The sequence below is a fragment of the Tauraco erythrolophus genome, chromosome Z, assembly GCF_009769465.1.
Source record: "Tauraco erythrolophus isolate bTauEry1 chromosome Z, bTauEry1.pri, whole genome shotgun sequence".
Classification (NCBI taxonomy): Eukaryota; Metazoa; Chordata; class Aves; order Musophagiformes; family Musophagidae; genus Tauraco; species Tauraco erythrolophus.
The window spans coordinates 83,218,932-83,291,020 of record NC_141496.1 but is presented as its reverse complement, the minus strand read 5'-3'; the positions used below and the strand labels follow the sequence as shown (position 1 = coordinate 83,291,020).

Below are 72,089 nucleotides of genomic sequence, written 5' to 3'. Positions count from 1 at the left end.
ATGTGCCTGTTTTCGAGGATACATCAAAAAGGTTGGCAGTCTACTTCTATCATTTAAAATCTCATGCTAATTTTAGTTTTCACACTCCGTTGTTTTCCAGCAGAATGTAAGCTATGTGGAGAGATGCACCATCCCAGTAAGATGACTGGCTGTGCCATATTTAAGAAAGTCATCAGTTGCACTGAGAAAAATTGAAAAAATCAGACATGTATGAGAAGAAAAGATTGCATTAACTTTAGATAGGTTCCCAACGGAAGTGTCCTGCTAGGAACTTAGGAACTGGCCTGCAACAGAGTTGTCTGCTTTTCCTTGCATAGCTGAAAATGTCTTGTAGCACAATATTCTAAGACCGGTTTACAAAAAAAAGTTACGTTTTCAAACACAACACAGCAACTCTATCAAGCAACACATGTCTGAGTAAGTTGCTGAAGTATTAGAGCAGTTCATTATATTCACATACTGCTTATGTTCTGTGTGTTCTGAGTTCAAAAGAACATGAATTATTTTCTTCTAGTTCTACATGTAACAGCTGCACCATTCTGCATGGAAAACCATACCCAACATGGCTGCTGTAGACTTCAGTGGTAGCTGGAACCACTCTTGGAGGGCTGCTTTATCGTTTTTAATTGTACTTGGGTGTAGGACTGTAGTGTTCTTGGGTGTATTGCATGGGCTGCATTATCTACAGCATTGTACAATAACAACTCTAGAAAAGGCAGTATTCTTCACTGATGCTTGTCTGGTAATATCACTTCTGTGTTATAATGGAAGGGTTTTTTGTGATGTATGAAAATTGTGTTTTTTATATAAACAAGTACAGTTTAGACTAGTGTTGTGGTAATGCCTGTTCTCATCTGTAAATAGTTACATACATACACAAGACGCTGCTCCTGAACTTCTGACTTTCATTGCAGTGTTCAGTCCTAGTTTTCACTTCACTATTAAAAGTATCAGATTTTTGCTTCTAACTTTGGTCTTCTGAGTTATTAGATATGCAGACATGTACAGATAGTTCATATTTATGTATTGCATACACTCATGCTACTCAGCATCTATGCTATATTGTATTATGTAAATAATAAAAACCATGTACAGAAGGAAATACTTGCTTTCGTGATAGTTCGTTTGTGTTTTAGTTATTGCTGTAATGAGAAGGTGACCTTGTACAGTCTGAGGTGCAAAGTTCATACTAAATTATTAAAAGTGTCGTCTTTATGCTTAAACCTGCCTGCATCCTGACATTGGGATGAAAAGCCTTCTATTAGTTTTAGTAGCTAACACAATGATTCTCTTAATAGTTTCTTGTCTGTTACACTTGCTCATGAAAATGATTGAATGGGTTGTAAAACACGTCTGGATTGTTCAAAAACAGGAAGGGGGATGTGTGGAAGGATACCTGAGAATCAACAGACATGTAAACAATCCAGCCTTTCCTGAGAGCATGTGCCTGGATGCAGAAAGGCAATTTGACACCATGATGAGGTTGCTTCTGGGATGCAACCAATCATACTAAGGGGTAGGCTATTGTTTGTATTGTAACCAATCATAGATTGCCAAGTCTTGTTTAATACTTGCAAAGGAATATACTTTTCCCAGTTCTCTAATTGAAGTCATTGCTTGATAAGCTAGTTGTTGTGACAACTGCAATACTTCTCCCAGAAACCCTTGCTGTAATGCCGTATTTGAAAAAGGACCTTGACCCATCAGCATCTGTGCTTGAACACCACATAGAGGATTTCCCTGCTGCCGAGGTCGTGCAGCTTCATGGTCACATAGTTGTTGCCAGGCTCTGGAAAACAAAAGCTGCTGAGAAGGGGACAAAAGAATATTGGCAACTTGTTGAGAATCATGTGGTATCAGCACGTCTGCTGTGAAAATAAATTGCAACAGTTGTTGAGTATAACTGGATTGAAGCCCATATTGCGATACCGCAGAACGCGCCTTTTCTAAAATTTTCCAGTCAAAAGGTTCCCATTTGCTATTTCCCCCATGGTCTGTGATAATGGGAAAGGCAGATGGCAGAAAACTTCCTTCGATTAAGGCTTCACGAATAACTCCCATCTTTTGCTTCTCTCTTGTTCATCTGGTGGGGCAGTCGGCACTGACGGTGATATTGGCGTAGCAAAAGGATTAGGTGTATTGTGGAGATTTTTCTTCTCGTCGGCATCTGTCGTTTTTAATTCCGATAATTTGTCCCTAACTTGCTGCAAGACTTCTTCAGATAGTTCCTTTTTCTGTTGTTCTCCCAAAGAAATCGGCGGGGACAAAGGTTCCTCCACTGGGTGGAGCTCTCGGCGGGGCGGTGTGAGGTCAGGGCAGAGGCGGGACTTAGGCCGGCATGACCGTCCGCCTGTTCCCCCGCCCCTTTGTAGTTCTTCCGCCTTCTCTTCCGAGTCCCCTTTTTCTGCCCACGTGCTGCCGCCATCTTGGCGCGTGCTGCCGCCATTTCGGCGCAGTTCTAAGCACGTGGTCCCTGAATTCGCAGTTTCTACTTTGATAGCAGGGGGTAATGGTGGTGGTACCGGCACAGAAATTCGCGTAGAAAAGATAGAGGAAGTGTTCCTAGTTGTTGGTAAAGAATCAATAGGAGAGGGGGTAAAGGCAGCAAAAGCAGCAGCAGCGACAGTTCGTTCGACTTCCATGGTATGCAACGTTTCCTTAATTAACTTCCACAGAGTAGCATATTTATTCGCCTCCTTCGGGCTCGCTCCCCCCGAACTGATATCTTCCCATAGCTCTGTGCCTATGGCTTCCCACGTAGCGAGTTCAAAAACGACTCCTACTGAGGGGATTAATTCTTTGTTCCATGCCCACATTAACAGCCCTTTAAGAGCCGAGGATACATATTTAAGTCCTCTCACAGAGAGCATGTGTTGGAGCAGATTTAGGACAGCCTCTTGTTGCTTATCCAACCCCATCTGTCTCCCCGGCCGCTCACCTCTTCTAGGCGAGATTCCAGCGTCGATCCAGCGACTGAACAGGTGCACCTTTTCCCACTTAGTGACTGGGCGGGTCACTGCTCATTCCGCCGGGGCAGCGGATCATTCGGCCGGCCTTCCACCCTCTTCCTCGCCAAGTCTCGCAACTTTGCCGTGAGGATTCCGAGGGTCCCTGTTCGGGCGCCATTTGCAGGAGATAAGTGAGGACACCTGGCACAATCAATGTGATCAAACAAGTGAACCTTTATTCCCATACACTCAGCGTGCTTTAGTGCTTTCTAAAGGAGACTTGGCAATCTATGACTGGTTACAATACAAACAATAGCCCACCCCTCAGTATGATTGGTTACATCCCGGAAGCAACATCATCATGGTGTCAAATTGCCTTTCTGCATCCAGGCACATGCTCTCAGGAAAGGCTGGGTTGTTCACGTGTCTGTTGATTCTCAGGTATCCTTCCACATCTTTCTTTCTTACTTGGATGTACCAACTTCTTGTAAGATAACAGGCGTGAGCAGCTGGAATACAGATAACTACTTGATGGCCCAACAAAAGTGCCAGCAAACAACAATGTGGTTGAAGGAAGCAAAGGAAAGCATTAGCAATGAACTTCAGAGTTTTTTTCTTTCACGCACAAAACACCTTTCCAGTGGATCTGTTATAATAGAGCTGTGTAGAGCCAGCATACTACGCCACTGTGGCCATTATGTCCACGTCTTCACCTGCAAACCTGGGCAGAGTTATTGTCAGGGTCAGCATCCAAACACAGATGTTAAAAATCCCGAATTTATCCATCCCAGTGAGAAGAAGGACAGAGCACATGTTGCCTTGGAGGAAGACATCGTCACTGCTGGATAATGCATAAAAATTGCTTGTATCAGAAATGGATAATGTGCATCGCACCACTCAGCTGATGCTTGTGTGGCAAGTTACTACTACAGCCACTGTATGTAACTCCAATAAGGGAACAAAGGCATGCTCTGGGACTTCAGTTTCCAGGATGAATTTTATGATGCAATTTTGATGCTTTAAAGCAGTTCCATGATTACAATTTTTCTACCTTATATATTAAAGCAAAATCAGCTACTTCACTGCAGCATAAAATGCTTTTTTTGTTTGCTTTGAACTTGAGAATGCCCTAGAATGATATTTGAGGAGAGTGTCTGGTTTTGATACTTGTGGCTAGAGTGTTTTAGGACAGGTAGTAGTACTGATACTGGTTGTTAATGATTACAGCGGTCTCAATCTCACTGCTTTTTCATCTGGACACAGGCTGTACTTGGTGAAACTTCTTGAAGTAATTGATCTCAGCAGATTGTGGAGAAAAGCATGGAATGAAAAATCCCTCATAGTCCTGTGAAATCATGAACTGTATCATATGTAAATTGCTATAGTGTCTATAATCATTCAGGAGCCCCAATTCTGTTGAGGCTCACTAAACACTCAAAAGGAGAAGAAAGTTGTTTAAAAAGAATAGGTATTGACCAAATGTCAGGGGCCAGTATTTAGACTTAGGTGCAAACACTGTGGTACATCTTCCTTGGCAAAGAGTGAGAATGTAGGTGCAGAGTCTTTTAGATCCTGCTCTCCGCTGCCCAAATGGGAGACTGGTATATATTCCTAAAATAAATGTCTTAACTTCCATGGCACTGCCAGTCACAGTCAGTTTTAACACAGTGGTATTACAAGTTTTTGAGAAAGAGTCAAGTTTTCTGTACTGTATAAACAGAAGCCATTCATAAAGCTGCTGTTGTTTGCTCTTGCAGTGTAAAGTGACAAACAGCTATGAACAGTATACCCATTTTCCAAGAAGGAAACATGATCGCTTCGCATGGCTGGTCCTCATTTAACATTTGGCTGTTGGACTGAGATCTTCTTAACTTACACACAAACACACTCTTCTAGGAAGAGTATTCCTCTGTCCCAAACAAGTTTACCAGATGATGGGGACTTTTTCTAGTTAGGGAACAGAAAGGAACATGCAAACAAATGAGTAAATTAAAGCAGCTAGGTAACTAAAAGCTGTTTGGTAATCTTCAATCTGTGAAATACTTGCCTAGCAATACTATGTTTCACAGGATTCTGTGCAAAGTTGCTGACAGTTGTTGCTTTTAAACCTGAAATTTGGAGTGTGGTGTCAAGCTTCCCATGGTGTTTCCAACCTGTTGCTGTAAGGCTGGTGAGCTGCCAGGTGACTTGGTTGGTTGTGGTGCGTTAAGGATGCCATGTGGTCGAGAAGCCCTGACTCTCTGACTATCTTCCTGGTACTTAGCACTTTGAAAACGTGCTTCTGATAACCAGTTACCCACATGTTGGGGAAGGTCATGTCATTATACACAAGTGTAAGTGCATGTCTTGGATGCTTGCTTGTATTTTTCAAGGCTTTTAGTCTCGGTCGCTCAAATGATACTTAATAAGGATTTGACTCATGTTTGGTGTCTATAAACGAGCCAAAATGCATGCCAGTTTCTTGGCATTCCTAAGCAGTTCTACAATATCACCTTGGTGCGTAAGCTTGAAGGAGGAAACCTGCAGCAGATAAGGAAATTGGTTTGTTTCAGGTATCCAGGTGTGTTAAGTAGCAATGACTCGGTAAGAAAAGGAACTTTGCTTTCTGTATAGATGTGTGATTCTTATGTTTGTTTTATTATCTTCCCAGCCAGCCAAACAATGAAAATGCATTTTCTCACAAATGACCTATTACTGACTCCCTTGATCTTTTTCATAATCGACACCCAGGAAATCTGATGGACTGTGCTCTGATTCAGGAGACACAAAAGGGTCTGGCAGTGCACCTGGAAGTACCTTGATGCCATTGGAATTAGTAAATGACAAACCCAAAGAGTTAACTGAGGGGAACAGTTAGAAAACTTGAGCTGGAAAAATAATGAGAGTGACTACCTGTGGAAATGTTAAAACAGTCCAGGAGCAAAGTTCTCTCTCTGAGTAAAGTGAGGATTAGTTATCACCACAGTGAGGTCAATATCTAACAGAAGAGAGTTTTAAATGCCGTTTCACTGTCATCTACTGTAAAACACTTGAGTAGAATGTGCTTCAGCCTTTAAATTGCCCATTGTAGTAGTAATTTAGTGATGGCCAAAGAAGAAATAGGGTTGGAGTGTTGAGTTTTTTGCTAGACTGAAGAAAATAGAGACCATTTCTGCTTGAAAGGGCATATCAAAACAACAAAATGGAACCAAGGACTGGATTTCTGACTCGTATAAAGAATTGAATTCAGCAGAAGAAGCCAGTCTTGGCACCTGGCATGCAAAATAGCAGAGTATCAGCAGCCTGTGATTTAAATTAAATTAAAATAGAGGTGCAAAACTGTTAAATACCACAGTACTGAAATAAATGCAAAAATCAACACCCACAATGGCAATCCAAAACACTGTGTCTTGACCGCTTATTTGTGTAGGTACAAAAGTAAAGTGTTGATTATATTGAAATGACTAGAGTCACAGCTTCCTGAAGAAGCTCTGTCTCGCTCTTGCTTTTTGTACTAGATGGTAAGATGTGGATGACAGATTTTTTTTAATGCCAGTTTCATTTCAGAGTGTTTATTTCCTGTAAGCTCATGAGCAGTATTTGTAGCACTGTTGGAAGTTGGGTTTGTCATGTGAATGCTACTTTGGCTCAAGCCCCTTAGGAAAGATATTTATATCTCTACTAAAACTCCTTATAGTCCTAGCTTTATTCTCCCTGTATCTACAATCAGCTCACATCATTTATTCCCACATAGCAATAAGCCTGATTATCACAAACTGAGGTTTATTTATTATGGAGAGAAAAATAAAAATAAATGGGTTAATTGTATCTACTCTTGCACCTATGTACAAGCATGCAGGGTAGACTATATTGTGTAATTAGTCCTGACCCAAGGCAGGTTAAGTCTTGCACTTCACTAACCGTATGGGCACCTGAGAGGGTTGTAGGATGAAGTGCCTCCCTCTCTGCAAGCATTTCATGGTGAGGTTACCCACAGCCCCTGCCAAGCAAAGGTGTTTCCAGAGCCCCTCTCCTCCTTCCAAGTTCCTGTCGGGATGCCTCTAATGCTAAATGACTACTGTTGCAGTATGATGCTGTTTTTAATCCATACACAGGTGACATTTTCTAAATCACATTACTGTGACTGTGGAGCAAATTCTTACTTTGTTTTGTTTGCTTTTTTAATTGTTGTGCCTGTATTATTTTTTAAAAAAAAAAAAAAAAAAAAAGATGTATAGGGCATTGTGTGTGTGTATCAAGGAATTTTATATATAAAATATAAAATGCCTTCATCTTTTTCATTTTTTTTCCAGTTAACATTCCGTATCTCAAAGGATTCAACTAAACACAGGCCTGATGTTTGCAATGTCATGTACTCCAGGTCTAAAGTGACCATCTCTTTATAAGACCAGCTTAAGATGACCTTCCCTAATCACAGACCAGGGCCGCGCTTGCGAAATGAACCACCAAGGCTGTGTTGCTCATGAAAAATGTTTAAGTTCAAGGAAAAAGTTAGAGTCACTGATTGCATAATAACCAAAGATACTTATCTAACTGGACTGAAGACACCTTAGCTGCCCACCACTTCACTTGCTAAGCTACTTTAAGATGCAGCTGCATCTGAGTTGGTGTTACTCTCCTCCATGCTCACAGCCAGCCGGCCTCACCCTGATTTGGTTTGCTACTGGGGAAAGATCCAGTTTTAAAACGCTTTGTTTGGGGGTTTTGTTAGGTTTTTGAGGTTGTTTTGATAGGACTGTAAGCACTGTTCATGGCAAGTTACTTTTATCCTGCTCTTCCTGTTTCATGTGTTTCCAGGTTCTTCCTGTAGTTTCTTCTGATGGTACAATAATGAAATCAATATAAATGGAGGCAACAGGACCTAAGGGAGAAACTGAAATCACCATTCAGTATGAGGCCCTGCTCACAGCATAACTTTTCTTTCAGCTTCATTTTCTCACTGCACCCATAGGTATCTCAGTCCCTTTATCCAGTATCTGACAGGTGTCATTAAATGTTAGCTGGACATATTTAGAGATGTGTACCCAGACTTGTCTTTATTGATTGGTTTTGTTTTCAGATTTCATTGACAATGGTCTTTACATGTAGCTAATGTATGTTGTTTTCTGAAAGCACTTTGGTGGTAATGTTTATCAGCTTATTGGTGTGCTCTTTTGGGAGAGAGGCGTTAGAAGCACAAGGTGTTTGCTGAGCTACTGCATGTCAAACGTGTGGGTGAAGAAATGCTCCCTACAGCTCAGACCTTTCATCTTCAGAGACTGACAGGGCTCCTCTGTGATGCTTTTGCCTGGTTGGTGATTTTGCAATGTAGCAAGACAGGATAAGGTCCCACTGTGAATCTTCACTTTTAATATCACCGAGATTGTAGCACAGATCTGAGGAAAAGAAAAGCAATTTAACTCACTGTTCCTCGTTCCTGTTTATCTACTCTTTACCATAGTGTACATTTATATTTATATTGTTTAAAACCCACCCAGCCTGCCTCATTTGCTGATGAGGATTTTCCAGAATTTTTACTGTAGATTTGATTGAAGTTTATTTTAGTAAGTCAGCGAGAAGTTGGGCGCATGATGAATAGACCTGAGTTCCCAAGGGAGCCTGTGAAACGGTTTGTGCACAGGACCATTTGACTTTGATAATGCTTCTGGGAGACCAGGTCAGACTAGGTTTAAACAGGATTAAGCTAAAGTAGATTTTCCTTAGTTGTATTTTAAGTAGCCTGGGATTTATGAGGGGAAAGTAGGTTTATGACCCCGGAAAAATCTTGATCCCTTTCAGTCTGGTTACAGCCTTCAGAGTGAGGCTGATCTGGTTCCTTTGATTGCTATACCGGACTCATCTGATGGATAACATCCATACGGATTTGTGTGTTTCTGCTAGAAGCTCACCTTCTGACTGATCTCATAGGCCCAAAGACTTGGATGTTTTGCTGCCAGTTCAGTCACCACAACAGCTCGTAGAAAGTTCACCGAGTACCGGATTCAGTGGAAGGAGGAGGCAGGGACAGGCAGGAGAGGTGAGACCACCGCACAGGGATTTGCATGGGCTGCTGAGGAGTTGCAGCTTCAGTGTTGTTGCCGAGACAAATTGGCTGACCAGCTTCGAGCACGTAGCAGTGATGCAGAGGTTGGCATTTGCCGTCATGCCTTCAAAGTTTGCTATCTGAGTCTAAGCCCTGGTTGCACAGATGGGTTTACATTAGATTTATGGTCATATTTTTGCTGATACTAGTACTTTAGTCTCTTATATGTAAGCATCTGGCAATAAATAAATGACCAACAGTGGAAATAGTTCACTGGCTCCTCAACAAGATTTTCTAAGCCAGAGTTTGGAAATCATATTATGCTAGGAAATGGCCTCAAGGTACCAGTTAATTTACTCAGCGTTTCACGTAAGCAGAGGTTGTTGTGTTTAACGGTTTGTCATCTGGCGAGGGTGAATCACGGGTCAGCACAGAGTCATTCCTCAGTGTCGACCAGCCTTCGGTAAATAGCAGCATTTGACACTCATCTGCAAATAGCCGCTGGAGACCAAAGGTCCTATCAGTGAATAATAACATTGGCACTTTTACAGCCCTCTTTCCCTTTGTTCTCCAGAGCCCTTCATGATGGTGGGTAAGGGTTGCCATCCCCAGCGTGCAGAGGCAAGGACAGAGCGCGGAAGGGGTCGGCGAGGACACAGCCCTGCGGTCCTGGCTCCAGCTGAGCCGTGTCACCAGGCTGCTGCCACCAGCTGCTTGACTCTCCTACAGCCCTAGTTTCTCACCCCTTCCGCCCTAACATGTGCCGTTTCTCCCTGATCTGGTTTTGTCCGAGTGATCCGAGCTAAAAAAACACATTTCAAAGAGCAATACCACAGATGACAGAGAGGATGGGTGGATGAGTTGCGCTGCGCGGGCACTGGGGATGCCCGAAGTGCAGACCAAACCTACCTTTCAGTAAGAGGAGCACGTCATCCGTGTTCTAAATGGCCCCTGGCTGCATAATGCAGCAGTGACAGACCCAGCAGACAGGTTCCAGGCCCAGCTCTCCTTGCTTCTCCAAGGATCTGCCATATCCCTGCTTCCCCCAAGCTCTGAGGTGGCAACAGCTTCTCCCCCTCCCCAAGGGCAGGGAGGGCCGGGGGGTGCAGCAGCCCTTTGATGGGGTCTGAGCAGGCACTACAGAAGCCACATCTCTGTGCCAGCAGGCAAAATCAGAGGAAGCCTAGAGGTAAGCATTCCTATTTTTACCTTGCCGCAAACAGTGCCCCACAATGTCTATGTACTCCAGTGTGCTTCCATGGAGGGTAAAATCCACCGCCTACCATACTTTGTCCTCAACCAGGCTACTAAAAATCTTCAATTGCTGGCACTTCAGCCCGGGAAACAGCTGTGTCACACCCACGCCAAACAATAAAAGCAGCAATAGGCAAGAATATCCTTACTCTGTTACGCTTCTGCTCCCAGACCTCAGAAACACCCTCACACCCTTACGTAACTAACTCCTGCAGCAGCTTTTGCTGACCTTTGCTTTCCTCTTTCATTTCATACCCCTCTCCTCCTGGTAGCTCTTTAACAGTCTGAAGAAAACCTGTCTGTGATTTTCTTAAAGCAGTTCACATAATTCGAAAAGCTGCTGGGGGTGGGGGGGGCGGGGGGTGTTATTTTTTAACTAACCAGGGTAAAAGGCTATGCCAAGAACATGTCTTTGCAGAGGTTATTAGTACTGGAGAAAGTAAGTTAATATATGCACAGCTTGTTTCTGTGTATAAGTAGTATGCTGGTTTGGGCTACAAATAGAGAGCTATTTTTAAAAAAGCTGACACAAGAATGTCACTGTTGTCTGCAAGTCCTAAGCTGTCAGGGTAACTTCCACTTTTTTTCTGCTAACTGTGCCTTTTTTTGGAGCATAGTTTTACTAGCATTGGTTAAGTTGCCGGCTTCCGTTTATTTTTTAACCAAATACAATTTAGTTAGGTGGAGTACAGGCAAAGGGATTGTATGAAATCTCTGTGTTTTCCCAGACCTGGTCATTGTGTTTATTTAAAAGTCTGTTGTTCAAACACCCCTCATTGATAAGCAGCTCTGTTCTAGATGAGAGCTGGATCTGAAAACCCCTGCCTCTCACTCTCCTGCCTGAGTTGTCTGAGTGCTGTGCGTAGAGAAGAAAAGTCTTGTGTTTTTCAGAGATCCGACGCACGCTTTTGCTTTTTTAAAACCTTTGATGTACGCAGGGTTGCAGCTGCAAGCACAGTGTATGGCTTTTTTGTTTCCTATTTCAAGGAAAGAGCCATTCTTAGCCCACAAAGGTAAGTAACACAACGGACCCAGGAGTCTGATTCAGCTTAAAATAACCTGTGGGTAACCACAGCCTTCCCTGTGCCTCAGTTCCCCACTGACATCTCCGAAAGCGATTGCCGGGTGGGTCCTGGCACTTCACAAAATCTGCTGGGGAGAAAGGGTGGCCTGCAGAGCCGGGCAGGGCATCCCCACTGCCGGCAGAGCCCTGGCACTGCCACCTCGGTGTGAGCTGCAGTCTCAGCTGCCACCTTTCTCCACAGCCCGTCTCGGGCTGCCCGTGCTCTTCCCTCAGTCCTGGGCCCGCTAGCATGGCTGCGGGACTCCCAGCCCAACTCGCTGCTTGTGCCATCCCTGGTCCATCCGGTCCCGTCCCGGCAGTGGCTCCTCCAGTCATTGCAAGCCTCAGCATCTGTGTAACAGCCTTTCTTTTTGCCTCCTCCCCTGTGTATTTACAAGGAATTTAAATATAAGGAAATTGCATTTAGAAGGAAATTAAAATAGAAGAAACTAACTAGCATCTTAAGGTTCCCTTTTCCCAAGGGCACACCAAGGACAAAGCTACTACATTTGTTTAGTTAAAGAGATCATGAGGCACATCAGCTAGTCCCAGAACGAGGTTTCAGGGCCAAGTAAATATTGTGGGCAGGTGTGTTTATTTTATCTGTACGGATAGTGCCAAGCTCCAGCACCACGAAATCAGACCGCTTCAACCATATCCTGCTAAGCAGCAGAGCTCAGAGGAACTCCAAGTAGCCCAAAAGGCTATCCAAAGGGCAGGGTTACTCCTGGCACCCCAGGGGCTCTCAGTGCCACATCACCACCCTGACACTGGATGCACAGTTTCGGCAGTGTATGGATGCGGTCAGGTGCCAGCTCCTGCCAGGTGCACAGTGAAGGGGGCAAGAATTTGCGCCCATGGTGTTGCCTCTGCTGGTTCCCCGGATGCTGGGGCAAGTGGCTAGAAGATGGATAAAAATGCTTGAAGTCAGCCAGGCGGAGCTGAGCCTGCTTGGGGGCAGGACAGCATCCCCTCTGCCAGCATTGCTCCAGCACAGGTGGTCTCATACCCCTACACTCACTGCAAGTGCCAGGGAAGATTGAATCTCCCCAAGGGATGCTGACCTCACCCTTACCTGTGCTCAGAGGCAAGGCACAATGTGCCACCAAAGCCCGCACAATGACTTGCAAACTGCCATGTGGACTGCTCCAGCAAGGGAGTGTTGTGTCTCAGGTCCCTGTTTTTATTCTCAAAGTCATGTTTTTCCTTTAAAAACAGTGAAGAAGATGGAATATCTTCAGTTTGTGATTGTCCTCTATACGGCCTCCGCATGAATTTTTCCCATATCTGACCTGACTTGTGAGATTTTACTGTGAAGGTTTTCCTGGCTGCCCATGCAAACTGCAAGGGGAATACCACAAAAAAATAAGGGAAAATGCAAAGGAAATTATTTCTTGGCAGGGAAATGGGGGAGTACTTTTTTCTCCTGTCCATTTTATGATTTTATAGAGATTTGCAACCAAGAATTTTATGTCATGTTTAGGTGATCTGACATACAAGCAGAATAAATAAGGGTGTTTTTTCTGTTTTTAGGATGACAGAATAAAATGTTAAAATAGGAGTCTCAAAGTCCATTGTATAAATATTTTAACCTCTCGTGTCAGGTTTGACTGTTATTTCCATATTGAAAAGGCCACAGTTCCCTAAAGGTGATCACCCTCTGCACTGTAAATGGACTGAGGGAAATGCGAAGGAGAGTGTGGGAGCTACTTATGCCCGTGAGAGACACCACACAAATCGTGCTCATACTGAGTTTTGTCTGATTATTAGTATGCGTTTTTGTGTGGGCAGTGCAGGAATCTGCTTATTAAATACGTCTTTGAAATCCGTTAGCTCAGCCCCCGTACTTTGGAGTTAAACTCGTAGAGATTTAGTGAACCCGGTGAGTCACCGTCTCAGCAAATGCAGAAAGCTGTTCAGTGCATTTTAGCCCTAATATCACATACACAATTAATGCCTCAGAAGCCTGGCTAAATAACAAAACCACCCAAAGCAATTATTTAGGCGATATTAGCAGCTAGGGTGCACCGTTCTACACCGAACAGGCAGGAGTCCCTTTTATAAGCATCTTCCCATGTTGTTGAGGCTGGAAGTAGTTGGTAAAATTATCCCTGCAGAAAGGTTTAACCTCCCAAAGCAGCCAAACATCACAGGGGAGAGCACGACGATGCAATCTTTCACTGCCTATCAGAGCAGATTGCTTAGACCTTTGCGGTCAGCGATGGCTTTCTTTTCCGCAGAGAGAGGCAGAGCTGGCAGGCAAATCCTCGAGGCCGAGGGAGATGCACATCATTATATCCCTTCTTCTGGCAGAGAAACAGCAATGTCCAGCTGGTCTTTCTTGGGCTCTGCCAAGGACAGAAAAAGCAATGGGACCATGCTGATTTTTCTGCCCTCTAGTCTAAAAGAATGAGTAAGTGTTATTAAAGGACTGACATGGTTATTGCAAAGTAAATATTGGTAATGTCTAGGACCTTGGTTTTGCAACCTTCTTCCACAAGAGAAGGCCAGCAGAAATTTTCACGGTCTTTGTGGGGTTGCATGGGTTTAGAAAACAAGTTACAAATACTTATCCTTGCTACATACTGGTATCATGGAGTTCATCCATCCATTCCACATTTGTCAGCACAGCGTCTGAGTGTTTACCTAGTTGTACTTGCAGGACAATTTAGAAAACAAAATGTAATTGTTCTGAGTGCTCATGTGAAAAACAGAAGTGCGTATGAATAATGATCCAAAGGGATATTTTGCACTTTGTGCATCTATTTGCAGCCAAGCTATTTTAACTTTGAATTCACTGGGGTCAGAGTTCAAGTATGTATGTAGTTTAATGTAGATTTTTAAACTTGTCCCAGAACACGAAGTTTTGCTAGTGATCACAGACTGCACCTCAGCAGGAACTCACAAAGTATCTCTGGAAGGAGTTGTGAAGGGTGACGCCGCTGCCAGCTACGGTACTTGTTCTTATCGTGTCTTAACTAAGAGGGTAAAATAACCACGTTCTTACTGTACTCCTTTTCTGTTGGAAAGCATCTCTTTTAAGAATTACATTTTACGTAAGTAAGGGCTTGTGGAGAGGAAGGAAATGTCCTCTGCTTGCCTCTCTCCCCCCTTGCTGTACCCTGGCATACAGTTACTGCTCTCCTCTTCATAGCGGCTCTCATCCCACACACCATGTTTGTACAGGGAGGAAGAAATGGTGGATACTTGATACTGTTAATCAGTCTTGGACCAAGATAAGGATGTTAGCCATACAGTATGTTTTCTAAAGTCTAGCCAACCCTGAATCTGTCATCGTTAGCAATGCCCAAATCAACATGTCTATCTACCAGCCTTGGCACAGAGACACCAGACATTTCTGTAGTGACAGGCAAATCCCAAGCTGTTTGGCCCTTGCTCAACACGTACAAAATGTTCTGCTGCTTCCAGGGCTATGAAATTATCTGTTTTGTTTGGGGAATAGGAAGGACTGGCTGTTACTCTGTGCTTTCTGTGAAATCAGCCCAGTCTACTTCACGTGTATTTTGCTGTCCAGTCCTAAGCTTTCTCTGTCGAACCAAATTGCAAAATAAATACATGAAAACATCCCTTTTGACAAACCCAAAATGATAAGAAGCAGGAAACATACCTACTTTTCCCTGAAACCCATTTTAAGGGCAGCGATGCTAATGGAAAAGGTGGCACTACATTACCCGTTACAACTTGCAGTCTGGGAAGCAGGGATGTGTTTAGGCAGCCAGTTTAAAACAAACAGAAGAAATGATTGTGCCACCCAACACATAGTGAACAGGCGCGACTCACAGCCACTGGGTGTCATAGAGAGCAAAAATGTAAACGTTCCAGAAAGGGACTAGACAAACTAAGGAGCTAAACCGAACTTCCCTGCTGCAATATATGCTTTAAGTTTCTTTGACTTGTTGGCTGAAAGTGGCGGAGGCTATGAGGGAAGGCTTGTGCTGTGTCCTGCTGTCCTCCTATGTGTCTGTGTTTATCTACCTTACTAAAAAAAAGGACAATTGTTCTAGATAAACCTTTGGTCTGTCCCAGCTCAGTCCCTTGTATATCCTTGTGTAAGGAAGAGCACAGTAATCCCTGCAGGAGGAAGGATGTGGTGAGCAGTGGCTGGTGTGCCATCGAGGACATACCTGCTCTCCACATGGAGAATGTAACGCTCTCAACTGCCCTGGGGTTCCTGAGCCCACTACCCTTTGCTGTAGTTTTTTCCAAATTGATTATTATTCCAAAACTTCTAATTTTCCAATCGATTATTATTCCAAACAATTCTATGATTCTGTTTTAAATAAATGAGAAAGGGGTGGGGGGGTTTTGGTCTGAAGGGCAAAGTCATCAGTGTGACAACTGAAGTCCTCTGTGGACTCAAAGAAGAGGTATTGTGTAGGAGCAAGAGTTGTTCAAGTCACCTTGATGCCTAGCTAGTCCCAAAACAGCCTAATATGCTCAGCAGGATTTACAGATAACATCTGCCAGGAGAAAATCAATTCTACTTGCAATGAGTGAAATTTTACTTTCTTTCTTCCCTTTTTTTCTGTATTTTTCTTCTTGTGCAGTTGCATTTTGGTTAGCAGAGGCCACTAAACCACCATTAGCTTGCAGCAACCTTCTGCTGCTGACAGCCTAAGCTGTATTTAGTGGATACCCTAGAAGTGACACTTCATGAACTAATTATAGGAGCAGCTGTTTTTCAGCGTCCCAGAGAAATGATTCCAGACAGGGATACAAAAACCCACTGCTCCCGTGATCTCTCAGCTGAGCAATTACCTCACTTGGTTGCTCAAAGATATGAACTATTTCACTTGAAGCTGAAGCTGGACATACCTTGCCAGTTGCGGAAATTCCTGCCGAAGAACATTTCACTTGAATGACAGTTAGATTGCACTGGAATTGATGAAATATTGGAAACAACACTTTTGTCAAAAAGCATTTTTCCACCAGAAGATGTTTCACATCAAATTTTACAAGCAGCTCTATGCTGAGTGTTGCAAGCAAGGCAATCACTTGGCTCTTTTTGCAGGGAAAAGCTGAGCTGATGTTGCTGACGGTGAGGAAGTCACATCACATCTTCACTGTTTGTATTTAAGGTAACCAGAGGTAGATGGCCATGTGTTTGGTGGGGAACTGATCGATTCCTGCAGTGCCATCTCCCCAGAGGGCTCTCCCTCTGCAAACCTCCACTGTCATTTCAGATGATCCCAAGCCCAGACTGTGCCCAGGTGAGGTGCAGGAAGGGTGCTGTGATGGTTTGATGTGGGCAGGTTCTGGTGGCAGGAAGAGGGGATTTGCTCCCTGTGACTTCCCTGGTTTTGGAACCGGGTCAGACCCGGTTCTGCCCACCAGATCAGACCCCCATCCCCCTCAGGGCTGAGCCAATCGGCGCCTCTGCGAATTGCCCTATTTAAGCTGGGACAAAGGAACCGGAAAAGGTGCTTTGCCTGGGAGTGAGGAGGGAAGGGAAGAGGGCGCTGCCCCCGCTCCCCGGCTCCTGGCTGGGGGCTGCCCGCGACGGGCCAGCGCCACCTGCTGAGTACGGTGGCGGCGGAGCCGCTGGCGGAACTCGGGGAGCGCCCCGCTCCAAGGGTGCCCACCGGGCCAAGTTCACCCAGAGAGGACTGAGATCTGAGAGAAACGGCCACACCAACACCAGGTCAGTGAAGACGGACCAGGACGAGGTGCCGGAGCTGAATTTCCCCTGCAACCGGTGGCGAGACAGTAGGCGGCCCCCCTGCAGCCAGGACAGACTCGGTGGAGTAGAGACCCACTCGCAGCCCGTGGAGAAGCCCATGTCGGAGAAGAGATGCCTGAGCCTGAGGATGGTCATGAAGTATGGGCACGACAAGGTAGAGACGCATCTAGAGTCCATAGGAAGACCCACGCCGAAACGAGTGGCAACAACTCCCTAAGAATCCGAGACTGTGGTAAAGCCCGCACTGGAGCAATCCGATGGGGAAGGATTGCGTCCTGCGGATGGGACTCATGCTGGAGAAGTTTGTGGATTTTCCTCGTGAGTAGGGGATCCACTGGAGCAAGGGAAAAGGGTGTAAGGACTCCTCCTCCTTTAAGAAAGGAGCGGCAGGAACAACATGGACAAACTGACCTGCACTCCCCCATTCCCTGTGCCCCTGTGCCGCTGGGGGGGAGGTAGAGCTGGGAACAAAAGGAAAGGGGGGAAGGTGTTGTTTTTAAGATCTGGCTTTATTTCTTTTTATCCTCCCAAGTAACCGGTTTTGTTTCCCTTTGTCCTTTTAAGTAACTCTTAATAAATTGCTTTGCTTTAAGAGTGGTTGAGTCCCCATCCCTGGATGTGTTTAAGAATAGGGTGGATGATCTACTTAGGGATATGGTTTAATGGGGATTAGGGACGGTTGGACTCCATGATCTCTAAGGTCTTTTCCAATCTAGAAATCTATGAAGAAAGACGAGTCTGTTTTGCCTGGGACCATGGTTGGTGGGTGCTCCCTCTCTGTTCTTGTCTCGACCCTCAGTCCTTTTATTATATTTTTCTCCTCTCCATTTCACTGGGGAAGGAGTGAGAGAGCGGCTGTGTGGAGTTTAGTTGCCGGGTCAGCCTAAACCACGACAGGTGCTCTGAACCCCACCGTGCCCGTGGTTTACATGCTGCCTTTGTGGCCTCCATACCTGAAATCACCCATCTGTTTGATGAGGTGATGTGATAATGAGGTTATGACGTTTACTTTCCTGTGCTTCACAAAGTTTTGTTTTTTATTGTACCAATAGTGTGTCTCGCTCCTTTCTGCACAGTCAATTGTCCCTGAGTACTTGCATCTCCCACTACAATTTACCATCCTGGCCTGAAACAAAAACCACTCTGGCTAGCATTAACAACAGATGCTCTTTATTCAAGTGGGGATTAAAAATGCTCCTAGAAGCATACATAAAATAAATTCTGTAGTAATCCATTCTTCCTGCTTGGCTTTATCTTTCTTGTCTGAGGTTAAAAGGGAGCAAAAATGCCAGAACATTGCTATAAAAATAGCCCTTCTTAGAGACCACAGTTGCATGGAATAGGCGGCCTAGAAGAGCTGGTTGACCTTTCCTCCCATGAGGAAAACAAGCATTTGTACTGGATTCGATTTTCTTCCTTAAGCTTCCCCTTTACAGAGGGAGAAAGCAGTCCACCCCTCGCAGAGGACACGTGGTTGTTATGGAGGCAGCGCAAGGTTCCCATGGAGAACCTCCCACCCTCCGCGGAGGGGCAGGGGCTGAGTGGGCGCCCGTCCACCGGGGACCTCTCTTCAACCTGGTCGTGTTTCCATGCTCTCGGCAGCTTGCATTGAAGTCCACTTTCAGAAATTTTTGTAGAAATGTAGTGTAGAAATACATAAACTTTTCTGAAAGGGAGTAATTTGGGACTATCGCTATCGGCCTGGTGCTGCAGTGACCTGTAAAGGACTTCCTTGAGCTTGCAGGCCATCATTAAGCCATCTTTCAAGGGGAAAAATAATCTAGGATAAGATTCCCTGAGACTGTATTAGAGGTGAACTGCACTTTTGATGTGTGGTGGGTGGGTAACAGGAGGAGGCAGAAAGGCAGAAATGGGCTTTACAATTCCTTCTCCCATCCTGCAGCTCTTACTGCATACTTCCTTTTTCATCACCTTAAAATTGCACCTACTTTCTTCTCGCCCAGCAGCATGTTTCTTGTGGGAAAAGGTTACCAAACCAATTCCACACACTTTAAATTAAATCACATTTTTGCAGGAAAGACTTAGAAAACCATGAAGAGGGTCAGCTCCAAGCACAAGCCCACCAGGGTCTGCTGCTACGTATCTTGTAGGGCAGCTCAGTCACAAAGCCTGGCACAGACCCTGTGGACACACACCTACGAAGGTGCTGGTGACTTGCACGCTCTTGGGTTCAGCATGCAGTTCGTGCTTTCACAGGCTGTAGCCTTCAGCATTGTAGCCCATGTAGCATCTGCTCTTTGGACAATAACCAACAGGTAACTCCACACATCCTAGAGGGTCTACATTACAGGTTTTTTTTGTCGTTGTTGTTGTAGTGGTTTTAATTTAAACGCCATTTTCGTGGCCTAAACACCAAAGAACTGAGTGTTGCTTTGGGCAGGTTGTGTCCTCTTCTCCAGCACAGATCTCAACTCTGCAAGAAGACTGGAGGCCTGTTTAAAGAAGTACTATAGCTGTCAGACAGTGTAGCACTGAAGACTTCCATATCTTTGCCTACCTTGGATCTCAGCTATTACTCCAACTATCTGTACAGATCAGACTTTTTTAATGGAAGGTTTACATGTCACTGGAGACAAAAGTGTGAAATGGCAGTAAGCATGTAAGAAAATGTCTGCATGTTGCTTGCAAGCAGTTGCTTCTCTGGGTGATGCACTGTACTTTGAAGGTGTGGAGATGCTCACAAAAGGTGATGGCACATGGTATTGTGAGGGGGCATTATCGGAAGGCTGTGGCTTACCACAGGGCCAGGAAGACTGTAGGTGCCCTGGCAGCCCACCCTTGAGGAGATGTGGTCCAGGATAAGAGGCAGAGGGGCTGCGCAGGGACAGGGGGAGAGCAGCACAAGTGGGTACCACACTCCACTCACAGCCTGCCCCTGCCACCCTTAACCCTGAGCAGGTCCCACTGGTCTGAAACACCTCTGAAAGACACAGCCTTGGAAATACGGTAGGGAAAAGTAGGAGGAAAATAATTTCTTCTTCTATTTTTTTTTTCCCCTCCTGCTCTTTCTTTCATTATTTCTTTTGTTCTCGTTTTCCTTTTTCTCTTATTTTTCCCCTTCCCCTTCCCCTTCTCCTTTTCTGTGCAACTTCTCGAAATGTTTTACAAAGCAGTGGTAATATTACCAACCACTGCTCATTTTAAAGGGCAAAACCAGCTGAAGTGCAGGGGTTTATGAAGGTTGCTCATGCCATGCCCCACCTCACGCTGGTTCACCTTGTGTCAGTCCCACATCGGCACCTACAGCCAGATGTGGCAGCTGCTACAGGGCAGCAGCAGCTCCCAAACCAGGCAGAGGTGCAGCCGAGAGCTGTCTGTGCACAGGTATTGCTTTGAGATGGCTTTTGTACCAGAAGTGCAAGTATAGCAATTTGGATTTAATTTTATTCTTGACCGTTTGAGAAGGTGTTGAGGTGAGGCTGCCCTAGTGATGGAGGCACCAGGCCAAAGTTGCAGGAAGCTGTGCTCAGCCCCAGAGGTGGGTACGTGACGAAGGATGCCTCAGCCACTCATCCCCACGGGATGCCTCAACCACCCCTCTCTCAGGGCCTGGAGAGCTCAGAGCGAAGGATTACAACAGTTGATTTCTTTGTAGGTTCAGGCTTAAAACTCTGTGGCTTTCTTTCTGTAACAGTATTGTCTGCACGCAGTTCAGCCTCTTCTCTTTTCCCCCAGTTATCGCTCGGAGCGTGTGATTCCTCATGTAACAATGCTGGAAATGCCCCCAACACATGCAGCCCCTCGGCTGGGGTACGGAGGATTGCTCAGCGCTGGCTGGTGCGCGCTGCCAGACAGCACCGTTCTCATTTGGCACATCTGTTTGCTGTTTCACAAGCCATAAAAATACAACAATGGTGACTCCTCCTCAAAAATAAAAGCTCAGGGAACAATTTTTTACAGCGAGTTAATACAACGAGCATCAGTGCTGCCCACAGCTAGCTGGAATTGATAGTCTGTATGAATTATCAGAGGAGTTGGGTTTCTTACAGCCATGAACCTTCACCAGTGTGCTGGGAGGTTGAGATTTGTTTAAGTAGGGACTGAGATTATAAACTTCAGCTACCACTTTAATATTTCCAGGTTTTAAGAAGGAAAATACCTTTTATATTTTGAGATGGTACCTCCAGGACAAATTATGAAAGGAAGAGGCACTGTTCGTATTTCATCTGGATTTCATGGCATTTCTAGCCATATTTTTAGGTTAATTCCTAAAGGACACTTTTAATCAGAATTAATGCAAGAATGCAGTCACAAACTCATTACTTTGGAAGGAAGACAGCTAATTACAGAGTACATGCATAGGGCAAGCAACCTTCGTTTTGCATTTTAACTACGCTCTTAACTCATGAACTATAAACCTATTAAGCTCCATTATAAATGATTCAGTATCTGATCCCAAACCAAGAAGAGTCTTTCTATCCTTCTCAATAGCCATGGGAGAAGACTGATGAAAATTACACTGGTAATGTCTTCATGATTATTCAATGGATTTCTTTTAAGCTTGCAAATTCTGTGTTCACTTGTGCACACTATGCCTGCATCAACTCATTGTAGTGAAACAGGTAATTGTAGCCTGGGATTTACTGACAAAATAACATACTCAAAGACTCTCAAAACTTCAAACTGGCTCACAGACCTTCTATACAGTAACAACTGTGCTCACATTCGGAGTTTAAATAGGTAGATATCAGCACAGTACTCGAGTAAAACATTGCAAAAGAATTTCTTATTGCCATTTTCCAAAATGTGAAGTAGCAGAATTCCTATGCTGAAAGCCTTAATGGGCCCTTCTCTTAAGAGCAGTAGTCTATAAAGCTGTTTTCTTTCACTTGTCTTTTCTCTGTAGTTCGTATGACTTCTGCTGATAAATTGGTTGACAAAAATACAGAACAGCTTTATTTCTTCTGCACATAATTTTGCATAAGTTGGTAACAACATGCACATAATTCTCAAAATTTCAGCATACAATTCCTTAGTGTGTAATTAGAGGTTCTCCTATGGTAGTTTTTGTTTTAAGGAAACACACTTCTGGTGAATTTCAGAGCTGCTTAGACTGGGGACATTTTTATGCCTAAGCTTTGCAAAGTAAGAAAGTGAAGAAAAACACATTAAAGGAGATGTGACTCCCTATGCTTGCTGCCAAGCACAAGAAGAAGGCATTTCAGGATAGTCTACTTAGACACAAAATAACAAAAAGGTGACCGAAGCACTGGCTTTGATTTATCGAGCCAACAAATCTGGTAATAAAGACACATAAAAAGCTGTAAGAGTTTTGAATCTGGAAAACGATCCCCTAAATAATAATAACATTATGCGTACTAAGCAGAATTTGCAAACCCCTATGACAGGTGTGCCCGAGTTCCCCAGGGAACAGGTGAGTTCTGTGCATCTCCGACACTCTGCGGTGTGTTATGGTCTTCACTGTAAATCTTCATTGGTCAGCTCGCCACCTTTCTCCCTCTCCTCCAAAGTCAAACACAGAAAGAGATGAGGGTTGGTGTAAACACAAGGCCTCTTTATTTTGTTTCAACAGTACATGACTTCCCATTTAGCATGATCAAAACCAAGCAGAACAGTGGGAATCGCATATGCCATTTTTCCTAATACATTGCTGCTCCTTAAAACTACGTGCGTACAACAGGAAGGATAAATTCAACAACATTAACTCCAGTTAGGCATTTTCCACAAATGAAAGAACCAGAGCCTACGTACAACAGGCAACAAGCAGACAAAACCAATGACCAGAACCAGAAAAGCTTACTCTAGTGAGATGTGAACTCTCCTTCATGGAAAGAAGGTTCATCTTGAAGCAAGAGCTGCAAATTTCCTCAGCTAAGGAGTATGTGCACCCACTTTTCCAAAGCTCCATCAGCAAAAGCTGTTAAAAGAACACACAACCCAGCTCTGAAGCCACCAGGCCAGATAGGACACAGAGATCAAAGCCTTCAGTTGTCACTAACTCCAGTCCCTTCTACTGAAAGCTTATCTCCAGGAAGCTTTTGTACCTAGGAGCACTTGGCTAAGCAAAGCATTTGGTGACTTAAGTGCAGATCAAGGTAAAACATTTTTACGTTTTTGTCAGGTGCTCCAGTTTACCTCCTGGTCTTGGTTGGGTTTAATTGTTGCCGCTGACTCAAGTCGTTATGCCAAATCACCGAGCCTAAGAGCTGTGCAAGCATAAGAACATCTACCTCAGGGGACAAACCTCTTGGGTTGAAGCATTAGGTGGGCAGGTGTAAGGTTGCTTTTTATCCTTAGCCTTCTCCCAACTCCACTTATTCAGCATAGTGATTTTCAGACTAAAACCAAGTGTATGAGAAACCACAAACTAAAGCCAGAATTAAAGCAAATACACACTCCTGAGTCTTGACCAGAGGAGGAAGTGTGAGTCTAGACATGACTACTGCATTCGCTTCTACAGAAGTGACTGCCTCTGCAGAAGCCACCAGGGACCTCGTTGGCTGGAGCACACTCTGATCTAGGGCATTTTCTAAGAAAGAATTTCCACTGAAATTTCCAGGAAACTGCCCTCCAAAAACATTGCTCAGCCTTTTGAGAAAAACTAACTGTTCTATTAACTTGACACAACAGATGATTGTTGTTGATGTTGCTGATGTCCTTTTGGCTTCCCAAGAATTGCTGTTATTATTTTTCGTACAGAGAGCCTTGCAGATGTCATTTGCTGGCTTCTCTGTTGAGAGAAGCACAAGTTGTTGCACATATAGCACAAAGGCTTAAAAAACCCACAGCTTTGGGTACCTAAAAGTTCACTAGCAGGTATAAGCTTGTGCAGTTTAAAACATGCTGTGCTCTCTGCAATGTGCTTAACTTCAAAACAATCTGTTTTTTAAAACAGCTTATTTTCAGCTACTCTAGACACAGCAGATGCTTGTCTGCCTGTGTTGGACTCAGTCACCGCTGCCTCACCAAGCACATGACAGGACGACATTTGGGGCAGGCAGGAGCAGAGATTCTTCCCCGGGATCAGACTAGTTCAGTCTCTGACCTGGCCAACGCTAAATGTCTCACAGGACACGTGGAGATAAAGTATAACGTGCCCTTGCATTAGGTTTCTTCTGGAGGTGTTAGCAGCTAATTCTGATTTAAATGTTGAAGTACAGGTTGGGAGGTTGAAAAGTGTTACATAATCATGCTATGAGTAGCTACAATTATTTAGCCTTGTATTATTAACAACGTAAGCAACTGGTTTGGAAACCTGCACAGTTATTAGGCCTCAATGACTTTCAGAAGGAATGAGGTCCGTGATTTGTAACAAAACATTACCTGAAAATGTATCTTCTTTTCTGAGCGTTTTCCACCTAAAACTTCACTGACATGTCAACTTGGTTTTAAGAGTTCCTCTGATCTCACTTCTTTCTACTTTGCATTATTTTGTATTCTGCTGCTATCCTTCTCAAATCTCTTCTTAAATTGATTTTTTTTTCCCAGTTCTTTCTCAAATTTTCAAAATCCCTTCCCTGGCTATTTTTAAAAATGCTTTTTACTTGTACACTATCATTTTAGAGACAAGTTGACCACTGCTACACACAGGGCTGCAGATAAGGCAGCTCCATTTATTCACTCAAATCCAGTATCTTAAAAGCTGTCCATCTTATCGTCTGTTATGGATGGTTCCTGGAAATGCTTAAAACAATATTTTTAAACAGCTTGTCTGTGCAATGTTGTTAATATATTTTCCTTTTAAAACTGCAATATTCTTTAAATGAACTTGGGCTTTTTATTTTCAAGACTTGCATATTTTTTTTAACGTATAATCAAGAATAGTTACATTCTCTTTCGCTCAGCAGAACAGTATTTAGCAAGAATTTTTACCTTTTCCTAATCTGCATTGCATAATCACCATTAAAATAAAATAAACCTATTACTCTGTAAATATTTTTCAATTAAAACATTACTATTCATGTTGGCTTTCATAAAACCATTATAATTTTTTAATTCATGATTGCATAATCACGCACAGACCTTTTAAACAGGGTCATTTTAACACTTCTTTTTCTAACAGGAAGTCCACTTACAATAATAAAAATGTTCAGTACAGTGAACAAACACACATTTTTTTTCCCCTAGAAAGCTTTCTGATTGCACAAAAAACACAGAATAAACATAAACATTAGGCCAAGCCAACATTTTAAAGTGCAAAACTCCACTCGCCACACATGAATAATTCAAATAATGCTGCATAATTCACAGGCGATACTTACTAGCATTTCATTAATAATCAAAACCTAAAGTGACACAATGAGATCAACATATAACAGTAATTCAAATACATTCCATTTATAATAAGTGCTCATCTGAACACAGAACACATTAAGCATACTGTCTCAACAAGCAAGCTTTTCACAAACCACCCTTTTTTCCCTTGTTTCCAAACAGTGTGCTAACATTGAACACAAAGACACATTAAGAAACAAAGACCCCATCCTCAGTCTGGCAAGAGAGCTAATGGGGAGCGATATCTGGAAACAGGTGCATGTACATTCTTCCAGAGGTTTTACCTGAAGTCAGCAGCACTGTGTCAATTTATACTGACTGAAAGTGATCCCTTTCTTTTCCTCCTTTTCTTGCATTTACTCATCTCCCCTTAGTGTTTCGTTGCTTAATTTTTACGTTTTTCATTTTTTTTTCTCCCCAAAGAGGGAGGAAGAGGGAAGGAGGTTGCTTTAACTTGTCTTCAGCTACTAAGTTCTGTGACAGTGAGGATGGAGGGGGAACAGTCCAAGTCCTAGCCTCCATTAGCATGTTGGTTTGAGACATTAGTGCTGTTCTGAAGGGAATTCCCAGTCATCCTTCCTTAGCGAATCTTGGTTCAGTTTGCAGGGTGGTTTTGGTACACAAGGATTCAGTTTATTTTGGAGAAAACTGCACTGGAGGCTCAGCTGTATGCCAAACATACTCTAGCCTCTAAAAGAGACAATAAGAGTCTGAACCAATTATTTGGCCTGCTTCAAACTGCATATGCAGTAGGGTCATTTATCCAAGGAAAGAGACTATATGTCGCCTTAAGCTGCACATAATGTAGATGTACAAGCCTCAGCAGTAACTGCTTTCATCTGCTGATCCTCCCCCACTGCACCAAGTATCTCGGCAATCTACACATAGCCAGAGAGTCCTGAGCACCAAAACTTCACAATGGAACCCTCAGTGACTTTCCCAAAATGGTTTCAGAGAAGTTTGGCTACTACATCCTCTGTTTCTCCTAAAACCTTAAAATTTCTGTCCATAAGCCATCCCACTGAACAAGCTTTTGGGACTACCTCAGAGGATCCCGCTTCAACTTTTGTCTTTCTCCGTTCAATTCTATTTAAGATACTGCTGTTTAAAGTATCTCCCAGTTTATTTCCTCCACTGGCTTCCTCTCACGTCGGATTCAGGCCTCTTTCCTTCACTTCAAAGCACCTCAGCATTCAGTGTAATGTTACCCATCTTGGTCCTCACTCCTCCCAGTCTTGGGCATTGCAGGGTGTCACAGGCAGCCCATGGCACTGCCCCAAGGGAGCGCTCCTCCTCCAGCTGAGATTCTTAAAAAGTTGATTCTCTGTCTCCAGTGACTGGGTACTAGACACTAATAAAGCCACAATTGAAAAGCTGAGTTTCTACCTTGTGCCTGAATTTAAAAAGAATCAAACTGCTCATGAGGCAGCCAATATTCAGATACAAAGCTCACTGGCAGCAGTTATCCTAGAGAGTCCCTCTGTAACTGGGCGAGCAGGAAAGTGTTGAACTTGTTGAAGTTTTTCCCTATTCCCAGTTTGCAAATAAGCAACTCCTCCTCCCTGACAGATCTTTTAAGAAGAAATGCTGAATCTCATTCTTAACAACACTACAAGATAGTGGGAAAACAATGAAGTTTTAACAAAGACAGTTAAGACTACCACTAAAATAAAAGCACTGATTTAATTCATAGCTCTGGAAGCGAAGAACTAGGGCACAAACACACCTTGTACACAAGGCTGTGTAATCTTTCTCCGCCCTAGAAAACATTCTTGCAGGAGAGCCAAAGCTGAAAACCATGCAACTCCCTAAAAATCGTTTCAAACAGTAACTGGGAGGATTAAAACATGTGTCTCACAGATCTTTGGTTTTGGAACGTGAAATTTGGTCAATTAAATTCATGTCAAAATTCATGAGGAAAAAAGCTCCCTGAATCAGGAAACCAAGTTAAAGAGCTGAAGACTGTATTTTCCAAGCAAGCGTGCTACTGTGTAAGTGACTGGGACACATGAAAAACAAAACGCTTAAGAAAACACCCCGATGGAATGCAACAATCTTAATCCTTAAATCTTGACTCTTCAAGCCTTAGGAACCATTGAATATGCGGATCCGAAGGCTGTGCCTCCGCAAGCACACGGCAGCGTGCAGTGCCCTGTGCGGATACCTGCGCTAGCTGGCCATGAGCAAGCCCGGTGGCTGCAGTCAGGTCGTGTCTGCAAGCCAATATCCCCATCTGGTCAGTAGGGCTGCTCGGCTTTGGCCAAAAAAAAAAAAACCACACTGAAAAGACCGTACTGCTCCACACGTCCACACTAGTTTTCACACTTCAACTTGGCGCTACACTGCCTCATGTAGGTGTAAACATAATGGTACTTGAGCTCTGAAAATGCTTTTAAAATCAGAACGTTATCAGTGACGTTGGGCCAAGCACTCTCTCAGAAGAAGATATGAAGTGAGACTTTGTTTTGTGAACAGAGGGAAGTCCTGTGCCTCTGTATCACCAGGCAGTGAGATAAAAGTGTGAAACAAAGCTCAGCAAAATCAAAGGAGTTTGAAGCAGATCTTAAAACCATTTTCAACACGTTTGTAGTAACTCAATACAATATTGTCTCCATTGATACTGAAATTAAAGCTTACATCCTTTGTGTCACAAGAAAAAAATAATAAAAAACCAAGCAGCAATCCCCTCCTCAAACTAATCTTGCAAAAAAAACCCCAAAAAGTCTCTGATAAAAAATAGGGAAATATACTTTTTAAGAAAGGACATCACATATATTTCCAAAACAAGAAGAGCATATTTTTAACCTGGAATTGTACAGGGCCGTAATTACGGTTGCCACATTGCAAGGCACAAAGAGCACGTTAAAGCTGAGCTGCTTTTTCCAGTGACCATTTCCACCTTGAGTCAAAGGTGGTGATGGCCAGATATCGTTCATTTCTCTTGGGTTTTTTCTAAACCCATTCACTTCCCTTACAGAAAGGAGAAGGTACATCGTATCATCCTGTCTGAACAGTCAGGAGCAAATGAGCTTGGAAAGGTTCTGCAGGAGATTCAACTAGATGAAGCACTCCCTCCAGTCCAGAAAAAAACCCTTCATTTGTTTGCCATCGAGTAACTACTCAGATATCTTAGTGCCTGCTTCTAATTTAACACAAGTTTCATTCAGCTGTTGCTCAGCTGAAGGTAATTCAAGGGAGTGGGTGGAAGATCAGGCTGGCCACTTCTAGACTTAGGAACAAAACATGTGGAAACGGAGTTTCAGCTGACAGCATCACAGAACAATGCAGCCTTTCCGCTCTCCCAGCCCATCTCCCTGTGACTACCGCCCCGTTTGGTTCTCCCACCAGTTCTCTCCTCTCTTTGACTACGAATGACAAATCTGAACTCTTTGATAATAAGGACCCTTATTTATTTATAAATAACATACTTGTTATCTAAGGTTTCTTAAAAAAATAATGTTTTAAATGAAATAATTACTTTTAAAAGAATAAGCTCCTAAAGAAAACTGAAAAATGTTTTAAATGCCCCAAAGCGCCACTGATTTTTCCATAGTTGGTGATAATATTAGAGAAATTGCATTCTTCCGTCATGTTCATTATCTGCAAAATCAATTTACTAGCACTGGCTTTTTTAAAATTCAGATGCATTACAGACAATGATAGTCTCATTGCTCTGTGTAACGCTTCCTACACTATTATTAAAAGCAACAGCAGGTATCCCCTTTAATTAAGGTATTTACCAAATCCCTTATCAATGCACACATGCTATTTTTACAGAGAAATTTAAGTATCTGTTTCCTCTAGAACTGTGACAATTTTGGTAAAGTAATCCTTGAAAGCTCTAACAAAATTTCTAATGTTTGCAAGTTTTAAAACATTGAACAAAAATGAGGTGTCATTCCTGATGATCAGGCACTGTATTCAAACAATCTTTTCCAAATCAGGTGCAGAATGATCAGCAGAATATTCTGCAAAAGGGAAATGGATTTATACTGAACTTGAAAAAGGAACCACTTGCTTTCCAGCCACATACACTTCAGAAATATTCCGATCATCACCTGAAATAAAATGGTCAAAACAGAGGTTTGCACATAAATCTATGCACTGATTTAATTAATGAAAATTATGCAATCCACAAAATCAGTTCTGGAATACATGATTTGCAGTGACAGTTTCTTAGGACTAAGAAGGTTTATTTGAAGAAAACAGTCAGGGCTACCACAAAGATCAATGGATGTTTAAACTACCAATGCTTTTTTAAAGAAATAAAGATCACATTCAGCTGCTGCAATGGTGTCGCAGCGTTTCTGTACATTTAGTAGATTCAAACCCTGAAAATACTATATATGTGTACAGAAAACACATTGCTGCACAGTATCCGAACTAACTTGGGCACCAGACAGCAGCAAAGCTGGTTTGCCTCAGCCAGCTTCTCAAAAATGCAAAAGCCCAATTAGAGAACGACACAAAGGTGGCCAGAAACTAAGACCAGTTACCTCTACGTAACAACATAATGGGCAGCGTAGCTCTTGGTCTAGACGATGCCCTAGAAAGACCATCTATTTTCTTAGCAGGATGGGATTGTTCGGTTTGGGTTTTGTTTGTTTTAAAGGCCATCTATTTTGGTTTGGAAGTAAAAAAAAAACATACAGGCAACTGGTCTGCAGAAATCCTTCTGAGCTGAACTGGTACTGAACTGGGATTAGCATGTCAGTGTTACTTTACTGTGAAATATGATTTAGCTCACATGGTAGATAAAGATAGGTGTGGTAAGAAAGCTGATTAATTTTGTGCATCTCATCATGTTAAACTGAATATTTAACTATGTCTTGATGAACAAAAGTCAAACCGCTTAGCTCTTACTCAGTATTTATCAATAAATATTAATAAATGTAAGTAAATGTACATTTATGTAAATAAATATTAATAGTGACAGAATAATGTTTATATAAATGTGAATAAATATACATAATTACTGTAAACAACTGTATGTTTAATTATGTACAAATAAATTTATTATTAATCTCCACATTAATTTAGGCAATTTTTGATGTACGAAACAACAAGGCAATTTTATGTGGGCTGAGAATCAGAACATACCTAGGTACAGGAACTTCTGGAGAGTGTCCTGTAAAAAAATGGGGGAAAACCAAATTTAGAAAGCATCTGCTATCCCAGATCACAATTATTTGAAGCTTGAAAGAACCGATAGAAAGAGTTTTCCCAAATATTCCTACTAACAGTAAAATCAAAACTTAATTTGAACATTTCCTCATAAATAACTTTCAGCAAGGAGGCTGTATGTCTCAGGAAGAAAACACTGCACAAGTTTGACAGTATAAACAAATATATGCCTAAAACACAATACTTCCCCTTTGTCTTTTTCAGAGTTCTCTAATTCATTTATTTATTGAAAAACAAGACAAAATCGTAAGTATTTTTAAAGTCCTAAGAACCACTAACTTAGCTAAAAAGGTTTAGACTTAAACTGGAAAACGTTTTCTTCCAGAACTATTTTTATTAGGAAGAAAATAAAAAACTTAAAGAATTTAATCTAATCCTGCTAATTGTGCCTGAAACAGGTTAAGAAACAACTACTTCACCACTTATGCCCGCATTTCTAAGTAAATGGTGACATTCAGAATAGAGACCACGATTGACAGTCTGGCCTCATCAGTAAATTCAAGTAACTGTTGCTCATTACCCTTTTACATCACAAAAGGTTTTTGTATGAGAAGGTGTGCCCATTTCATAATGCCAATGTTGCTTATATGTCTCCAGAAAAACTGTGCTTTCAACTCAAATCAGCCGTTTTGAGTTCTTGCTTGAAGTTGCAGTAGCTGGGCAGTCAAGGCAACCTAGACTTTGTCTGGGACAGGGTGCCATTTTTGAGTTTGAACTCAAAGGGTTAACTGGAACTAAAACGCTTTTTCTTGTCTGCCATTTGTGACTGCAGACAGCTACCTCTAATTGTCAGCTTGGGCTAATGAAACATGCATTAAAAAACGGTACACGCATTTTTGCTCGTGAGGATATGGGACCGTCACTGCGGACCGCAAGATTCTAAAAAAACCAACTGAACCTTTTGGGCTGAGACACTGGTAGCAGTGGTGTAGTACACCTGATTCCTGTCACTGGAATAACTCTCAAGAGACTTATTCTGGCCTTATGACAGACCTTCTCCACATAATTTTCCAGTAATTTTTTTTATTATTATGATTATTAATCTTGTTCTGATTACCTCAAAATTATCAGCGGAGAACAAGTCAAAAGGGCTGTCTGAAGCCTTCGTGTTGATTAGCAGTGCATCAAATTCTTTGCCAACCTCGAAGTTTCCAATCATGTCGTCTAGCCCTAGGGCTGAGGAAGAAAATAAGCTCAGAAACAGATCTTCAACACAAGCCTCTTTCCACCACATGGAAGCACCTGGCAACCTACTTGAGATGTTCTCAAGAAAAACTACGGGAACTTCGATAATTACAAGGGAAAATATGAACGCAAATTCAACAGTAAGTACGTTATCATCTGAGTTCTTAAGCAACTTCTCTAGTAAAAACATGTATCTTTTGGTCAATTTCTGAAGGGCATCTGTTAAGGGTAAAAGAAATCTGAGAAACAATTTGAACCCCTTTGATTTTTTTTTTCTTTTAACATTCTCCATTGATTTTGTGTCATTGCACATCTGATGCATAGGCCACTGTTTAAACTGGAATAACAATCGTTTACATTGCAAAAACGTCAAAGCTCCAAAAGGGGCAATGAATTGAAGTCAGAGAAACAGTAAAGTACATAATAATAATCATGTTACTGAGGCAGTATTAGCTTTAATTGTTTACACAGTTTAAGCAACTTTGACAGGTTGTATAGACCTATTACATTAGTAACATATAATAATGTGATACTGAAAGTGGTGTGCAGAAAGGATAACTAAGAGTAATTAGCAGGAACAAAGAACAATAGGGTGTGGGGAAAAAGTCATAGCCAGATTTGAAGGTCTCACACCCATCTGTAAGGCTTGTCTGGTGGACTGTTATTTAGCTTTGCTACTTCAAAGCTGCATTACAACCTCTGGTTCTTAGATCCACAAACACTGAAAATCTACAGTTTCATCTTCAGCAACTAGGTGCTTACCACTGCTTAGAATACCTAAAGAGAAGCCTTTGTGTCTCCCTGGAAGTGACAGGATAGTTTTAAGTTGTACAAAGTATCTGTGTACTAAATCAACTTTTCCAATACTCTGGAGTTAAACTAAGTTATCAAAGGAGATAATACCCGCAAATAATTTGTTCATTTGTTTTCAGATTGCTCCTATCCAACAAAGGAACTTCAGCCTTCAGTGAAGTTTGTGTGTGGCAGGAACTTCACAATAATTTAAGATTTTTGAACGCCTCCAATTAGTGAAATATTTTGACTACCTACCAGCTTCAACTAAAATGATCTCATATTCCTTCAGGTTTGTGAGCAGAATGCAATTTTTAGCTCAAACGCAAGAGGGTGACAAGTGTTTAGGAATCTCAGTAAAGCAAATTACTGCAACAAAGAGTCACTCATTTGGATTTCTGTAAACTGTACTTGTCCAGGCTACTGGAATATTGTATGAGTAATTTATATTCTACCCTTGAAGGTGATTCAGTAAGGATAAACCAGCTCAAAAATAATATATAAAATAAACATATTACTAAGTAAACCTAAGAACCCACACAAAACAAGCACAGAGTTGCTGGGAAAGGAAATCACAAGTTCGAGACTTGTGTAAGTTTTTCTTTCTATAATTCAGCTAATTTAGTCTCACTTTTTATGAGTATGGTATATATTGTGGGAAGAAGATATCTCCTTTTTTGTTCCCTACCCATTTTCTGTCTTCTCTATTTCCCCATTACACCCTCCAGAAATTGAAATACAGTCCTGAGAAGACCTGTTTGATGACATTTTCATTACACCTTTCAAACTTCCATTAATAGTTCCCGATGATGTTTTCTGACAGCTACAAAAACGTTACACTGAAAAGACTTGGGACCCGTTCTTTGTCAGGTAGCAAGTCCATTTCTGCTAACAGAAATCGTAATAAATTTGTACTTATGTGTGGACTTGCTTTCTGCTAAATCATACAAGTTCCAGTAAAACTTTGCTAATTGTATAAATCAGTATGTGCATATTGATGATGACAAAATATGCCAGTGAACCAGAATAGCTAATATACTATATGACTATATTCTGCAGATGCAACTGTGTTTTAAACCGCCATAGTTCATATCCTGTTTAAACTTTGTGCTTTTGTCTGACTGAGGAGTGTTTTGCAAGATGTTTTGATTTGCTGGTAAGATAGTGACAAACTGCCTCACCCAGAGCTCAAAAAGCAGAAACAACATTGGAACTGATGACAAACAGGATGCATGATTTACAGTAATTGCACAGCTTTTCCTCTAAGTGTTGGTTGCTGAGAAACCAAAATCTTTCCAATTGCCGTGATAAACATACAAGTACTAATGATTAAGAAGTCTGAAGATCTTTGCAAAGAAAATGTACAACCCTGAAAAATCATTAAGATTCTACTATTAAACTCTCAATCGTACGAATACTCTTCTGTAATCAGCCTAGTGTGGGTATGAGACCGAAGGACACCTCTGCCCAGCAGATACCATTTTAGACTTCACTCTGGCACCAGAAAATCTATGAATACAGACACCTTTTAAAGACAGGCAGACAAAATATCAAAACCAGCTAGAGTTCTCTGTGTACATCCCAAAGAAATTTCTTCTTACCTTGGCTTCCTCCTAAAGTGGCTAGTCGAAAAGCTTCTTCAAGAGTCAGCCCTGCTTCATTCACTTTATTGATCTGAAGGCTATTAGATGCCATCATTGTTCTCCTGATGGCATCAAGCATAGAAGCTGAGTATCCACCGGCAACATCTAGACGGGATCAGACTCTTAGAAACATAATTCTCTGGGTGAAATTTCTATGAGCTTTAATTAAATGTTATGAAGTGGCAGATGCAGTAAACACAAAAAGTTTTACTGCTAAGTGCTGTCTCTGCCTGTATAATTCCTAATAAAGGTGCTTTCACATACGAAGTCAGTTAAATAGAACACAACATCGAATAACAGAAATCTGAAAAGATGTTTTTCAAGCCCTGTTTATTCTCACAAGAGGAATAAATTTTTTTTCATTCAATTTTTGTTCTATTTTTAAACACTTTTGGACCAGCTCTAGATTCCAGTACTCCAGACTTCATTACTCCAGAACTAGTGGGCTGCGCAAGAAACAGCAGGTCCATAAGTTGGAGACATACTGACTTTTAAATACGAACAAGTAGGCATATTTTTGTATCTCCCAATGGCTTCCAAAAGCAACCATTTTTACAGCAAACTACTAACCTGTGCCAAGGCCAAGCTTCACGTTGTGTTTCAAGACCTTCTGCACATTTAAGACACCGCTGCGCATCCTGGATTGGAAGAAGAAACGTGTTCTGGGTGATACACGCAGAGAAAGTTCAGGAAGAGTAGGGCTGCAGAGCCGTTTCATCACAAAGGCTCTCAGAACACGTGCAACAGATTGGGTTCATTAAACTGGGATGGAGCACTTGCATTCACACATCTGAAACATGGGGCTTAATCACTGAAAATAAAGGCAGCTTTTCACAGTTTTACAGTTATCTGCTGAAAATGAGCTCAGCATACCTGTGAAAAAATTCAGTTATGATATAAAGTATATTCCAGGAGATAGGAGGTCATTTCACGAGCTCCAGTAAGTCATCACAAACAAGATATTGATTATTTTAAAGGCAAAATGACTGTTAACATTTAGTTCAGTATCCTGGCTGGATACCATATTAATGGAAAGAAGACTTTCTAGCCCGTTCCCATTTCTCCAAAACATACGCATACTTTGGGGGGAAGGGAGATGGCCTGAATCCGCCATTAAGAGAACAGTCAAATGAAATAAAGTCCAAAATAAGAAATATTTTTATGTATATATGACACTATACTGAAAGATCACAAGTCAGTCCAGAGCATATCATGCAGAAGTGGAGCATGAATGGTCATGCTCAATCCAATATGTCACTTCTGGCAGAATGTGGTATCATATACACAGCCTTGTATAACAGTAGGCTGGAGTCAGGGTACTATGTGGACAACATCTTAGTTTAATTGTATACCATTCTTTTTTTTCCTTTTTTCTTAAAAAAAAAAAAACACAAAACTTACGAAAAATTAGAATTGGGGCAATGTGAGATTGCAGCTCCACGAAGACTAAAAAGTTTCAGCTCTTCTTCAGAAAGATAACAGGCATGTGCCATCACTGTCTAAAGAAAAACAGAATCACCAATTTACTCGATATTGCATTAATTTCAGTGCCTGTGATTTTTGCTGCACCGCTTTTAATAGCCAAAAAGACAGCTGTTACCATCAAGGGAAATTAAAGCACTCCTTGAATGAAGCTTTTGAAATCAACAGGGGAGAAACTCTCATTACCTTCAGCATGCCTGACATCACTCCCTCAGCTTTTTTTCATTTATTAGTGTAAGAAGATAGGGTGCTGACTCTTGCAGTGACTGCAGTAACCTAAGAGCTTCGACGAACAAAAGCAAGAATTCCCCTGCTGCCCTAGCACTGTAGTAACCTTATGATTTATAGTTTGTAGCTAACACAAAGATTAAGTACTAGAGCTAGGAGTACATCAGATACAATGGAAGATGCATGTACTCTTAGCATGTCTCCCATTGTCTCTCTAAAGGTTTGCACTAGGTAGATATATATATATCTGGAATATTCTCTAATTAAAATAATCTAATTTGGTGCGCAACTGATTAACGGCTTTTCTTTCCTGGCCTACATAGCTGACTTAAAAAATAAGTTCACAAGCAGTATACAGAAAACATGTAAGTATAGAATAGTAACATTTAATAGGACATAAACCAATTACTCCCAGACAAATCTACTTGGAATTACCTCACATGCCAAATGCCCACTCAAAGAGAAAAGCAAGAGCTCTGTCAGGCCTTGCAATCTGCTGATAAAAACGAGAATGGCACAGGGACTGTTTCTACTGAGCATCTCCTCATAGCACTGTACCCTTGCCGTCTCTACTCATCAAGCTCAAATGTAACTGAAAACACAACAAAACAGCCGCATCTAAAGTGAAGGACCAACATATGGTAGCTGCTGAAACACATCTCTGCCAATCTTTACCCATTTTTTAAAAAAAGGAAATAATTCAGCCACAGGTCTGAAAAACATACTTTTAAAACCTTAAAAAAAAAAATTTGTTGTCTTAGTTTTGTGGTTGGAGAAGGGAGAATGTCTGCAGTTCTGTTATGCTTGTGTTTAACAGAACCCTTCCCCAAACAACCAAGAGCCTGGCGCCAGAAAGCACCAGTAACTCTGCTTTTCTGTGATCATTTTCAGTGCTGTGCATACAAAACCTGACAGAATTAAGACCTATGTTTTTTGCAGCACTAATAGTCTCTTTCGTACACTGACACAACCAACCAGCGTGCATAGGACTGTGCGAGATAACAAAGGTTAATACTGTGTACATACTCAAGTAGTCCATATTGATTTCTCAAGTAAAAAGAACTGTAAATAAGTAATTTACTGGGGTACATATTCGAAGACAGAAATAGGGGTTCAATAGCTAATTCCCAAGGAGTTCCCAGCTGCCCTTTGTGCCTCTGAAAAATCTCTCCTAAGATTTTACATCAATTTGCCTGACGTTTAAGCACTCTGACCGTAGCTAGACTGTTCCTACTCACTCTTGCATGGGCTCTCTGCTATCTAATAAGGTGTGCCCTGGTGCTCCAACCTGCACTTAGTGCAGGCTGATATCAGATCTGCTCGCATTTATCTTGCCAGCATAAAGCTTTAATGAACTTCAACTCTTCAGGCCACTGTGCCTCTCAACACTTGGTAAAATCAGCTCATGAGATGAGAGTGCTTTTGGATAGCTGAAACACTGAAGTGTACCTGTCTGTATGTGAGGTGCACACACACACACAAAAAAAGAAAAGCTGCTTTTCTGTAGGAAACTGCCCAAAAATGAAGTTCGTTCTACCATAATACCATAGAACAAATCTTCAGGCAAAACCAGTGTGCAAGAACACTGTAATATAAGGATAATTGGGTCCTGCCCAAGAATCATCAGCTCCTAAAATACCAGCTTTACCTAGTCTTGTTCTGATCCCACTGCCTCAATTCTCTTTAGAGCCCTTGGAAAATGGATCAGGGAGCACAAAATACCTTTATTGTTCATCTCCCCTAAAATGCTTAGGAAAATCGTGGGCTTGTCTAAAGTTCCAATATCTTGATGAACACCTGTGCAACAGAAAACTTAGAACCAATTTACTTTCCCCCAGATGTCACTGACCTGACAAAACAATACAAACTTTTCATGTAACTACAGTTAACGATCATATTCTCTTCCTGGATATATCTAAGCTATGCTGTGGAAGTTTTTATGCAGCTACCTTGCTGGTAAGCAGCTTGTTTTTATCATACAATTCAGTGTAATTCTGGTAGGCAGGAAACAGGTTCTCCACAAGTTTGACTTCTTCTTCATTCTCACTTATGTGACTCTGCAATAAGAAAATACATAGCAATGAGTGCTTTAAATAGCATTGAATCTGACATTACAACCTTCTGAGCAACCTACTGGTGTTAAACATATAATGGTAGAAACTAGTATATGTAAAGCCTAAAGTTAGATCTAGTTCTTCGGTTTCTCTTCTCATGAGAGAGGTCCTTGGGACCCAAAAGAGTAGCTCCATTTGTTCCTTTAAAAGCGATATGAGACAGTATGCCTGAATGGTCCGTCTCAGTAATCTGGTGACATAACAGCCCACTTGGTATTTGGCAAATGTTAAAATAATAAGGAAAATAATACATATGACTATGAAGTAAAGGAGAGAACCAGTCTACCACAGAGTGGACTCTGGGATCAGGGCAATATATAGGTAGCTGCTCCATTTACCTTCAGATGGGCTGATTAATTCCTGGTCTCAAATAAAAGTCTCATCCTCCTGTACTCCCCTTGTGGCATGTATTTTCAAAATGCTTACTTTCTAATTACAAAATGTCCTAATGTAGGATAGCTTTAAAAGAGTATATGCTTAGAACTATGTAACCAAAAATGAAACATCTCCAAGTTTCAACAGACCTGTAAGCTCTAAAATATGTCCTTTTTAGACACAGAAAATTCATCACACTGGAACTCCTACAGCTATGTTAACAGTGCTAAACAATATACAAAGACGAGTAATTCTTTTATCTGCTGAAATCTGCTCTGTACAGAAAAAGCAGAAAGCAGAGAGACAGATTTAACAACCTTGGACTAGGGAGAGCAACCTTTAGCAACCCAAGGGTTGTTCTAACCTGCAATACTGGGTGCCAGTCGCCTAGTGACCACGGGCTGGGGCTTGCTGAATTGTGCATCCATCCAGCTACAAGCCTTCCCATTTCCTGTGCAGGTCACAATGTTCTTGCAGAATACCATTAATAATTTCAGAGGAATTTAAAAGACAGGCTCCAAGGTAAGAACATGGTTTAAATGTTTTGCTGAAATGATGAAAACTCCCTGTTTTTTTTATGCTCTCTCTTCAAACTATTTAAATTGTATACAGAGCTCTCAGAGCTTACCTGCACATGGAGATCACGAGCCTGTGCTAAATCGCCAAGTGCACACAGCAAATCCTCTGTACAGGAAGGGCCAAAGCGGGGGGTTATTATAGGCTGTACCCTTGGATACTGAAAGTATTAAAAAGACATGCTTGGGATTCTACATCTATATATCAGTAACCATACTTAAGACAAGCATTTACATAGCAATTACATTTTGTCTCCATTGCCTATTGCATCCTTGTCAGTTCATATTAAGCCACATAGTCATTTCCTTATTCTTATTACAAATTTCACCACAGAAAGGGAGAATCAAAGTTTTCTTCTGAAAACAGTTTTAATGAACCTCAGTGAAGAAGTTGTTTTCATTAGAATTGTTTAATCAAGTCACTGAGATTTTTCCAGACTTCAGGAGAAGCACTGGATGCTTTTTCGTATTTGCTGACAGTCCAGTATGCATTGCAAGAAATAAGTCAGATGAATGACCAGACATTTTCTGAGTAAACTTCTGTGAATATCAAAGATGTAATGATGCAAAACTTCAGAGTTCTATAAAACCAAAGCCTTTTTCTTGTTCACTCTTACGCACCCATGGTAGCAACAAACTGTCCCTACACTCCCTAGACAGGAAGATTAGTGGTACCACCAGATACACTACACAGTAGGAAACAGAGGAGAAGACACCAAGACTAGAGCTACAGATCATAGAATCATAGAATCATAGAATGGTTAGGGTTGGAAGGGACCTCAAAGATCACCTAGTTCCAACCCCCCTGCCATGGGCAGGGACACCCTTCACTACACCAGGTTGCCCAAAGCCTCATCCAACCTGGCCTTGAACACTGCCAGGGATGGGGCATCTACAACTTCTCTGGGCAACCTGTTCCACTGCCTCACCACCCTCTGAGTGAAAAATTTCTTCCTTAGATCTAATCGAAATCTCCCCTCTTTCAGTTTAAATCCATTGCCCCTTGTCCTATCACTACACGCCCTTGTAAAAAGTCCCTCTCCAGCTTTCCTGTAGGCCCCCTTTAAGTACTGCAAGGCTGCAATAAGATCACCGTGGAGCCTTCTCTTCTCCAGGCTGAACAGCCCCAACTCTCTCAGCCTGTCTTCACAGCAGAGGTGCTCCAGCCCTCGGATCACCTTCATGGCCCTCCTCTGGACCCACTCCAACAGCTCCATGTCCTTCTTGTGTTGGAGACTCCAGAGCTGAACGCAGTATTCCGGGTGGTGTCTCACGAGAGCAGAGTAGAGGGGCAGAATCACCTCCCTCGACCTGCTGGCCACACTTATTTGCATGCAGCCCAGGACATGGTTGGCTTTCTGTGCTGCCAGCGCACACTGCCGGCTCATGTTGAGCTTCATCCACCAGCACTCCCAAGTCCTTTTCCTCAGGGCTGCTCTCAATCCATTCTCTGCCCAGCCTGTACTTGTGCTTGGGATTGCCCCGACCCACGTATAGGACCTTGCACTTGGCCTCGTTGAACTTCACGAGGTTCTCACAAGCCCACCTCTCCAGCCTGTCAAGGTCCCTCTGGATGACATCCCTTCCCTCCAGCGTGTCCACACCACCATACAACTTGGTGTCATCTGCAAACTTGCTGAGGGTGCACTCAATCCCACTGTCCATGTCGCCAACAAAGATGTTAAATAGCACTGGCCCCAGTACTGATCCCTGAGGAACACCACTCATCACTGACCTCCACTTGGACATCGAGCCATTGACCACAACTCTTTGAGTGCGACCATCCAGCCAATTCCTTATCCACCGAGTGGCCCATCCATCAAAACCATGTCTTTCCAGTTTAGAGACAAGGATGTCGTGTGGGACAGTATCAAATGCTGTCCCATGATAAGTCCAGGTAGACAATGTCATTTGCTTTTCCCCTATTCACCAATGCTGTAACCCCATCATAGAAGGCCACCAAATTAGTCAGGCAGGATTTGCCCTTAGTGAAGCCATGTTGACTGTCACCAATCACCTCCCTGTTTTCTATGTGCCTTAGCATAGTTGCCAGGAGGATCTGCTCCATGATCTTGCCAGGCACAGAGGTGAGACTGACTGGCCTGTAGTTCCCTGGGTCTTCTTTTTTTCCCTTTTTAAAAATGGGGGCTATGTTTCCCCTTTTCCAGTCAGTGGGAAGTTCACCAGATTGCCACAACTTCTGAAATATGATGGATAGTGGCTCAGCAACTTCATCTGCCAGTTCCCTCAGGACTCGCGGATGCACCTCATCAGGTCCAATGGACTTGTCCACCTTCAGGTTCTTTAGATGGTGTCGGACCTGATCTTCTCCTACAGTGGGTGGTTCTTCATTATTCAGATGTTTACTTTACACAAGAATCCCTTTCTAATCCTTGCAGTTCTGGGTTAAGATTTTAATAAAAAATAGACAATGGTATTACAACTCCGCCTTCACTCATAGGCAATAGTTGTGCATGTGGCACCACTAGAAGACAGCATATGATAACTTGGTTTACAGTTTCTTACACTGTCTCCCAGATGCAAGCTGCTCAGGACTTCTGCAGATTGGCCAACTTACTCTACTAATACATATGATTTAGGCATTAAACTCTAGGCATCTGTTCTTGAATATTTTGGGACACAAATGTCAACAAACTAAGCCATTGAAAACAAAAGGCTGATAAGAAAAGTATTCCTGGTTGTAATATCAGACTGTAAACCTCTATCTTCACCTCAGGAGCATAAATCTGAATTTCTTTAGAAACATACTGGAAGATGTGCTGACTCAAAATACTGATTTGGTAATGGATTAGTAACTGTACTGTAAAAACTAATTTCTGCTGGTGATAACTTCTTTTACTAGTCTATTTATATACTACAGAGTGATCAACTAATTTTCACCTTTCTTTAACAGAAATTTGTTCTTTCTAGGAAGCTGAATATTTGAAACATATAGAGAACATGCAGAGAACATTACTCTTATGTGTGCTGACCATAAAAACTGAATTTACACTGCTACAAGTCCACTTCTCAACAACATGGCTAGCAGAACATTTTTCAGACTGATGATATGGAAAGACTGATATATCAGGAAAGATGTGTATTTATTGATTTGTCACTAAGCCAGCAAAGTTTGTCAACAAGATTAACTATTTCATATATTCACACAGCATCTTCTGAATACAGAAGTGAATACAACAGAGAACTCTACTTACTTTCTTTTCCAGTAGTTCTTTAACAAACCTGAAAAAGGGTAGAAAAATCTGTTATAAAAAGTTATAAATCTGTCATCCCTTATAAATTATGAAAAATATAGAAAATGTTTACTTAGATACTCTCTCAAGCATTTCAGACACAGGTCAATTTTTTATAGAAAGTTGGCCCAGATTCTCAGTTGAAATAAAAAGAAGCAACACAGTGAAGCCAGGATAGTTAAACCAAATTATGCTAGTTTACCCTGAATATGCAGAATTTTTTAAATTTGAAATAATTAACAGTAGGCACGTGGTAATTACTCTGAGTTCTCACTGAAAATCAAATACACGTTACATTAATTTCACTGAAAATGTAATTATAAGCTAGAGTTGCAACACTAGAGAAAAAAAACCCACACTTAAATTTGTCTGTCCATGAATTTAAATTGCAGCATAAATATATTCCATTATTTAAAATCCTGTTTTCAAAAGATGCTGCAATATTTCATATCGCACTTAGAGTAGCTGCATGTGTCCTCATTCACTTAAAGGACCCTTGATTTTCTGGAAATGCTTGTATTAATGTTAGTGTATGGATTATCTATCTTACAGAAAATACAGTCTAGATTTACTTACTTTGTCAAATAAAAGAAGCTGCCTCAGGGACCTCTACAAAAAACTCCAAGCAGTCAATATGGACAATGCAGATGAGCAAATGAAACTCCTCTGACTTTGCAGGGAACAAATTATTTGAAAACTCAGATGCACATTGTATACGGATAATTTCCAAAAGCCACTTCAAAATGGATTCTGGACAGGATCTCTGTGCATTTTTATGTCATAGTTTACATTCAGAAAAAACTGTGATTTTGGTCACAACTAACATTGAATCAAGTTTGTTAAATATCTTTAGATGGAAAAGAAAATAATGCTGGAAGTTGGATTCGCAACACCGAACCTGGTGCTAGAACACCAGATGGAAGTGAGAGACCTAAGCTGAACTTCTGCAATGACCAAAGGAGTTTGAGCCCTCCGTTGCCTAACTTTGAGAGCCACAATGCAAAATGAATTAGATATCATCTGTCTGTCTCTCCTCTTACTGATTCACCTGACATAATAATAAAATATTCACTGGAGCAGAAACTGTAACACGAGTATGACTCTCAGATGATAATTCAACACCTCCAGATGGCTTTTTGAAGGCTGTTTTCATAGAATCATAGAATCATAGAATGGCATAGGCTGGAAGGGACCTTAGAGATCATCTAATCCAACCTCCCTGTCATCTGCAAGGACACCTCTCAACTAGATCAGGCTACTCAAGGCTCCGCCCAACCTGGCCTTGAACACCTCCAGGGAGGGGGCATCCACAACTTCTCTGGGCAATCTATTCCAAAGTCTTACCACCCTCATACTGAATTTCTTCCTAAGACCTAATCTAAATCTGTTCTCCTTCAACTTAAACCCATTTCCCCTTGTCCTATCAGTGGACACTCTCGTAAAAAGTCCCTCCCCAGCCTTCCTGTAGGTTCCCTTCAGGTATTGGAAGGCAGCTATTAGGGCCCCCGGAACAATCCCAGCTCCCACAACCTGTCCTCGTAGCAGAGGTGCTCCGGCCCCTGGATCATCTTTGTGGCCCTCCTCTGAACACGCTCCAACAAATCTATGTCTCTCTTATGGTGGGGACACCAGAACTGGACGCAGTATTCGAGGTGGGGTCTCACAAGAGCAGAGTAGAAGGGGAGAATCACCTCTCTTGACCTGCTGACCACACTTCTCTTGATACATCCCAGGATGCGGTTGGCCTTCTGGGCCGCATGAGTGCACATTGCCGGCTCATGTTGACCTTCTCATCTATAAACACTCCCAAATCCTTCTCTTCAGGGCTACTTTCAACCCACTCTGTGCCCAGTTTGTATTTATGCCTAGGACTGGCCCGACCCAGGTGAAGGACCTTGCATTTTGACTTGTTGAAGCTCATGCAGTTTGCACTGGCCCATTTCTCAAGCCTATCAAGGTCCCTCTGGATGGCATCTCTTCCCTCAAGTGAGTCCACGGCACCACACAACTTGGTGTCGTCGGCAAACTTACTGAGGGTGCACTCAATGCCGTCATCAATGTTGCTGACAAAGATGTTGAACAGCACTGGACCCAGAACAGACCCCTGAGGGACACTGCTTGACACTGGTCTCCATGTAGACATCGAGCCATTGACCACAACTCTTTGAGTGCAACCATCCAGCCAGTTCTTTATCCACTGAGTGGTCCATCTGTCAAATCCGTGTCTCTCCATTTTAGAGACAAGGATGTCATGTGGGACAGTGTCAAACGCCTTGCACAAGTCCAGGAAAACGACATCCGTTGCTTTACCCATGTCAACCAGTGCTGTAGCTTTGTCATAGAAGGCCACTAAATTAGTCAGGCACGACTTGCCCCTGGTGAAGCCATGTTGGCTGTCACCAACCACTTGGTTATTTTTTATGTGCCTTAGTACAGCTACCAGGAGAATCTGTTCCATGATTTTACCTGGCACAGAGGTAAGGCTGACTGGTGTGTAGTTTCCTGGGTTCTCCTTGGTCCCTTTTTTAAAGATGGGGGTTATGTTTGCCCTTTTCCAATCTGTTGGAACCTCACCAGACTGCCAGGACCTCTCAAATATGATGGCTAGTGGCCTAGCAACTTCGGCCAGTTCCTTCAGAACCTGTGGATGTATCTCATCAGGTCCCACAGACTTGTGCACCTTCAGGTTCTCTAGGTGTTCCCGGACCTGATCTACTCCTACCCTGGGTGGAGTCTTCATTCTTTTTCTTTCATATTTCACATTCACATTCTTTGAACAGTGTCAGCATTGTTTCAAAACTGAATAATAATAATAATAATACAATAATAATAATAATAAACCAATATTCCCCAAATACCCTATACTTTGTTGCCTTACGTACTTCTATACGAGGAAGAAAGTTCAGGTTCAAACCACTGTCTTCTGCAGCAGAAGAATAGATTTGAACACAAGTTCTCCTCTTTCCAGAAGACTACAACTCTTAGTGGCATATAACATATTTTAGATTTCAGTTCTGTAACTTTTTATTCAACCTTCTTTGCAGGAGAAAGGTAGATTCAAATCTTGAATTGAGATTTAATATATGAAGCACTTGGAATTGTATATTATTTCCATGAACACAATATAAATATTTCTGGAGTTTAACTGTAAAGAACTGAAATCAGTGTAATACATTTTTTGATAGCGTGACAGATTACTTTTCTTAGGTGCTTTTTTTTTTTAAAAAAAAAAGGTTGCCCTCTTAAAGGAAAAGCTTTTTCATCCTTCTGCAATTGTATTGCTGTGATTCAGGCCTGATGAGGTAAGTGCTCCTGATCCACATCGACAAGCATGCTGCAGCGCTCTTCTCCAGACAGCTCTGGAGTACTTGAGGCACACTCTCATCCAAAGCTGAGGAACATTTGTTATTAAGACGATCACACGAGAAGGCACAAGATAGATATTTAAAAGAAAGCTATTTAGATCACTCTGAAGATTTAAAAAATATCAGAACTGGAAGTTCTGCCACTTTCAGGTCCATTCAGCAAGACTGACACTGTATTACAAAAAATAGGATTTAAGTGGAGGAAAACAAATGTTAATAAAGTGCAAATGACTAACACTACATGTTTTTAAAAGGTCTTCAAACACCATTAGAAATCCATCACTATTTCTAACATGGCATTCTTCTGGCATGATTTGCAAAAATAACGTAGCAACTTCACACCTGCCACAAGAAGCTTACATTACTGTCAGGTGTTTTCTCTTTCAGCATGGTATTTGAAACATTTATACAAGTAAACAAATAGTCCCATGAGAAAAGCCGTACGTCTGCCTAAGCATTTTCTGAGCGTGGATGCAAAAGACAAGGGAAACCTAAGACAGCAGGTGGCCACACTCCAGTTTTGGGTCCCCTCCACCGTGTACAAGGCCTTGATCTGACTCTCCTTCATTGTCTCTGTGCTGGGTTTATGTGATGGGGTTTTGGTAGCAGGGGAAGGGCTGCAGAGCTGACCCCTGTAAGAAGCTGCAAGAAGCCTCCCAGGCTCCGAAACCAGTCAGACTGGTCTCTGGCCAGGTCGGACCACCTTCCTCTCTGGCCAGGGCCAATCCAGTCAATGCCTGTGCGAATGTCATGTTTAAGATGGGACAAAGGAATCTGAGCCAGGTGGGACCTGAAATGAAGAGAGGGGAAGGTGGCGGACTGTCCCCTGGCCTCCCGAGTGGGCGTCTGCCCACACTGGATCCCCACTGCTCAGCTGGAGACGGCTGCAGTGGCACGGCTTGGAGAGCCCCGAAGTGCTTCGATCCCAGGGCGCCTGCTGGGTGGAGTGTGTCCTGCCGGGAATGATGAGGTTCATCAGGCTGGTTGGGCCCAGTGCAGCTGCAGTGGAGAGAGGACTGAGATCTGAGAGAACCGTCCACGCAGACACCAGGTCAGTGGAGATAGAGCAGGAGGAGATGTGCCGGAGCTGGGGTTCCCTTGCAGCCCATGGTGAGACAGCAGCGGCCCCACTGCCGCCCATGAGACCCACTCGCAGCCCGTGGGAGAGGATCCCATGCCGCAGCAGAGATGCCTGTGCCTAAGGGAGGTTGTAGAGGACCATTTCCTTTGGAAGGACCCCGTCACGCTGCTGAAGACTGATGGTGAAGCAGAGACGCATCTGAAATCATGAGAAGGCACTCCATGCCGGAGCGGGTGGCTGCGCCCGAAGAAGCTGTGACTCCATGAGGAAAGCCCACGCTGGAGCAATCTGATTGCAAGGTAAACGATTGCATCCTGCGCGACGGACTCACGTTGGAGTTCTTGGAGGACTGTCTTCCGCGAGGAGGGGCCCCACATTGGCGGCGAGTAAGAGTGTGAGGAGCCCTCTCCCTTTAAGGAAGGAGCAGCCGAAACGGCGTGTGATGAACTGACCTGCAACCCCCATTCCCGGTCCTCCTGCACCACTTGGGAAGGAGGCAGAGCTGGGAAGAAGGGGGGGGGGGGAAAGGTGTTGTAAGATCTGGCTTTATTTCTTGTTATCCTCTCAAGTAACTGTTTTTACTTAAATTGATTTGTCCCCACACTGAGTCTGTTTTGCCCAGGGACTATGGTCGGTGGGTGATCCCTCCCTGTTCTTATCTCAACCTTAGGTCCTTTTGTTACATTTTTCTTGTCTCTGCCTTCACTGTTGAGGGGTGAGGGTGGGGAAGAAGGAGTGAGTGAGCGGCTATTGTGGTAGCTGAGCTGCCGGCTGGGCTAAACCATGACACTCTCAGCTGCAAGTTGGAGTCATTTCACTGGTGCTATGCGGGAGGAGAGGAGAGCCACAGCAGGTTTAAAATGGGGCTTATGAAATAAAACTCCTACAATTTTAATAAAGCTTTATCCTAAGCGGGGGAAGGAAACAGCTCAGAAATAAATGGGAGGCGAATGAACAGATTGCCACCCCACTATCCCATGTCAGGTCGCATCACCTCTACACACAGAGCCGTGAAAGGAAAAGAAGAGGCAGAAAACACACGACAACAGACACATATTCTCTCCAAACCCTAGAGCTGTAACTTCTCCGTTTCTTTGGAAGAGATAGAGGGAAACTGCTTGGGCTGTGTAGCAACTGAGTTATGCAGGAATTGCCAGAACTGTAGGAAATAATACCACTGGAAGAAAAAAAAAACTATTCCTAATAAATTTACACCTGTAAGTTCTCAGTCAGCTTCACATTCACTTTCCAGATGCATGAAAAAGTCTTATTTCTAAAGGTCGTACCATGAATTTAATCACCTTACCTTTCTGTCTCTTGGACAGAGTCAGCAGTACTCTCTTTGTATTGTGGCACGCTGTCATTCATGTCCATACAGACTTTTCCAACAAATGCTCGTTGACCAAATTTATCTGTTGAGATGCATAAAAATATAAAACTCAGGATCACGGGTTCTCAAAAGCTGCTATTAAAGCCTGCACTGAAATCAAAACAGCAAATTCCACCTCAGCCAGCTTCATTTAAGATGAACAAAATTTATGCTTTTCTCATCTTTCACCTGGGACCATCCATATGACTTTTAAGGCTCAAAAGGAAAGAAAAAAAACCCACAAACATATAAATAGGAGTTGTCCTCTTTCACGTCAGTACTCAACTTTATAAATGTTATAATTGAGGACTAGATTACTGTAGTTTAACCACAACCAGAATGCGCAACGGTAGTATACGGAGGCCACAGGGAAGTAGAGGATGAGAAACACATGCATCAAAATACAGTAGCTGTAGTAGGTGATTACCCTGAGATGAAAAAGGCACAAAGACTTCAGCAAATCATCCCTCTTTAAGAGAAAGGAATGAGGCTCTTAACATGCCTCCCACGTGCAGCTGGATGGAGAAAATTACCAGAGCTACTTCTAGCTTCTTTCTTGAAATTTATCCATGCTAGGACTCAGAACTTGTGTAAGACTTAAAAGGAATACCTATAATATTCTAAATCAGCTCTCTTTTGTCTGAGAGAAAGACACTTCTACTGTCTGAGTTTTAAATACAATAGCTTCAAAGTTTTAGATGTTCCTACAAAATGAGAAAGACTAGGAAATTTTGGATGGAAACTGATATTCTTATTAAATTGATCTGCTTTGGGAGCTGGCTCAGCCTTGAGAAATCCTGCAAGAATCACAACAATTTCAAATAGCAGGCATTTACAAAGGTGAACAGAAGGCAGGGATAAGATCCTGATGCAACTCCCACTGTTCTGTTTTCGGAGGATGCGCGGAGATTTTTTCATGTTGATTCTCAACTGAGTGTTCAGAGTACCAGGAAATTGATGCACTGACTGCACCTCTTGTCATTCAGCCCTTTAATCCTCAACGAGCAAACGACTGGGAAGAGCAGAGAACTGCATCTGAGCAGCAACTCCAGCAGACCTAATTCAAGCTCAGCCAGCAGCTGATTTGGGAATGAAGAGACTAGAAGAAACAACAGTTTAACAGAGGTGGTTAAGTGAACAAGGGTAACTAGGGTGGATTTTGGGGACACAGTAGGACAGATACAGTGAACAAAAAAGTAGAAAGACAGATCCCTAGCTAGTCTAAAATGCGTAAGCTCTCTTTCCTTCAACTAACACAGTCTGCGTGAAACTCAGTGTTAGTCTTACCTGTAATTTCAGCAAGAAGAAGAGAAGTATCTGTGTAAATTGTTGCAAAGTAGCAAGCTGTAGTGGTGCCATTCTTCAGGGTTCGTCTCTATAAAAAGAAATCAGTTTCAACTGTCTGGTAAAAAAAAAAAACAGTCAAGCTGCCAAAATGCAGAACAGGCTGTCTGATTTCAAACTGTGAGAACATTTGGTTATTGTGAAGTTGTGCAGCGAAGTGGGAAGGTAAAATACAGATTGTTAATTTCATAATAGCTTTTTTAAGTCTCAGTGTTAATAAACAAAAATATTCCTCTTCCAAACCCATACAGGATTTTAACAATGGCTAAACCCATAGAAACCAGTCTATATTTCCTTAACTCAAACTGGAAATAAATTCTGACTTACATTTAGAAATGCAAACAACCAGTCGTTTATGTTATTTCCTAGTTTTGAAAGGCTCTCCAATTTTCACAGTGAAGCACTGTTTACCTAATGTTAGCAAAGGAAGGCTTTTGGGAAAAAGTAGTGGTTTTCTTTTGTCCACTTGATGTGGCTGGGAAAAATAGGCAGGTTTTCATGTATAAAAACTCTTTGTTATCTCTGAATATAGAGCAACCAACTTCAAGATAAAAGTAAACTGAGAAGAACTGCTCAGAGTGCAATTTAATTATTTACTTAATTATACCATTTGAAAGGAGAGGGTGGTTGACACCTGTTCGTATTACTTTTGGAGAACAGGACAGTAAAGGAAAAGGAAGAGCCATTTGAGGTTACTTTAAGTCATGACGAAATTTATAGCTTCACTTGATCTTGGGACTAATGCATACTATACTGACTAGCCAACCAACATAGAGGTTTGAATTACATTTTTGGATTCTTGCTACAATGTAATTCGAGAATTTTAGATTATTTTTTTAATGAGACAGAAGGTGAGACATCCAATGCAACTTTTGAGAATGGCTAGAGCTAATTATTTGACAAACATGAAGACAAGCTCTGTCTTTTCCATACAATACTCAAATTAAAGCCAGTAATTAAAAATATGTCTTTAAGGATTCCTAAAATGAGTTTCAAAAATAACAATATCATTACTGAGACCAACTACCTTTGTCTTTCCTAGCTTTTAAAACCCAGAATTCTCTACTTCTGGATTCCTAACATCATCGTTAAATGAAATCTAAAAACATTCTGTTTCCAAAACATCAGCACAAAGAATTGGCTTTCCTAAAATTTGAGGGACCAAAGGAGGTTCCAGCTAAAATCTGTCAAGTGTCAGCTGTTTTTCTTTTTTACCAAGTACAGAAAGTGTTTATCGAAAACAGAATTCTGATTTGAAAATTTCACTACGTTTTCATTACAACTCCAAAAGCACACAGATACATATGAAACAATATCTGCTCCCTGTGGGTTTAATCCTGTTTCTGAAGGTTATTATCAGCCTCATCAAATATTGCAGAGCAACTGTCATTCTGCAGCATTTGAGGGTGAAGACATTTTCCTGACCTTGTCCTATTTGATATACATGGGGAGAGCCTAATCATTGTGCTGAAGTTCTTACAACTAACTTCCATCTCTCACTGGCAGTTCTTGTACAGGTGATGTTATTAAACACCTTGCACAGTGAGCACTTTACCTGTGCTGATGTCACACAATCTGAACTGATGGGACAGTAACATGTTGAGGCACAAAGCTGGAAGGTGAGATCACCTCTTTGTTTTAAGTAGTTGAAGGCATGTGTGCTTGTCACTAGAGTTTATGACCAAGATGCTCCTACATGTTTTTATTATGGCAGATGGCAGAAAGTAATTTTTTTTTAAAACTGTGTGCCAAGGACAGTATAACTATTTATTTCAGATTCACTGTGTTATTATTTTGACAACACATGCTGTCACAGTATTAGACAAATGCAAGGCAACTTATGCTGGCCAAATCATTTAATCTGCTGAAGATATTTCAGTCCTCATGTTAAAGGGTACATTTCAGTTCCAGAACAGAATCAGTACTCTGCAACGTGACCCAGCTGCTTATTGTTCATCAAATGGAATTTGACCTTAAAGCTTTTATATTGCTCGAAGCCACAGTCTCTCTCTTTGTGCCAGAATACCACCAACAGACTTCATCTAAAGCCCCTGCACTGAAAGATATTCCTGCTAGAAGGAGCTCAGCTGTAGAATCATCTTCCTTAATTACTCCAAAACACACCAGACTTGTTGTCCATGAGAAACGCCTTCTCTTTCACGTAGTCTTTGCAAAAGACAATTTTGTAACAGAAGCTTTTTGTGCAGAAATTTTTTACCACGCTTGCTCTGCATTGAGGTTGTCAGCACCTGCTGGCTGTACTAGCTCTGAGAGCACTCTTAAACATTGACCATTGTACTCAGATATCAGAAAAAATGATAAACACATTCATTGTTAACCATGTGCTTAAATGAACTGTCTTATCAGCAACAACAGAACAAGACTGGAACTACTAGGGGACAATATTGGCTGGCAACTAGAACAATGGCTACACTGTTAGTTTTATCCAGTTTTCATGACATTAAAACATGCTCTACTATTTCTGCTGACCTTCTGAAAACATACATATATTTCACAAATATGAATGTCGTCAAGTAGGCAAATGACATTTGCAGAACTTACAACAACTCTGGTGTACACTTCTTCTGCAAAATCACTGTCTTTGTATTTGGCCTCTGTTGGGAATGTATAGGTAGTCAACCACTGCAAAAGAGGTAGATCTACTCTTGTACCAGTAAACAAATACTGAGGAGCATGAATGTGTGTATCAACCATTCCTGGCATGAAGAATTCACTAGGGAGAGAAAAGAAAATTATAATAGTCCAAAATGTCATGGTATCTGTGAGCAAAATCCACCAGAGTAAATGGCAAGTACAGATTAAACTTCATCTTTCAGCACCAGCCTATCAACTCCTACTGTACCTCCACCCCTACTCCTTTGATGGTACGAAGCAGTTGAATAATAACTTTTACACAGATTTATATACAGCTAACTGAGAGAAAAACAACATAAGAGCATCATGAATCCAATTATCTTTAATATTTACGCAGACTAAATACCAACAGATAAAGCCAAACTGACTTCACGATAACTAAAATTACTGCACCGTAGAATCCACCTGAAAAAGAGAAGATCTGGATGCAGTCTTGCTTGCTAGTATGGATATATTTGGAATGCCTCTAGCTGCCAGACCACTGTATTTACAAAACTGTAACTTCCTATATGCCTGTATTGCTCTACATTTTATATGTGTCTACACATATATATATATTTTCAATCAATGAATTTCAAAGTTTAATGGAGGAACAGCCACTGTTTCTACAAATGCAGACACAGACACTGGTGAAAAAAATCTCTGCTCAATATCTTGACAGGAAAGGCATCTTTATTATGGTACTGTAATATTGTTTGTTGTCATGTAATGTTCAGGCAGTAACAGGGATGAATACATCCACATTACCAGGAAGTTGCTGTGATTATTCTGTTTTGTGCCAGAACTCCATACAGTACAAAATTTCTCTCGCTCCTTTTCCCTTCTCCCTGACTGCTGAATGAACAGTGATTTCGACTCTTCGCAGTTCCCCTTCTTCCTGTTTTCCCTGCATGCCAGAAATGCTGAAAGATCTTTCTCAATCTGATCCATACTCCCAGTACCTTCCATTTTCCTAGGCTTTTTCAAGGGAAGAAAACATCTGATGACTCATATATTCTGTATGATTAGTCTTCCAACAAAGCGTACAGATTTTTTAACAGCTGAACACTAAAATGATGCTGCAGCTCTAGATTCTAACCCACAAGTCATTTATGTTTTGCTACTACATGCAAAGCACAGTAGGTGCAATCCAAAACTATTTCACTTCACCAGAAAGGTGAGGGATTTCACTGGCTGAAGAAAAAGGAAACGCTCTGGCTGCAATACAGTTAGAAAGCCAAGGCTGTGTGTTTAGAAGGTTTAAATCTTCTAATTTTATTAGTTTTCATTAGGTAGTGTGTCGTAGTCCAAGCAATTGAGCTTTCTATCTGCAGTGTTAGTGTTATGTACGTTTACTGAGTCTAGAGTTTCAAGCTAGTTCGGCACAGCTCGCTGCTAACAAAAGGGATATAAAATGTAATCTCAAGAAAGAACCTCATTTACTTCCATAAGCACAGAAGAGGTCATGTATGAAAGCTAAACATGACATTTTGTTCCAAATCGGCCAGCACAATTCAGCCATGGCTGCAGTCTCAAACCAACGACAGCAAAACACATACAGACTGTCCACCCTCCCAGTCCCATCCGGGACAGAGGCAGCTCTTGGGTTAAGAGCTCTCACAGACCTGAAAGACAGTTTTACCCATGAGATTGGATTTAATGTGCTCCCTGCCAAAGCATATTCACAGAAACTCACATTACTTCACTCAGAGAATAAACTGCATTTGCTGAAAGCAATCTAAACAAAACACATACTGGTTACTCAGTTCTCTTATGTCAGATGTTTTGAACCCCCACTTCTTAGCCAGTTGCTCTTGCTGATCAGTTTGTTCCAAAAACACAATCTGAAAGAAAGAAAGAAAACAGAGTTAGATACTTTAAACCCATATCCTACACCAGCTTTACATGAAGGCAAAATGAATCACATCTTAAAACAGATTTTACACACCTACTGCAAAGGTGATAGGTTTGCATTGAAACACTTGTTCTTCCTAACTACAACGCATGATTTGAAGTACCTACTCACAATCCAGTGAATAACTGCACCTGCTTTGTAACTTGTAAGGAAACAAGTAATTCATTCTCAAGGAATACATGGGCAGATTTGCACAGACTTTAGCATCCACTGGCATTCCCGTAACATCTCACCATGGGGCTGGAACTAGACGATGGTTTAGGTCCCTTCAAACCCAAACCATTCTATGATTCTATTCTAGCACTACAGTGGTTCATTACGGAGGTGTGCAACAGCCTTATGGAAATGCAATTACAGTATTCATACCAAAGGGGCCAAATTAATGGCTTTGCCTAGGACTGACTGGCACTGAGCTAAATATTTCCTAATTTTCTCATTGCATTGTTAATGTTGGGTGTTTTTATTATTTTTAAGTGCCTAGGAAGAGAAGAGAAATTGAGGGGAAAAAACACAGTCATTTCCAGAACAGACTAAAAGCATGCCTAAGATCTTTGTTTATTTCAAAAAAACCCTACAAACTGGAGCATAACTCAGTCCAATTTGACTCCTAGAGGGCATCAAGTCTACCACTGCTGAGTTTCTGTTGCCAAGTCAGAATTTTAGCACACTTACTGTTTATTTTTAAATTCTGTGGTATTTTAACCTACAATATGACTCTTGGCAGCTGAATTTTCAACACTCTAATTTTCTGCTCTTGCAATAATAGGCACAACAACTCTCCAGGAAACCAAGAGCAGGGAGTCTCAGAGCCGCAATGCCCGCTACAGGCTCCAGGCGGGACCTGGGTTATGGCAACACGTGATGGAGTAGAGAAACCTGCCACCTCCCCCAGCCAAAGACTGTCTATCCTGGGCTTTCAGGTATTCTTGCCTAACCATGGTTCCTCCCAGAAACCAACTCGTGGTCTTCTAAGCCCCTTGGTATAAGAGGTTGTTCCTCTAAGTCCAAGGGAGTAATCTTACTGCTATCGGCATCCTTCTGCTCCTGTGGAGATTCCCACACTGAGGGCCTGTTATCACCCTCACAACAGCAGATTCTAAGGCAGCAATTAAAAAAAAAAAGTAAAGCCAAGATAAAATAGTTGTAAAAAGGTAATGGAGGAAGATTAAGAGGACCAAAAGAGCACTGTTTAGCAGTTATTTGCATGACCTTTTTTTCATGTGTATGACATCCCCTTTCACATTTTCTATTTTTTCTATGGAGAAGAATAAGCAAAGGCAGCTTAACTGTAGACAAGAAGTTTTTGCCTGCCTAGTCTTTTACATGTACATATGGCTTATATGATTTACATCATTGTCTAAAGAGCAGATGTTTTAAATTTTTAGTCAGAAAAAAATCTATTAAAATCATACCATTTAAATACCACACTAGCAAAATTTGCAAGAATATTGTAGTTCGTTAATACTTCACATGAAGCAGCATCTCTCTCCTTAAGAGGAATATAGCCAGCTTAACTAGCTATATATCTGCAGAGGGCTTAAAATACAGACCTACTGAAATTTCTGATGAGCAGTAAAGAAAATGTCACTCAGCTGCTGAAGTCAAAATGGATGCAGAATGAGTAATGTTAAAGCTGCTGGGGAACCAAAAAAAAAAAAAAGAAAAGGAAAAAAAAAGAAAGAGAGAGAGAGAAACATGAAACACCAGATGGCAAATTCTGGAAATAGGCGTTGCCATGGAAAAGAAGTGGCTATTATATACTCTTAGGGTGCAGATAAATAAAACACTTGAATCACAGAAGAACGAAGAAAATATGTTTCAAGGGAGCTGGACACATGAAATCAACCCTAAACCTGACACTTGGTCCATAATTGTCAAATGCAGCTATGGATGAATCACCGAGACATCTACACTCTTTTCAAATAAACTTCCCAACAGAACTCCTTGGTCACCCAAGAGATGTTCCGCGTTGCTTTAGGATGCATTTGCTGTGGCCACCTTTCTCATGCTGAATGCTTTAAGGTCTTTAGACCTTTGCTTGAGTATTTGTTTCTACATTCAAGGTAACCAGCCTGGTGCACTGGTCCTTTGAATTAGTTCTGGACCTTGACACTGCAAAAACAAGAAAAATCTCTATGGCAGAGTCACTACAGAGTCAAGAGAAGTGCACAGACAAGACTAAAACCTTTAGCTTGTAAAGAAGGAAGTCAAGGACAATAACCAGCACTTTGGGAACTGTGCATTGCAAAAAGTAGGATCAATGGCTGGTAGCACCAGTGCCCAAACACTTTGATCAGTTCTAACGTGTCACCCATTGATGGGGCTAAAGGATCCAGAGATGAAGAGGTGACACTTCGCTACCCTGGTGCCTACCTCAGGCCTTTTTATTCCAAGAGATGCCCAAAGCTCCTCCATCAATGCATAGCTGGTCCACTAATCCATGCATCAACCCTGATGTGGTAAACCCTGACTACCTCCATGCACCACGGTGCAAATAACTTTGCTACCAAACAAATGGAAAGTGAACGATACTGGATGAAGGAACACTGTTGTTTTTTGGTCCAAAAGTGCCTGTGTTGCTTTATTTCCAGCTATGACATTCATAGATGAACATGAGTAAGCGGTCCATCCTTCTTTCCCCTCACACATGCTTCTCTTCCCTCTCTTCCCGCAATGCTTGGCTGACTTTCGCAATTATAGAAGACATGATGCCTTTCATTTGCTTAGTTCCCAAAACGAATGTGAGGCTAGATGAGAGAGAGGACCCTGCTCCTGAAAGAAGAGCCCAACCTGCTGAGAAAGGCTAAGCAACAAACTCCAGATGGATGTTGGTGCCTTGGTACCCTCCTCCTTGTACAGACAACACACGTCACTTGTTATCCCAGCTGGCTTAAATCTAGCACTTATGCTTGGCAGTACTTAACAATATTAACTCTTATTCCACAACTGTTGCTCTTTTCATGCCTTCAACAGGAGCTTTTCACTTAATACTTGTTCTATTTACTTAATATTCTACTCAGCTAAGTTAATCACACCAACATTTCAATGATAACTCACATTTTGCACCTGTCTCTATTTTCTTTACCCTGAGGAATACTCTTTCTATTCACTGTTCCTCAAGAGTGGCACCACACTGCTCTGTAAACCTCTCAGTTAAACACAGTCTTTATTTTGCTGTCTTAACAATAACTTGGGTCTCTACACCTCACACCAGTGCTTTCCTTCCTAAAGGCCCTTTTAATGTACAGGCAGTGCACAGAGAGGTGCCATTTCATCTGTGCCCTTTACGAGCCAAGTATCCCCACGTGCAGTGGGGGTCTGAGCAGTGTTTCTGCAGCGCTGGTTGTACGCTCCTGTACCTTGGGGGACAGGCAGGGACTCAAACTGGAGAATAGGACCTGGCTGATCACAAAAGCTCATCTGCTTGCCCTGCTAGAGTCTGTGCAAGATTTTTCCATGATGGAGTCATCAACATCAGGCAAAAGAACAATACTTACTTAGCTAAACTTATTTCTTTGGGAATAATACTGAAATAGTTTTGGTATAAATTTGGACAAGAAAAGTAAGCAATTTTCTAACCATCATGTCCTTCTTGAAGAGCCAACTCTTCTGTGATCCCAGCAGAAGTTCTGCATGAGGTTAAGTTTTAAGTAATAGGCTAAAGGGTACCAAAACTCACTGTATCAGATACTGGAAAAGTAAAATGCCAAGAATTTGTACCAAAAAGGAAAGAAAGTTCTTGTTACTGTACTCTGCTGGAAATTTTCTTGTTGAACAACAGTGTTTTACTGGAAAATATTTTTTTTTAAAATAACTTCATGGGAATGTGCCAATTTACGCAAGGAAAACGATATCCAGTGAATCCTTGTTCACTAGGAGAAGGGTAGAGAGTGACTGGGAGCACAAATTCCTAGGTACGGCTTATTAAGGTACTTGTTTTTCAAGAAAACCACTTAAGGGTCTTTATCTCCTAAAGATGCTGAGCAGAGATGCTTCTCCAGAAACTGCCATTAGTGAGAGTGGGGTAGGGTATAAGTTTCTGCCTCCTGCACCTGAGTTACACAAACCAAACCCTTTTTTCATTCAGTTCTATTGTTTTTAGTTGATGCCAGCCAATACATAGTTACGTAAGTTTTCATTCTCCTCCCATATATCAAAACACAGCTTCTAATAGGCTTTGCTACGCCTTGAGAGCTGTAAAAGGGCTGCCTTGAAACAGGCCCTCATGGACCTGTATGAACACAGAAAATAAGTAGTGTAAGGGCTCAAAGTGTGTTTTCACAGATTTCAAATGGTACTGAAGCCTGACACACTGCAGACTGTTATTTATCTGCAAGGAAGAAAATTACTTTGTTTAAATATATAGAGTACCTATATATGTTACTGAGTCTCTAAGAAATTACCAGTCTACCTACACAATGTGCACCATGAAACTGAGTTTCACCTGTGATAACACAGCTTCCCTGCCAGAATCGATCTTGCATTATCAGTAAGTGCAATGCTTGTCTCAAATTTGGCTTGTACCCCTAACATGCCCAACGTCATCATCTTCCTAACTTTTTATGGGTATATGCCGTGTTTTATCTTCTGACAAAAAAAAAAAAAAAAGAAAAATAGCTTCAGTCAGAGGGCTGCGCATGAGTGCAGGGGGTACCCAGCAATTACTCACAGCCATTATTTTCATACTTAGAGAATGAAAAGCCCAGTCGTGACACTGAAAGGAGACGGAGAGAATTCGAAAGAACGCCTGGTTCAGGCGAGCTGCTGTTTTGGAAACACTTAGCACACTTCGAAAACAGATTTAGGCTATCTGCAGACTCGTGCCAAGGAGATAACGCGCCATCCCAGTTACCTCCAGCTCCTGCGGGCACGAAATCCCTTCTCCGCAGCTCTCTTCTCTTGCCGACAGACACCGCGCACTTGGAGAGCGAAAATTTTCCACTTTCTCCCTACAGACGGCCCTGCCCCTCGCCACCCTCGGACCGCGACTCGGGACCGAAAACGCTCGTCAGCGAGTTTCACCCCGAGCCAGAGGAGAGAGGGGACCCCTGAGGGAGAGGGGGACAGCTCCTGGAGACCACCGCCCCGGCGGAGCGGAGCGGAGCGGGGCGGCTGGCGATGGGGGCTCGGGCATCCGCTGGGGCATCCCGCCACGCCTCCCCCGGCCGCCTGGACCGGCCGTCCCCGCAACACCGCTTCCCTCGCCCCCCGCGCTCACCGTCCCGCTCTCGTCCACCCCCAGCAGATGTCCGTGGAGGATCTCCATGGGCGCGGAGGGGCTGGAGTGCACGAAGGTGCCCCTGAAGACGTGGGCGAGCGGCGGGCGCTGCGGGGAGCCCATGGCGGCGGCAGGCGGGCCGGCGGCGGGGCTGGCTTCGCCCGCGGCGGAGGAGGCTGGGTGCTGCCACCCAGCCGGCTGCTGCCCCCCGACGACTGCCGGTGCCGCCGGTGGCTTCCTGGAGCTGTCACCATTTCCCCACCCCCCTGGTGACTTTCTTTTCGGGGAGTGGTTTCAGCGGAGGGAGGGCAGGAGGCCGGGCTGCACCTTTCCCCTTCCCCCGAGGCCGCCGGGCGGGAGGCGGGAGCTGCCCGCGGGGAGCCGGGAAGCGGCCGAGAGGTGTGGGATTGCCCTCTTCCCCCCGCCCCCCCCCCCGCCTCAGACCGTCGGCTGCCCCCGCCGCCGGATCGCCCGGACCCCGCAGGGATGGGTGCTCCGCCGTGCAAGAGGCACAAAACGCCGAGTGGGTTTGGGGGTCTCAGTTGTTTCCCGGGAAGCCGTGAGAGATCCGACAAGGTGCCTGGCAGTACTTCACGAGTGTCCGGCAACTCACTTTTGCAACCACCCTGAAGGCTGTAACCGCTTCCAAAAGTTTCATTTACAAAAGGTTGATTTTGTAAGCTTGCTCTGCCGCAAGCGACCGGCAGCTTGTAACCTGTGGCTGTGTGCCTGGAGCACTAGGAAAGTTATTGGACATTTTCAGAAGAGACTCAATTTTAAAATATTATGAGCTTTAAACGTATATTTTAGAGGTGGCAGTTACTGCTTTGTTCCACCTGTTCTGTTGTACTCAGTGGTCCAAGATTAATCTCTCAGACTGTCGCATCAGTCCTCAGCCCCTGTGCTGCGCGTTAGCAGGGCACAGGAGTAGAAAATAGATGTCAGCTGAGGTACCAGAACTACCAGAAGTAGGCAGCCAAATGCCTCATTCAGAGGAGATGGTCTACAGAAAATGAGAAAACAGCCTCAGGAAAATGCCAGATAGAGAGAAATTAATTTTGTTAACCCAGAGAAGTGCACTTCCAGAACCATATTCTGCTCCAGCAACCTAAGTCAAAGTACTCCATGAACACACGTTAAGTGGCTATTGAGAATATTGGGATGAGACTTCATGGGACCAGAATCATGTGCACCAATGATAACATCATGAGTGTCCTCTGAATTCACCTTTGAAAACACCTTTCTTCATCAGGTTCTCAAGTGGTGAATGAACTTGGCACCAAGGGCACTGACACGGTCATTCTTAAAGCTGGATTGTGAAGTTTGTCGTTACACAGTTTATCATTAAAAGACCTTTGAGCTTCCTGCTGTGCTGACACTATACAAATGCATAACAGATTATCTTTCCTGCAAGCTCTTCAGATCAATGGTGGGAGGAAAGAAAGGCACAGTGGGAAAGCACAGAAATAATTTAATTTGGGTCTGCTATGGGCATTTCATCGGCCTTTATCTTGCCTTCTTTGCGTAAGAATTGTTTTTAGTTACTGTGAAGCAAGTTTAACAAATAGTAAACTTACTGACTCCAACTGAAAGATCTCATCTTGACATTGCTACAAACTTAGTCAGACCACAAAAAGTGTGCAAAATAAAATGGACATGTGACACTGACTCTTATATGCTGACATTGATAATTTCTTGTGAGAGGTCTTGTAGATTAAGAAGACTCCTGAAGAGATAAAATGGATTTTTAAAGACACATGGCAGTTTTTTATTGTGTTTCTGATCTTTTTGACATGAGAAAGTAGCAAACAAAACAAAACAAACACAAACTGGCCTTGCTGGTTAATCTAGTATGGAGAAGACACTGACGTGAGAATCTTTCACACAATTCAGTGTGCTTACATCACTCTAATACTACCTGTTTCCTTGAATGGTAGATTAATAAATTAAAAAAAAATAACATCAAAAGTCTTTTAAATTAGCACTTGCAAAAGCCCTCTTATGAAGATGTTCCTGAGGGTGATGCTATGTTTATTAAGGCTGCAGCTGACATGAGCTGTGTTCCAAGCTGTGATTCCAGGCAAGGAAAATTGAGAGGCTGGTTTTGCCACTGAATAACAAAACGTGGAGGGAATAGACCTGAGGAATAGGAAACGTGGAGGGAATAGACCTGAGGAATAGGGTGAACAGAGACCAAGCCCTGCAGAGATAAGCTCACTTGATCCTCCTGATAACAGAAGAGTGAATACAACTTTCCCTAACAATAGCTACTGCTCCATACGATTTGTCTCCGCCCTCGTGGCAGCAGCTAGCCTGATTTTTCAAGGTATCTGGGTGCCACTGAATGCCGTCCCCTCCAGTATGCTGCCGTAGGTATCTGTACGCTTCGCTTCACTCCTATCAGGCTACAGACAGCTTTCGGCTTCAAATTCTGAGCTCTTGTGCTGGGTACTACCCAGATGCACGTCCACTGCTATCCAAAGTCACGTTCAGCAGAGCTCACTGTTCCTGAGAAACCCTTTGGTTGCATTTTGGTGAGCATGTGAGCTGTCCCTGAGAATCTGAGACTGCTTCAACACTGGTTTTCCGTTAAAAATCCCAAGAATTTCCTCCAGCTACCTTACATAAAGGGTGATACTTACTCCACTGATTTCAATGAGATTTAATCCAGGCAGTATTTGTGCCTAAGAAGAAAACCAAAACCACTGACAGTTTCTTCCTTTAGCAATTTTAGGGAGGAATGTCAATAGCAAACACTGTTAATGATAAATTTATTGCCATAAGTGGCTTTCAAACACTCTGGAGTTTTATAATTTTACTGTTAGAAGAACTAGAGGTCTCCTCCACGTTTTCCAGATCATAGAATCATAGAATGGTTTGGGCTGGAAGGGACCTCAAAGATCATCTAGTTCCAACCCAGCTGCCATGGGCAGGGACACCTTCCATGAGATCACGTTGCTCAAAGCCTCATCCAACCTGGCCTTGAACACTTCCAGAGATAGGGCATCCACAGCTTCTCTGGGAAACCTGTTCCTGTGCCTCACCACCCTCTGAGTGAAAAATTTCTTCCGTAGATCTGATCTAAATCTCCCCTCTTTCAGTTTAAAGCCATTGCCCCTTGTCCTATCACTACGCACCTTTGTAAAAGCCCCTCTCCAGCTTTCCTGTAGGCCCCCTTTAAGTACTGGAAGGCTGCTAGAAGGATTGCCTAGAGCCTATTTTACTCCAGGCTGAACAGCCCCAACTCTCTCAGCCTGTCTTCCTAGGAGAGGTGCTCTAGCCCTTGGATCATCTTCGTGGCCCTCCTCTGGACTCGCTTCAGCAGCTCCGTGTCCTTCTTGTGCTGGGGTCCCCAGAGCTGAACGCAGTATACAGGTGGGGTCTCACGAGAGCAGAGCAGAGGGGCAGAATCACCTCCCTCGACCTGCTGGGCACACTTCTTTTGATACAGCCCAGGATATGGTTGGCATTCTGGGCTGCCAGTGCACATTGCCAGCTCATGTTGAGCTTCTCATCAACCAGCACTCCCAAGTCCTTCTCTTCCAGGCTGCTCTCAATCCATTCTCCACCCAGTCTATATTTGTGCTTGAGATTGTCCTGACCCATGGGCAGAACCTTGCACTTGGCCTTGTTGAACTTCATTAGGTTCACACAGGCCCACAACTCAAGCCTGTCAAGGTCCCTCTGCGTGAAATCTCTTCCCTCCAGTATGTTGACCACACCACTCAGTTTGGTGTTGTCAGCAAACTTGCTGAGGGTGCACTCGATCCCACTGTCCATGTCGCCAACAAAGATGTTAAATAGCACTGGCCCCAGTACTGATCCTTGAGGAACACCACTCATCACTGACCTCCACTTGGACATCGAGCCATTGACCACAACTCTTTGAGTGCGACCATCCAGCCAGTTCTTTATCCACTGAGTGGTTCATTCGTCAAATCCGTGCCTCTCCAATTTAGAGAAAAGGATGTCATGCATGCAGTGTCAAATGCTTTGGACAAGTCTGGGTAGATGATATCAGTTGCTCTTCTCTTATCTACCAATGCTGTAACCTCATCATAGAAGGCCTCCAAATTAGTCAGGCAAGATTTGCCCTTAGTGAAGCCATGTTGGCTGTCACCAATCACCTCCTTATTTTCCATGTGCCTTAGCATAGTTGCCAGGAGGATCTGCTCCATGATCTTGCCGGGCACAGAGGTGAGACTGACTGGCCTGCAGTTCCCTGGGTCTTCTTTTTTTTCCCTTTTTAAAGATGCGAGCTATGTTTCCCCTTTTCCAGTCGGTGGGAACCTCACCAGACTGCCATGACTTCTGAAATATGATGGCTAGTGGCTTAGCAACTTCGTCTGCCAATTCCCTCAGGACTCGCAGATGCACCTCATCAGGACCCAAGGACTTGTCCACCTTCAGGTTCTTTAGATGGTGTCGGACCTGATCTTCTCCTACAGTGGGCGGTTCTTCATTCTCCCAGTCCCTGACTTTGCCTTCTGTAATGTCACTGCTCAAGACTGGAAGACAGGAAAAAATAACCTGTGCCCCAGATCCCCTTACCATCTTTCCCAGGGCCTTTAAGTCTCTCTTGATCGCTCTTGGACTACACGTTGTGGCTTCATCGCCACCCACATGGAAGAGCAGTAACAGGTATTAGTCTGAGGGCAGTACAGACTAGGAAGTTTCCTAGCGATGTCCTTAACCCGGGCGCCAGGGAGGCAGCAGGCTTCTCTAAGAGGAGGGTCTGTCTGGCATATTAGACCCTCTGTTCCCCTCAGAATGGAGTCACCAACAACTATTACTCATCTTTTCTTCCTCGTGGAGGTGGTTGTGATACAGGGGTAGGCCTTTCTGACCCTGGTGACACATCTGGTGTAGATGTCATGTGGGAGAGCACGGGGGCCCCTGAAGAGGGGTACTAGGAGAATGGTAAACACCTTTCCCTCCTCCCAGATTTTTTTGGTTATTAGTTTGCAAGTTACGCATCTATGCCCTAGATATTGACATGGCTCGAGATGAGACCTTGGCCAGCTGTGAAAAACTGAGTCATTCTTCCAAGACATTATAAGAGGATTACATTGATGTATGTTTAGTTTCACTGGGATATGCTGGGCTAGGCACTTTACCTCCTTGGATAGAAAGTAATGCTCTGTTATGACTGTTACGTACTAATTAACTTGAAGAGTGATTGAAATAACTTGCTCTCCTTTGCAAAAGGGTTGAGGATCTGTAGAGAGAGATTTAGCTTCTTAGAAATTACACAATGTTTTATTTGAATAGCATTTTAAAATAAATCTTAGCTTTAGAAACTCCTTGAAACCATCATACTTGGATTAACATATTTATGTTAAAACACATAATCACTGTACTTTGATCTACTGCTGCTAAAAAAACAAAGTCTGTCTCACTGTTTAGTTTTTCAGAATTTCTTTGTCTTCTCAATCATTATCTTCTAGCCAATTATAGAAATGAGTCTTTAGGCTGAGTCCTGAAGCCAAACAACTTCAAGACTAGAAGAATAATCTACCAATGTACTTTTCGGAGCACAGGGACAGATTTTAGCAGAATTGAAGTGTATTCATTCTCGTTAACGCTTTCACTTTCTGATCTTTTGTTTCACTTGGTACACTATACAAAGCAAGAATTTGATGCCTTGTTTCAAAGTTTCACAGCACCTGAGATGATCCTGCAATGTCTGAGAAATATGAGAAGAAGGAACTTGTTTCTCCTCCCACTTTCAAAAAATAGTCAAGGGGGTACATGCCACTGAAGCTCCTATCATCAGGACTCTGCTGAGGTAAGTGCCTGCAGAGCCTGAGCATCAGGGTACAATAATTATTGTTCTAATATAGAAGTGAATGTTCTTTTGGCATTTTATGGTCAAAATGTACCTTGTATATAATTTTTAACATAGCAATTAAGTCAATGGATAGACAAAATACATTTGATTTATCTGCTATTGAGTGATTTTTGTCTGTAAAAGAAAGAGCAGAGTATGCGGCAAATACTTGGGATTATTCAGAAAAAGAAAGTGAACCATGATAAATATCTACTCTCAAGTGTGAAATTAAGTTGGGAGCTAGGGTTAATCTAGCACAGGCTGCTTCAAGCACCTCATTTTCCCTGAAACATTTATATCGTCAACATCTGTTTACAGTACTTTATTTTCCAACTCCAGCTAAAAGTGAAAATTACCCCACCCAAAAAGAGTAAGAAGCCATGACCATACATACAAGCTCCATTTCATTTACTGTCATGGACTTCACTCTGCAGGTCCCGAACAGAGCTTTCAGCCTTTGATTCCCAAGTGTGCAAAGGCTTGGGAAGGCAAGTCTCAGTGTGCTGGTTTTGGCTGGGGTAGAGTTAATTTTCTTCGTCACAGCTAATATGGGGCTAAGTTTTGGGTTTGTGCTGAAAACTGTGTTGGTAACACAGGGATGTTTTTGTTATCACTGAGCAGTGCTTGCACAACATCAAGGCCTTTCTGCTTCTCACCCCACTGCACCAGCGAGTAGGCTGGAGGTGCACAGTGAGTTGGGAGGGAACACAGCTGGGATAGCTGACCCCAGCTGACCAAAGGGATATTCCATACCATATCACGTCAGGCTCAACATAGAAAACTGGAGGAAAAAGAAGGGAGGTGGGGACATTTGGACTGACGGTGTTCATCTTCCCAAGTAACCGTTACACCTGCTGGAGCCCTGCTTTCCTGGAGATGGCGGAACACCTGCCTGCCAACAGGAAATAGTGAATGAATTCCTTGTTTCACTTTGCTTATGCGTGCAGCTTTTGCTTTACCTCTTAAACCGTTTTTATCTCAACCCGTGAGTTTTCTTGATTTTACTCTTCTGATTCTCTCCCCCATCCCACCGGCAGAGTGAGCAAGCAGCTGCATGGGGCTTTGCTGCCGGCTGGGGTTAAACCACAACACTCAGACACCTCCAAGGGAAGCTGGAGTTACCTTCTGACATTTTCCACCTCCCAAAGGGGTCAGTGCTGGCGTAGTACTGTCGCGAAAAGTCTCATCGTTAGAATTTAAAGATAGTACATCTTACTTGTTCACTGATACATAATTACCTGAAGCACAGACTGGCTGATGTTGGTTTTAACACTGGTGAAGATTTTCTGGTTTACTAACAAGAATTGTAGTAACTAAGCCAGAGATGTTCTTAAGAAGAGCCAGGAAATGCTACGCAAATATCAGTGAAACTCATCTTTCATTAGAAGTACAAGCATGAATGGGTGAAACATGCCAAAAGATTTTGTTGGCAAACTTGTTTTCAGTTTCCACAAGACACACAGGATGAATCAACACACTTGCTAGACTTCATCTCCGATGGTGCTAAGAGAGAACAGAACAGAACTTCAGCATCTGCTTTTGTTAACACAAGTTTATGGGGAACAAACTGGACCAGGATTTGGTGTAGTTACCTGAGCCCTTTCACTGAGAAAACTTTATCTGCGGAATTATATATGATGAATGTGTGTTTTCCTCAATCCTGCCAGTAATGAGGGAAGACTTCAGAAGAAACAGGTGAGTCCAGGATATCAATACCCAGCTCCAGGACCAGTGTGTCTGCCAAAACTTTGGGGCTTTAAACCATGGAAGAGCCTTTGAGAGACAAAATATGCTGGGGCCTGACGGAATCCACCTGTCCTGATGGGGAAATTGAGTTTTTGGGCATAAGCTGGAAGGACTGATCTAGAGAGCTTTAAACTAGAATCGATGAGGGAAGGGGATACCAACAGGACTGAAGTAGGTACGCCAAGGGTTGACACGGCATCGCCTGAGGGCAGCAGTGCTAGTGGAAACATCTACACTGCTCCTGGGAGCACGGAGAGCTCAGGAGAGTATCTCAAATGCTTGTACACCAATGCCCACAGTACAAGAAGCAAACAGGATGGACTGGAAGCATTGGTCAGCTCCCACAGGTATGATATCAGTCATATTAGTGAGACTAGGTGGAATGACTCCCATGATTGGAGTGCTGGGATGGAGAGCTACAGGCTGTTCAGGAGGGATAGGCAGGGCAGGCAAGGTGGAGGTGTCGCACTATACATAGGGAGAGGTTTGGTTGTACACATCTTACAGTTAGTGATGATTTGGTTGAGAATCTCCGGGTGAGGATTAGGGGGATGGAAAACAAAGGAGATGTTGTAGTAGGTGTCTACTACTGATCGTCTGGCCAGGATGCAAGCACTGATGAGTTAGTCTATAGGCAACTGGGACAAATTTCTGGATCAGTAGCCCTTGTCCTTGTGGGAGATTTCAACTTCCCAGACAACTGGGAATACAATACTGCTGTGACAAGCAGGTCTTAGAAATTCTTGAGGTTTGTAGGAGATAACTTCTTGTCACAGGTACTCAGTGACCCAACTAGGAAAGCGCTCTCATAGACTTGCTACTCATGAACAGAGAAGGACTTGTGAGTCATGTGATGGTAGGCGGCTGTCTTGGCCACAGTGATTGTGAAATGGTTGAGTTTAAAATTTTCAGTGTAATGAGAAAAAAATTGACAGCAGAGTTGCTATCCTCAAATCTAGGAGAGCAAACTTCAAGCTATTCAGAGAGCTATTTAGCAAAGTACCCTGGGATTCTGCTGTCATCAGCTTAGGAGTCCACAGGTGCTAGTCAGTCTTTAAGAACTGCGATACTCCTCGTGGAGGTCAAGAAGAAAAAGAAATTGTACAATCTCTGGAAGCAAGGTCAGGCTTCGCAGGAAGAGCACAGAGCTGTGGTTTGTGTATGCAGAGAGAAGATCCGAAAGGCCAAAGCTCAGTTAGAGCTGCAACTGGCCAGTGTTGTTTCAGACAATAAGAAGAGTGGTGGATGTAGTTTTTCTGGACTTTGGTAAAGCTTTTGATACTGTCCCTCACAGCATCCTTCTGAACAAGTTGTCCAACTGTGAGACGAGTGACTTCATCATGTGCTCGGTGAAGAACTGGCTGAATAGCAGGGCTCAAAAGATTGTGGTGAACAGAGCTGCATCTAGCTGGTGACCGCTCACCAGCAGTGTTCCTCAGGGTTCAATTCTAGGGCTAGAATAGTATTCAATATGTTTATCAACAATTCGAATGCAGGAGTTGAATGCACCATTAGCAAGTTTGCTGATGATACCAAACTAGGAGGTGCTGTTGAGTCTCTTGAGGGACAAGACGCCTTGCAGAGGGATCTAGACAGATTGGAGTGCTGAACAATGATTAATGGTATGAAATTTAACAAGTCAAAATGCTGGATTCTGCACCTAGGACAAAGTAGTGCTGGGCACAAGTATAGACTGGGAGAGGAGCAGCTGGAGAGCAGCCCTGCAGAAAGGGATCGGGGGGTGCTGGTGGACAACAGGCGCAATGTGAGTCCACAGTGTGCCCTGGCAGCCAAGAGGGCAACCCCCATCCTGGGGTGCATCACAAACAGTACAAGCAGCCAGTCAAACAAGGTGATTACCCTGCCATAATCAGGGTTGTGTGGCCTCACCTTGAGCACTGTGTGCAGTTTTGGGCCCCACAATTTAAGAAGGATGTTCAGGTCCTTGAATGCATCCAAAGAAGAGCAACAAAGCTGGTGAAAGGGCTGGAAGGAATGTCTTGTGAGGAGCAGCTAAGGACTCTGGGCTTCTCTAGTTTGGAGAGAAGGAGGCTGAGGGATGACCTCATGGTTCTTTACAGCTTTCCGAGGAGGCGAAGTGGAGAGGGAGGTGCTGATCTCTTCTCCCTGGGGTCCAGTGATAGGACTCATGGGAATAGGTCAAAGGTGCACTAGGGAAAGTTTAGACTGAACATTAGGAAGCACATCTTTACCAAGAGAGTAGTCAAACACTGCAACAGGGTTCCTAGAGAGGTGGCCAATGCCACATATACGTCAGTGTTTAAGAGGCATTTGGACAATGTCCTTAACAGATTACTTTAACCTTTGTTCAGCCCTGAATTGGACAGGCAATGGGACTAGGTAATTGTTGTAGGTCCCTTCGACTGAAATAGTTTATGCTATTGTATTCTGTTCTGTTCTATTCTATTCTATTCTATTCGATTCGATTCGATTCGATTCGATTCAATTCAATTCGATTCGATTCTAGTAATAGAACAGGATCAGTTGATTTCCAGTCATGACATCCTTATAAATCGCTGTACTTAACCGTTTTAAAACACGGTCTTGCTAGTCTCATTTTCATGCTCAAAAGCCATAAAACCAAATAATATACTTCAACATATTGTCAGTGACTGGACATTTATCTGATTTTGCATTGCTTGCAGAAGATAAAACCCTTAAGACATGTAGACAAAAATAAATTTTCATAAGGAATTGAAGTGAGCAATTACTATTGATTTCCTCTTTAATGCTGTCCACTCACAAACACTTTTCGTGCTTTAAAGAGGAGCAAAGGACTGCTTTTTCATCCTCCTTTAGCCTTGCCTGACAGTGGTGACTGATATTCCTGATGAGCTCAGTTGTCCAATGTGCTTCCACTTAACAATGGAATTCATTTTTGAGTGATTTGTCAACTCTGAACCATGAAGAGTAATCTAACTTACAAGTGTAATTAATAATACATGCATCTGAACCTATTCCTGTAAAATAGCTTAATAATTGCAATGTAATAACCAGCAGTTGCATTTCTAAGCTGTACGAAGGTCCTCTTCATGTGTGCTAGTGTTCAGTCAAACAGTAAAATCATAGTGAAAGTTTTGTGATCAGGTTGGAGGAAGTCTACTAGAAATATAAAAATAATATCGTAGTATTATTACATCACCTTTTTTCCAGAAGATATTAAAACATAAATATATATACTGTGAGAATTTAAAAAAAAATTCAAACACTTACTGAATTCCTGTGGTAATAGTGATGTGTATAAACTGAATTAACTAATTTATTTATTCACAGGTGGTTAGTTTTATGAATTACCAGCTCTGGAATTTAAAAGGAATTTATTTATATTACCTATTGAAAGAATGTTTCCTCTTTCCATCCAAAACAGGATTTCTAAGCCTTCTAAAAGTGTCAGTGTCTTACTTCAGGTATGCAACATTTCCAACTTCCCAATAGTTCTTAGAGAAAAGGAGGGAGAAGGAAGGAAGAGAATGAAGAACAGAGGGGAGAAAGGAAGGAACTCATCAATGGTAACAGTTATGTAGAGGTACATGTCAGTATTACTTACATAAGTTCAATCTGAGAGGTTGATAAAAGACCTCTTACCTCCCCAAAATGAAAATATGTACGACAATTGAGAAAAAGTGGAATTTCTGTCACCTACTTGAAGGTTGATCAAAATATTCATTGTTTTACAAATGCTTCCCAACCTCAACTCTTTCCTAACAGGCTTTTATGGGATACCACCTACAGGCTAAGGAGCCCTATAACCTAGAATACCAGTCAGTATCCTCTGTAGGAACCATGTGGACACATCGAAAAACATGATTTCCTAAGGCTGCAAAAGAACTGGTTTGGCAGGCATAATCTTTCCTATATCCGTTTCCTTAGTCCTAGTTTTTGTCTACATTTCGCATTTTCCAGAGGATTTTCAGTAGTGTGAGTCTTCCCGGTAAAATTATTGTTTTATCTTACTTGCTGACTCTCGAGCACTCAGTGGTATAACTTCAAAGTACTACATGTGCGTGCCACATGAAATAAATGTGTTTATGTTAGCAATTTACTGTGCTGGCCATGCAAATTTCCTAACCGGAACTTTTTTGGTTTTGGGTGCAGATTTGTCTTGTGTCTACATTTAGAGTCATGCGGTGTCCACTTGTGTTCACTGCTTGTGTGCTAGGCATGGTTTCCCTCTTGGTCAGAGGGAACCCATGGTGACATTGCATGCAGAAAGCCACATAGAGGTCCCCGCCTGCAATGTGTTTGCAAGGTCCTTCAGTAGTTTGCTCTTTACAAGAGCGCAGGTTTCTGTTAGCAAAGACTAGGCAGTCTGGGATGTTTCTACAGAAATCTGGTTTCACTTATCAGCTATAGACATATGCAACTGGGAATCACTTACTAGGTGTGGACTCATGGTGCATACTAAAGAACTAGCAACTATCATGAACTCCGATGCTGGTAAACACCACTTGGGTATACAATCCTAGAACCACAACAGATACCATCAAATCAAACCTCTATTCCTGTGAATCACACCAGTAGGTAAGATGAGATCCTTAAGCCCTTAAGGACATCATCCCACACAACACCCTTGATGCTAAATTAGGGAGATATGTGTTTGATAGATGGACTATTAGATAGCAAAGGAACTGGCTGGATGACTGTATCCCAAGAGTTGCAATCAATGCCTCAATGCCCAAATAGAGATCAGGAATAAGTGGTGTCCCTCAGGACCAGTACTGTTCATTGTCTTTATTAATGACATAAACAGTGGAATTGAGTTGCACCGTCAGCAAGTTTGCTGACGACACCAAACTGAGTGCTGCAGTTGATAAGGTCAAGGGAAGGCATGCCGTCCAGAGGGACCTTGGCAGGCTTGAAGAGTGACACAATATGAACTTCATAAAGTTCAACAAGGCCAAGTGCAAGGTCCTACACGTGGGTCAGGGCAATCACCAGCATCAACAGAAGCTGAGCGGTGAATGAATTGAGAGCAGCCCTGAGGAGAAGGACTTGGGGATATTGGTAGATGAAAAACTATATAGCAGCCAGCAATGTGCGCTGGCAGCCCAGAAAGCCAATTGTATCCTGGGCTGCTTCAAAAGAAGCGTGGCCAGCAGGTCAAGGGAGGTGATTCTACCCCTCTTCTCTGCTCTCGTGAGACCCCACCTGGAATACTGCATTCAGCTCTGGGATCCCCAACACAAGAAGGACGTGGTCCTGTTAAAGCACATCCAGAGGACCACAAAAATGATCAGAAGGATGGAACACCTCTCCTATAAAGAAAGACTGAGAGAATTGGCGTTGTTCAGCCTGGAGAAGAGAAGGCTCCAAGGGAGACTTTATTGCCACCTTTCAATATATATACTTTCTTATATATATATCTTCTATTTCATAGAAGAAAGACAGATAGAGAAAGACTTTTTACCAGAGCCTTTAGTGATAGGACAAAGGGTAACATTTTTAAACTGCAAGAGAGTAGATTGGGATTGGACATAAGAAAGAAATTCT

At 42.6% G+C, this 72,089-nt stretch overlaps 2 protein-coding genes across 3 annotated transcripts in view; one reads left to right on the top strand and one right to left on the bottom strand.

Moving 5' to 3' along the window:
• Nucleotides 1-1,092, top strand: part of ZFAND5 (zinc finger AN1-type containing 5) — a 15,305-nt gene extending 14,213 nt beyond the window's left edge. For both annotated transcript variants that reach the window (XM_086628843.1, XM_086628844.1), the window contains exon 6: nt 1-1,092. This exon is cut by the window's left edge and continues 520 nt beyond it. The gene's annotated coding sequence lies outside the window, so the exon portion shown is untranslated.
• Nucleotides 1,093-29,231: 28,139 nt separating this feature from the next.
• Nucleotides 29,232-59,125, bottom strand: GDA (guanine deaminase). The gene is made up of 14 exons (XM_086629306.1): nt 59,003-59,125; nt 53,625-53,713; nt 51,798-51,969; nt 49,179-49,266; nt 47,829-47,934; nt 42,038-42,065; nt 38,876-38,983; nt 37,708-37,815; nt 35,450-35,547; nt 34,619-34,686; nt 34,007-34,153; nt 31,486-31,604; nt 30,345-30,372; nt 29,232-29,302 (listed from the first exon to the last, which is right to left on the bottom strand). Exons 1-14 carry the CDS (start codon nt 59,123-59,125, stop codon nt 29,232-29,234), a joined length of 1,353 nt encoding a protein of 450 aa, XP_086485432.1.
• Between the last annotated feature and the right edge of the window lie 12,964 nt (nt 59,126-72,089).

Bases quoted from the DNA above. Each gene is read 5' to 3' on its own strand.
- GDA (XM_086629306.1), bottom strand. From the start codon at position 59,125: ATGGGCTCCCCGCAGCGCCCGCCGCTCGCCCACGTCTTCAGGGGCACC. The intron at 34,687-35,449 runs GTAAGTTTTGTG...CTTCCAATCCAG, and splicing joins TGCCCCAATTCTAATTTTTC to GATGCGCAGCGGTGTCTTAA. The intron at 30,373-31,485 runs GTAATCAGAACA...ATTTTTTTACAG, and splicing joins TCTCCGCTGATAATTTTGAG to GACACTCTCCAGAAGTTCCT.